The sequence below is a fragment of the Dermacentor andersoni genome, unplaced genomic scaffold (assembly GCF_023375885.2).
Source record: "Dermacentor andersoni unplaced genomic scaffold, qqDerAnde1_hic_scaffold ctg00000039.1, whole genome shotgun sequence".
NCBI lineage: Eukaryota > Metazoa > Arthropoda > Arachnida > Ixodida > Ixodidae > Dermacentor > Dermacentor andersoni.
In genome coordinates this window covers 21,621,912-21,694,000 of record NW_027314752.1, presented here as the reverse complement: position 1 = coordinate 21,694,000, position 72,089 = coordinate 21,621,912, and positions in this window count along the sequence as shown.

Sequence of the window (72,089 nt, the reverse complement as noted above, 5' to 3'; positions counted from 1 at the left end):
TTGCCTATATCATTGCGTCTTAAAGAGTATCAAGCGGATATTTGTTCCACAGAAGCTGTACCACACTTCGGACCCAATCAGACCACAATGTGTTTGTGTAAAAGACTTTACCATGCCACATCTAGCATTTGGACTTAAAGATATGCTGCGCCGATCTGAGCTGCACAGAATGTGCAGCTCACTTGTAAGCGAAGCAGTTATCAATGTGCGGTTGAAGAAGGCCTTTACCATGCTACCTATAGCATTGCGTCTCAAATATTTTCTGCAGTGATCTTTGCTGTACAAAATTTGATCCACGCATCTAAGCTAAACAGTGCTCAATATGCTTGTATAGAAGGCCTCTAGAATGTGACCCATAGGATTGCGTCTTAATATTATCAAGCCGATGTTAGTTTAACAAGAAAAAAACAAATCTGAACCATAAGCTCCACGGATGTCAGTTGCTCAGAATTTGAACAACACTTCTATGCTAAATAGTTGTCGACTTAGTAACAAAAAAGGCGTTTACCAGACTACGCATAGCTTTGTGTGCTAAGATTAAGCTGTGGCGATTTTGTTGCAGAGAAGTTGTACCGCAGTTTAGGCTAATGAGACCTCAATATGCAGGCGACGAAGACGTTTACCATGCTACTATAGCATTGCCTCTTATATGTAAATTGCGCCAATCATAGTTGCACAGAATTTATATCAGACTTCGAAGCTAAACAGCGATCAATGAGCTGGTGAAGAAGACCTTTACAAGGCTACCTTTAGTATTGCGCCTTAAAGTTAGGCATTACTGATGTTAGTAGCACAGACATTGCGCCACACTGCTAAGCTAAACAGTGGTTAATATGCTGGTGAATAAGGGCTTTACATTGCTACCTATATCGCTGCTCCGTAACGCTCATTGGCGGCATCCTCTTTTGCACAAAACTTGTGCGACACTTCTAAGCTGTATAAGCCTCAACTGCTGGCGAACAGGGCATTTACCGCGCTACCTATAGCATTGCGTCTTAAACAATAACTGCGCCTATGGTAATTGTACAGAATTTGTACCAGACTTCTGCGCTAAAGAGTCCTCAATGTGCTTCTGTAGAAAGCCTTTATCACGCTACCTCTAGCATTGCGTCTTAAAAATTATCAGTGCCGATCTTTATTCCGCAGAAGATGTGCCACGCTTCTGAAATACACCGACCTCAATGTGCTGATGAGAGGACATTTACCATGCTAACTATATCACTGTGTCTGAAAGATAAGCTACACCGGTGTTAGTTGCAGAGAATTTTAACCACCCTTCTAATCTAAACAGTAATCAATATAAAACACTTTTACCGAGATACGTATAGCATTGCGTCTTAAAAATAAGGTGTTCCGATTGTAGTTGCACAGAACTTTTACAACAATTCTAAGGTAAATAGTCAAGAATGTGCTTGTCTAGAAGATCGTTGCAGTCTTACCTACAGCACCCCGTCTTAAACAAAAGCTGAGCAAATCTTTGTTGCACAGAATGTGTACCACTTTTTATTTATTTATTTATTTGTACATACTGCAGCCCCTATATGGGGCTATGGCAGGAGTGGGTTAGACAAAAAAAAGTCATACAAAAACCAAGTAAACAATAACATTAAACATTCACAATAAATAAGGCAGATGACACAAATGAAACTCAAAATAGCAGCAACACTGAGAATCAGTACAAGAATGAGAATGAGTAAATACACTGTAACAACAAGAAAATACATAAAATCAGGTGTGGTTAACTTTTCACAGGAAATTGTTTAATGGCAGTGACCTAATTGTTCCGGGAATTAGGTTCCAGAATTCAATGGTACGTGGGAAAAAGCTGTATTTAAATTTATTAGATCGAGCAAAGTACGGCCTAATATTAAGGGTATGGTGACTCCTACTTGACCGAGGAATGTCTGAAGGAATATATATGGGATGTGAGACACGATAAGAAAAATTGACGATACCATGCAGAAACTTCAATGACTCAATGTGACGGCGTATGGCTAAAGGGGTTAGGTTCAAAGAAGATAAGGCACGAGAGGGTGAAAAATAGTGATCATAGCGACGATATATGAGCCTAATAGATTTTCGTTGTATGCTCTCAATGGAGTTAATGTCGCACTGCTTATGAGGGCTCCAGACAGGAGAACCAAAATCTACGATTGGGCGAATTAAAGGTTTATACATTAGTAACTTAGTTTCCTTTGGAGAATTGTTAAAATTGCGCCTCAAAAACCCGAGCTTCCGGAGTGCTTTAGTGCAAATGAAAGTAATGTGTTGTGACTAGGACATGTTAGTGGTAAATATAACGCCAAGATACTTGTATTCTGAGACCCTGTGCAAGGATAAGTCGTTGAAAGTGTAATTGGTCAATGAAGAAGAGGCACTATTTAAAAATGATATTATCACAGTTTTAGTAAAATATTTTCATTTGCCAAGTGTTGCACCAGGTACAGAAGCTGACAAATGAGGAATTTAGTTCAAGATGATCGTCTGGTGTGTTAATCACGCGATACAAAACACAGTCATCCGCATAAAGGCGTATGTGTGGAGTGACGTTGCGAGGTAAGTCATTAATGTATAGAAGAAATAGTAAAGGACAAAGAACCGACCCTTCGGGTACACCAGATGACATGTCAACAGAAGAAGAATTAGTTCAATTATAACATACGTATTGTGACCAATGAGAAAGGAAACTGGCAATCCAACTAGCCAAGTGAGAATTTTTCAAGATCATGTTAAGCTTTATTAAGAGATTAGAATGCAGCACAGTATCGAAAGCCTTGGAAAAATCTAGAAATATAGCATCGATCTGGGTGCCGATATCAAGGGCACAGAGGATGTCGTGTGAGAATTCTGCTAGTTGTGTTAAGGTGCTGAAACCTTTTCTAAAACCATGCTGAAAGTTAGAAAGTATGTTATTAGATTCCTGAAATTCCACTATATGTTTGTGAATAATGTGCTCCAGCATCTTACATGAATATGATGTTATGAAACAGGTCTATAATTAGATAAGAGCTGCTTATTACCAGATTTGAATAAAGGATGTACTTTGGCCAGCTTCCATGAGGATGGAACGATGCCGGTATTGAGGGACTTTTGAAAGATGATGGTTAGGTAGCGAGGAGACCACAATGAATAACGAACGAGAAAAGAATTGGGTATACCATCAGGACCGGTTGATTTTTTAGTGTCTAACTTTAGTATTAGGTTTAGTACACCATGCTCATACATCATGATATCAGTAATCGGAGTTGTCACTTTAGGAGGGTCAAAGGATGGAACTTCGTGGGTATGTGATGAAAAGACAGATTTAAAGTAGGGAATAAAAGCATCAGCTATTATTAACGGATAATTAGTTGTTTCATCATTGGCGATTATAGATGCCGATGCAGACTCTGTTGGCAAGGCAGAGCGCCAAAATTTGCGAGGAATAGTTTTTAGGACATTTCCTAACTGGACATTGAAGAAACTATCGTTTGCCGATTTCGTAAGCACTCGCAGTTCTTCCTTTGCCCTACAAAACCTGATGGCACTATCAGGGTCTGATAAACGCTTCACGCACCTGAGGCGTCCAACGAGGCGTGATACGTGAAGGATATCACGTGTCATCCAGGGTACTTTGAGGTTCTTTTTTTTCGCTTTTAGCGGAACGAAACCTTGCATGCAGTCATTGACAATACTTTCAAATTAGCTGACTAGTTCGTTGATGTCACACCATGTGACTAATCGTGTGAAATGCACTGAAAAAAGAAGCAAGAAAATCGGTGATAGCAACATCGTCAGCGCGAGCGAAATCAGGAAATGTAGTGAAAGTCGACAGCGGCGTGAAAACAGTACAGTTAATAGTAACTACCACAGCCTTGTGGTCCGAAATTCCATCAACAATATCACATTCAAAACCACACTGATAAAGAGTTGAACCGAGAAAGACCAAGTCAAGCAACAAGTCACCTCTTGTTGCTTCGTTAACAATTTGCTTTAGATCGAACAACAAGGAAATGTTGAGCAATTGTTGAAAGATGGATGTATCCCGGCCAGAAAACGTAAATGATGGCCAAGTGATACCTGGAGCGCTGAAATCGCCCATCAAAATAAGACTAGACAGTTTGAATGTTTGTACGTTCAAATAATCATTAAGGATGTGCAATACATCGACAGATGAACCTGGCGGTCGATAAAGAATGCCGATTACAATGGACTGTTCTTTAAGAAACATTTTGCACCAGGCAGATTCAATTTCTGCTGGCGCCTTCATAACGGAGAACTTAATGTCAGATTGAACGATAAAAGCTACCCCTCCGCCTTTGCTATCCTGTCGATCCGCTCGTATCGCCACGTAGCCTGGGGGAGTGAATTCAGAATCATGGATGCCATTGTGAAGCCACGTTTCCGTAATGCCCACAATATGTGGGGAATGCGAAGACACAAGAGACAGGAAGTCAGGAAATTTGTTTTTAATGCTTCTGGTGTTAATATTCATAATCGAGAGCTTTTCAAGCCTGGGCTTAGGACGTCAAACAGAAGGCGTAGTAGAATGTCGGGCTGTGCGTTTGAGGGACTGCCTGTGTTCTTTCTCAAGGGCATGCTTATCAGTGTTCCAGACGTACCGAGATTTATCAATGAGAATGTAAAAAAATCGAAGCTTCACCTCAGAGCCATTGTTGCGATATACCTGGGACGCTTCCCAAAGTTTTTTGCGGAGTGCACGTATTTTAAAGAAGTCTTCGGTTGCATGGTAGTCCGTGTTTTTAGATTTGTGTACGTTCTTTATTATGGTTATTTTCTCAGAGTAGTCCAAAATTGTCAGAATAACAGGACGTGGACGGTCCTCGCGTACCCTACCAAGCCTATGACAACGTTCGATTCTTGGACATTGGATCGACATTTTCTCTGAGATGACGTTTGACACCTTGTTTAATAAGTCGTCCCCATCTTCATTTGGGTCGTCTGGGATGCCATACAAGATTAAGTTATTGCGACGAGATCTATTTTCGACGTCATCATTTTGCTTACTCAGCTGTGCCTCAGCAACAGTCAAGGAATCAAGCTGAGCACGTAAGACGTCGTACTTTTCCGGTGGTGAAGACTCAAGCGCAGTCACACGAGAATCGAGACATTCAAAACGTTCGTTGACGCTTCTGAGGTAAATATGCTTCTGAGGTAAACAATCCTCATTATGCTTGTGCAGAAGATGCTTACTATATCACCTATTGCTTTGCGTCTTGAAGGCAAACTGAGCAATTTTAGTCGCATGGAATTCGTACCAGATTTCTAAGCTAAACAGTCCTCAATGTGCTGCTGAAGAAGACCTTACAAAGACTACCTAGATGATCGCGTCCTAAAGAAAGACTGTGGCGATGTTATATGCAAAGAATTGATGCGACACTTTTAAGATAAGCAGTCCTCAATCTATTTGTGACGAAGACTTTTACCATGCTACCTATAGCATTTCATATTAAGCATAGGCAGCGGTGAGCTTTGTTGCAGAGAATTTGTATGAAACTACTGCACTAAATATTCATCTGTTCGGTGATGAGGAAGCCCTTTACGACACTGCCTTTATCATTGCGTTTTAAAGATAAGCTGCGCCAAGCATAGTTGCACATAATTTGTACCATTTGCATCGAATTTGCACTGTCGTCAATATGCTCGCGAAGAACGCCTTTCCAATGCTACCTATGGCATTGCGTCGTGAAGATTATCTGCAACGTTCATTTTTCTACAAGAGTTGTGCGACACTTCTAAGCTGAATAGACCTCAGTGTGCTGGCGAAGAGCGCATTTACTGCGCTACCTATAGCATTGGGCCTTAAATGTAGGCTCTGCTGATGTTAATTGCACATAATTTGTAGCACACATTTGCGCTAAACAGTCCTAAATGCGCTTGTGTAGAAGACCTTTACCATGCTATCTCTATCTTTGTTCCTTAAATATAGTCTGTGCCGATCTCAGCCTGCATTGAATTTGTGTCACAATTCCAAGCTAAAAAGTGATCAATTCGCTGGCGAAGAAGACCTTTACCAGGCTAACTTTACCATTGCGTCTTAAAGATATGCTGCGGCGATCTCACTTGCATAGAATTAATACAACACTACTAACCTAAACCTTTACCATGCTACCGCTAGCTTTGCATCTTAAGGAAAAGCTGCGCCGATCAGAATTGCACCGAAGTTGTGCTACACTTGTGAGCTACACAGACCTCAATGCGCTGGAGAAGAGGTACTTTACCATCCGACCTATAACACTGCATGTGAAATATAAGCTGCGCCCACCTTAGTTCAAAAACTTTCTAAGCTAAACAGTGATCAATGTGTTGGTGAAGAAGACCTTTACCATTCTATGTTTGCCATTGCGTCTTCGAGTCAAGTTACATCGATCATATTAGCGCAGGTTTGTACCACACTTCTGAACAGTAGTCAATGTGCCGGCGAAGAGGACCTTTACAATGCTGCCTGTTGCATTGCGTCGTAAAGACTATCTGCGACGTTCTTTTTTGCATAAACGTTGTGCGACACTGTAAGCTTAAGAGACCATAATGTGCTGGTGAAGAGGACATTTACCGTGCTACCTATAACTAGTCATCTAAAAATAATCTGCGCCTATACTACTTGCAATGAATTTGTACCACACTATTACACTAAATAGTCCTCAATGTGCTTGTGTACATGACATGTGCCATGCTACCCCTAGCATTGCGCCTTGAAGATAAGTTGCGCCGATTTTCTGTGCACAGTATTTGCGCCACACTTAAAAGATAAACAGTCCACGATGTTGTGGCGAAGACAACATTTACCACCCTACGTATAGCATTGCCTCACAAAGTTAAGCTGCATCGATCTTTCTCGCAAAGAACTTCTACCACAGTTAGAAGCTAAAAATTCCTCAATGTTCTGGTGAAGAAGACAATTACCAGGCTACCTATACCATTGCATCCAAAGGATAATTGCGCCAGCCTTTGTTGCACAGAATTTGTAGCACTCTTCTAAGCTAAACAGACCTCAATGTGCTGGTGCAGAAGAAGTCAACCATGACACATATATCATTGCGTCATAAAGCTAAGATTTGCCGATCTTAGTTGCACAGACTTTGTGCCATACTTCTAGGCTAAACAGCCCTCATTCTGCTGGTAAGGAAGACGTTTGCCGTGCTATATATAGCATCGCGCCTTAAAAAGAAGCAGCGCCGATCTTAGTTGCACAGAATGTTCGTCACAATTCTAAGGTGAACAGCCATGAATGTGCTGGAGAAAATTCCCTTTACCATGATACCCATAACATTCCATCTTAAAGTCAAGCTGCCGGATTCTATTTGCTGATAACTTGTGCCGCACTTCTTAATGAAATAGTTCTCATTGCGCTGGTAAAAAAGACCATTGTCATGATACCTATAGCATAATGTCATAAATAAAGTTGGAGCGATAGAAGTTGCGCAGAGTTTGTAGCACAGTTCTAAGCTAAACAGTCCTCAACATGATGGTGAAAGTGACCATTACCATGCTACCTATACTATCGCGTCTTAAGGATAATCTGCACGATGATACTTGCGGAGAATTCGTACTATTTTTCTACATTAAACAGTCCCCAATGTGCAATTAAAGAAGTCCTTTACATTGCTCCTAATCGGATTGCGCCTTAAAAATAACCTGCCCCTGCCTTAGTTGCACAGAATTTGTGCCACACTTCCATGCGCTGATGGAGAAGACCTTTACCACGCTACCTATATCTCCGCATCTATGATGATAAGCTGCGCCGATTAAGTTGCACAGAAGTTGTACCACACTTCTGAGCTAAACAGTCCTCAATATGCTAGTGAATAAGACGTTTATCATGGTACCTATAGCATTTCGTCTTAAATATAGGCTTCATAGATTTAGTTCCACAGAAAATGCGGCGCACCTTGAGCTAAACAGTCCTCAATGTGCTTCCGAAGTATACATTGAACATGCTGCCAATAGCATTGCCTATTAAAAAGAAGCTGCACCGATGTTAGTCACACAGAATTTAACCACACTTTTCAGCTAAACAGTCATGAATCTGTCCGTTCAGAATATGTTTACCCTACTAAACATATCATTACATTTTACAGCTAAGCTACGCCAATATTAGTTGCGCAGAATTTCTACGACACCCTTAAGCAAAACAGGCCTCAGTGTGCTTATGAAAACTTTGACAATGCTGCCTATAGCATCGCGTCTCAGACACTATCAGCGTCGATCATAGTTGTACAGAATTTATACCACACTTCTAAGCTACAAAGTCCTCATTGTGCTCGTGAAGAAGACGTTGACCGTGCTACCTATAACATTGCGTCGTAAGGATAAGTTGGGCTAAACTTAGCTGCACAAAATTTGAATCACGCTTACCAGCTAAACAGCCCTCGATGTGCTGGTGAAACCTCTATCACGCTACCTATAGCACGGCGTCTTAAGGATAAGCTGCGCCAATCTTAGTTGTGAAGAATTTGCGCCACACTTCTAAGCTAAAGAGACCTCCATGTGCTGTAGAAGAAGACCTTTACCATGCTGCCTAAAGTATTGCCTCATAAAGATTAGCTGCGGCGATCTCTCTTGCACAGAACTTATACCACACTTCTAAACTAAACAGTCCTGAATGCGCTGGTGAAGAAGACGATTACAATGCTACCCATAGCTTTGCATCTAAAAGAGTAGCTGCGCCGATCTTTGTTGCACTGTATTTGTACCGCTATTCTGGGCTAAACAGTCCTCAATGGGCTGGTGAAAAAGACATCTACCATGCTACATAGAGCATTGCGTCTTAAAGCTAAGATGTGCCGATCTTAGTGCACAGAATTTGTACGACACTTCTAAGCTGAACAGTCCGCACTGTGCTGGTGAAGACCTTTACCATGCTACCTACAGCCATCTTGTGTGATCAACGTAGAATAGAAATTATTCGCACTTCTTGGTTGAGCAGCCCTAAAAGTGCTGGTGAAGAAGTCCTATAACGTGGCATCTATATTATTGCCAATGACATATATACTGAGGCGTTCTTCGATAAAAGAATGTTTGAACTATTTCTGAGCTGAACAGCCAAAGAAGCCCCCGGGAAGTAAATCTGTGAGAAGTAACCAATGGTGTTGTCTCTGGGATGCATGATGCGACGACCACCGTTGAATCCAATTTATGGAATACTTCAAATCCATAGAACCCTCAGCGTTCTGGTCAAAAAGTATTTAATATAGAAACCACATTATTGTTATTATTTAGGGAAAATAATGTATCCACCCGTTCGTAGCAATGCTACAAAGGAAACACATACGACTTTCTAGAAAGAAAAGCCTGCAAGTTGAAGAAAAACACGTCCTGGTCCGGGACTCGAACCCGGGACCACCGCCTTTCAGGGACACGCGCCCTAAATATTGTTACTAATATAATATCAGTGGTGATCTAACTTGAATAGAAAGAATGCAGGATATCTAAGCTAAGCAACCATGAAAATACTGATGAAGAACACCTGTGTATAAGACATAACCTATTAGAACGCCTGTAACATATCTGCTCTGGCGATCTAAGTTGAACACAATTCATACAACAATTGTGCGCTAACCAGCCATCGAATTGTTGATGAAGTAGACTTATAATACGCAAGATATACAATTTGTTTTTTGGGGGGCGCATATTTCTTAGTTCGGTTTAGCAAAACAACTATTCAAGTGTAGCTGTATGCGTCCGCTAATCGTAGAACCATTCCCTCACGATATGTGAAACAGATTGCCTGTCTCAAACATACTTTGTGCACCTTACTTGAGCAGAATTAAAGGAACATTCTCTCTTAATAGCCAACAAAGTTTCGTGGAGAAAGACGTAGAACACGCAGTCTATCTACACCACTGCCTATTAGAGATATTGTTGCGTTAGAGATATGTTGCGTTGCATATTAGAGATAAGTTGCAGCTTCGCCTTTCGAAATACATCAAGTATAGTTGTGAGACGTTCAAGGTGAGTGTCGAACGTTGGCGAGAAGACGATGACGTCGTCGAGGTAGCAGAGGCATGGGCACCACTTGAAACCTTGGAGCAAGGAGTCCATCATACGCTCGAAGGTGGCAGGGGCGTTGCATAATCCAAACGGCATTACTTTAAATTGGTATAGGCTGCCAGGTGTGATGAACGCGGTTTTTTCTCGGTCCATATCGTCAACACCAATCTTCCAGTATCCCAAACGAAGATCAATAGACGAAAAATAGCTGGAACCGTGCAGGCAGTCAAGGGCGTCGTCTATACGTGGGAGCGGGTAGACATCCTTCTTAGTAATGTTGTTCAGATGACGGCAGTCTACAGAGAAGCGCCACGTGCCGTCCTTCGTCTTAACCAACACCAAAGGTGACGCCCAGGGACTCGATGAAGGCTCAATGATGTTTTTATCGAGCATTTTGTTGACTTCGTTTTGAATTACTCGGCGTTCTGACGCTGAAACTCGATACGGTCGTCGGTAAATAGGCGTAGCATCACCAACAAAATACGATGCTTGACCGCGAGCGTCTGGCCTAAAGGGTGATCGTCGATGTCGAAAATATCTCGGTAGGACGATAATACTTGGCAAAGGTCTTCAGCCTGCGCCGAGGACAGGTCCGTCACAACCATTTTCTTTATATTGGGATCGGCACCCGAGGCTCACGCGAGGGGCCTGCTAAGCTCGCGAGAATCGTCGGTCGATAACGCTGCCACGTATTGGTCGCCAAGACAATCAACGTTGGCAAGGCAAATACCTTGCGGTACAATTTGCTTTGCCAATCCAAAGTTACAGACAGGCATACGAGTGCGGTTCCCAGTAATATTAAGTATACTGTGAGGCACTGTAACGTCATACCTTATTGGAATGTCGGGCAGAGGAGTGACGAGGTACTCGCCATCAGGAACTGGTGGGGAAGACAACAGTTCAATGTAGGCTATTGACTTTGGCTGCAGGCGAAGAAAACCGGTGGGACGTAATCGGCAGTGGGGTGCGTCAGAAAGTTCTACGAGCATCGGCAACTCAAGGCGAAGGGCACCGGAAGAGCAGTCAATAAGAGCAGAATGTGCGGAGAGAAAATTGAGGCCAAGACTGAGGTCGTGGGGGGAATGAGCAATGACGGTGAAGAGGACAGAAGTGTGGCGGCCGGCGATGCTGACGCGTGCCGTACACATGCCGATGATAGGCACAGTACCACCATCCACAACGCGTACAACGCGGGCCTACGCTGGGGTGAGGAGCTTTTGAGTCGTCGTTGGAAGGCAGCACTGATAATTGAAAAGTGTGCTCCTGTATTGATGAGTGCCGTGACAGGATAGCCGTCAACGTCAACGTCAAGAAGGTTCCGGTTCGTGACTAACGTGAGCAGAGGATTTGAGGGCAGGGTCGATAATGCAGCTTCACCTCCAGAAGCTGCAGTGCCTAGTTTTCTGGCTGGATTCGGGAGGCGATAGGCGACGGAGAGTAGCGACGGGGTTTGGGCGAACGAGACTGATGGCAGCGAGGTGAGGGCGAGCGGCTGTACTGAAGGTTCGGAGCAGGAGCATCAGTGGCAGTGGATTCATGGCGGCTGGTATAGGGAACGGAAGGTCCAAAGGTGCGGGAATAAGCGGCGGTGTATGTCCGAGGAGTTGGTCGCCATCAGTTGCGGCAGTGAAGAGCGACGTGGCCGAGGCGACAGCAGTGGAAGCAGATCGGCCGGTCATCAGGGGTACGCCAATCGGACGGGTTGCGGCGAGATTTGGCGGAAAAGGACTGCCGAGGACGAGGAGGGCCGCTAGAGAACTGGGAAACGCTGGGTTGAGACGTGGAACACACAGAGTTCAGACCCATGTTCTGAAATTCCTGTTGGACGACGGCCTGGATCATCGCAATGGTGGTTGCTGGCGGATGGGATGGCGTCGTGGAGAAAACTGGCGCACAGGTGGCCTCGAGTTTGCGGCGAACAATACTGGTGACGTCGTCACAGGTGGTGGTCTGACGCGGTCGACCTTCACATGACGACGTAGCAGCAGTGTTAGGTAGCCGTGTGATGTGGTGTGTAATACGGCGGCTCTTAGTTTGCTCAAGGCGACGGCATTCTTTGATGATGGCGTCGATAGTCGAGAAGTTGCCGAAAGCAAGCAAATTGAAAGCGTCGTCGGCGATGCCTTTTAGAATATGTGACACTTTATTGGCTTCGGACATACCATCGTCAGCTTTCCGGCATAGAGCTAAGACGTCGAGGATGTAGGAAACGTACGGCTCCATAGATGACTGTACACGAGACGCAAGAGCCTTTCTCGCGGCAGCCTTGCGCCCAATGGGGTCGCCGAACAGTTCCCGAAGCTTCACTTTGAAATTGTCCCAACTGGTTATCTCGTCGTCATGCGTTTAGTGCCACACGCGTGGGGTGCCACCGAGATAAAAGATGACATTGTCGAGCATTATCGTTGGGTCCTACCTGTTATTAGCACTGGCGTGTTCATAGAGTTTGATCCAGTTGTCAACATCCTCGCCCTCCAGGCCACAGAAAACGCCTGGGTCGCGATTTGGGGTGACCGTGACGATTGTAGCAGTGGCACATGCCGAAGCCGTTGCAGAGGTGGGCGTGTCACCGGGAGGCGTGGTGACAAGCTCGGTGTGCCGACCACTTCTGAGTTCCGTGGTGAGGACGGGGATCGCTGACCTCCACCAGAATGTTGCGTGTGGGAAGACACAAACAGAACAGGCAATTTACAGGCTATTTACACTTTAGCCAGGCAGCCAGGCTGACACTCGCTCGCGCCAAGCGCACCGACCAACTTCGTCGTCGTTCACTCGGTGGCTCGTTTTTTGAGCATCGCTTGAGCATATCGTAATAATATGATGCGGTAATCCTAGTTCTATATGTCAAAAAAAGTATTTGAGAAAAAAAATAATACCTCAAAGCTATTGTGTTGCATCAAAGAGACATGCGGTGGTAGCCTAAATTGAACAGAATTGATGCGACACTTTTAGGATAAACAGCCTTCAGAAAGATGGTGAAGAAGACATTTAACAAGCAACCTAGTGTATTTCTTCTGACATATAAGACGTGGCGAATTTAATTGCACAGAATTGTTGCAACCCTTCTGCGCCTTAGATCAGTGAATACATTTATGAAGAACACTTTTGGAAAAGGTGAAGAAAACTCACACCTCGACAGCTATTGTATTGCATCTTAGAGTTGGGCTGCGACTGCTTAAATTGAACAGAATTGATGCGACACTTTTGCGATACAAAGACAGCAGAAAGATGTTCAAGAAGCCATGTCAAAGGCAACCTAGTCTATTCCTTCTCTCATGTATTCCGTGGCGAATTTAGTTGAACAGAATTTTGCCAAAACCTCTGGGATTAGGATCAATGAATATATTTGCGAAAAAAACCCATACCTCGCATGCTGTTATATTGCATTTTAGAGACATGTTTCGGCGGCCTATATTTAAAAGAATTGATGCGACATTTTCATGATAAAGAGCCACCAGAAACATGTTGCACAAAGCATATCACACAAACCTATTCTATTTCTTCTTACATGTATCCTGTGGCGAATTTAGTCGAACAGAATTCTCCCAAACACTTCTGCAATCAAGATCAATGAATGTATTGGTTAGGAACACTTATACCTCGCAAGCAATTGTACTGCATCTTAGAGATATGCCTCGGCGGCTTAAAGTGAACAGAACTAATGCGACACTTTTACAATATAGAGCCGTCATACAGATTGTGAAGAAGACATGTCACACGCAACCTAGTTTATATCCTTCTACATGTGTGCTGGTGCGAATTTATTTGAGCAGAATTTACGCAAAACTTCTGCGATTAGAGTCAATGAATATATCGTTGAAGAAAATTTCTATCTCGCAAGCTATTGTATTGCATCTTAGATATGTGTGCGGCGAATTAAATTGAACAGAATTAATGCGACATTTTTGCCATAAACAGCGATCTTAAAGGTGGCGAAGACATGTAACACGCAACTTAGTCTATTTCTTCAGATATGTATGGCGTGGCAAATTTATTTGAACAGAATTTTCGCAATACTTCTGCGATTAAAGTCAATAAATATATTCTTGAAGAAAACTTATATCTCGAAACTATTGAACTGCACCATAGATATTTGCTGCGGCGGTTTATATTGAATAAATTGATACATTTTTACGATGAACAGCCTTCAGAAAGATGCTGAACACTCAACTTAGTCTATTTTTATGGCATCTATGCCGTGGCGAATTTAGTTGAACAGAATTTTTCAACACTTCTGCGCTTAAGAATACTGATCGCATTGGCAAAGAACACTTATACTTCGCAAGCTATTGTATCGCATCTTAGGGATACGCTTCGGTGGCTTAAATTGAATAGAATTGATGCGATACTTTTAGGATAAACAGCCATCAGAAAGATGGTGAAGAAGAGATGTAACACGCAAACTAGTCTATCTCTTCTGGCATGTACGCCATGGCGAATTTTGTTGAACGTAACTTTTGCAACACTTCAGCAATTAGGATCAATGAATATATTGAAGAAAACTTATACCTCGCAAGCTATGGTATTGCATATAAGAGATAGGCGGTGACGGCCTAAATTGAAGAGACTTGATGCGATAGTTTTACAATAAACAGCCATAAGAAAGATGGTGAAGGCATGTAGCACGCAACCTAGTCTATTTCTTCTAACATGTATGCCATAGGAAGGTTATATTATTACGATATGATCGAGCAACGCTCACGGGACGAGCCGCCGCGAGAACGACGATTAAGTGAGTCTGTGCCCTTGGCGCGAGCGTGTGTCGGCCTGGCGGTCTGATTCCAGTGTATATAGCCTGTATATAGCCTCTTTCATCTGAGTCTTTCCACACGTAACATTCTGGTGGAGGTCAGCGATCCCCATCCTCAGCACTGAACTCCGGAGTGGTCAGTACATCGAGCATGTTACCATGCTTTCCGGTGGCTAGACCGCCTCTGCAACGGCTTCGGCTTGACTGACTGCTCCAATCATCACGGTTGCCCAACATTGCGACCCTGGTGTGTTCTCTGCCCTGATGGGAGAGGACGTTGACGAATACATCAAGCTCTATGAACAAGCCAGTGCTAATAACAATTGGGATCCAACGATCATGCTTGCCAAAACCCGCCGTGGTTGCTCAGTGGCTGTGGTGTTGGGGTGCTGAGCACGAGGTCGCGGGATCGAATCCCGACCACGGCTGCCGCATTTCGAAGGGGGCGAAATGCGAAAACACCCGTGTGCTTAGATTTAGGTGCACGTTAAAGAACCCCAGGTGGTCAAAATTTCCGGAGTCCTCCACTACGGCGTGCCTCATAATCAGAAAGTGGTTTTGGCACGTAAAACCCCAAATATTAATTAATTATGCTTGCCAAAGTCATCTTTTATCTCAGCGGCACTCCACGCATGTGGCACCAAACGCACGACGACGAGATAAACAGTTGTGAAAGTTTTAAAGAAAAGCACAGGGAACTATTCGGTGACCCCATTGGGCGCATGGCTGCCGCCTGAAAGACATCTACAGAGCCATACGTTTCATACATCCTCGACGTCTTGGCTCTCTGCCGCAAAGCTGACGATACTATATCTGAAGCAGATAAAGTGTCGCATGTGTTAAAGGCATCGCCGACGATGCTTTCAGTTTGCTTGTTTTCGGCCACGTCTCGACTATCGACGCCATCATCAAAGCATGCCGTCACCTTGAACAAGCTAAGAGCAGCCGTATGACACATCACACCACGCGGCTACCCAACACGGCTGCTACGTCGACATGTTACGGTCGACGGCGTCAGACCACCACCTGCGACGACGTAACCGGTATTGTTCGCCGCGAGGTCGAGGCCTCCTGTTTGCCAGCTTTCGCCACGACACCTCCCGTTCCACCAGGAACCACAATTGCGATGATTCAGACCATCGTAAGACGGGAATTTGAAAATATGGGTCTCAACTCCATGTGTTCATCGTCTCCACCCACGGTTCCCCAGTTCTCTCGCAGCCCTCCTCGTCCCCGGCAGACTTTTTCTGCCAGATCTCACCGCAACCCGTCCCAATGGCGTACCCCTGATGATAGGCCGATCTGCTTCCACAGCTGTCGCATCGGCCACGTCCCTCGTCACTGTCGCAACCGATGGCCACCACCTCCTCGGACATACACCACCGCTCATTCCGACCCATTAGGACCTTATGGTCCGTACACCAACCGCCATGAACCCATTGTCGCTGATGCTCCTGCCCCGAACCTTCGCTACAGCCCCTCGCCCTCACCTGGCCGCCATCAGTCTCGTTCGTCCAAACCCCGTCGCTACTCCGTCACATATCGCCTCCCGAATCCAGCCGGAAAACCAGGCACTGTATCTTCTGGTGGTGATGCTGCGTTGTCCACCCTGCCCTCAAATCCTCTGCTCACGGTACACACGAACCAAAACCTTCTTGACACTGACGTTTATGGCTATCCTGTCACGTCAATCATCGATACAGGTGCGCATCTTTCTGTCATGAGTGCTGGCTTCCGCAACGATTGAACGAGCTCCTCACCCGAGCGTCGGCACGCGTCGTCCGCGTTGCGGGTGGCAGTACTGTGCCTATCATCGGCATGTGTACGACACGCGTTAGCATCACCGGCAGCCACACACCTGTCCTCTTCACCGTGATTGCTCATTCCCCCATGGCCTCATTCTCGGCCTCGATTTTCTCTCCGCGCATTCTGCTGTTATTGACTGCTCTGCCCTTCGCCTTGAGTTGCCGATTCTCGCAAAACCTTCGGACGCCCCCGCCCCCTTTCCGCCTATGCCCCAGCGGCTTTATTCGCCTGCCGCCAGAATCAATAGCCTATATTGAACTCTCGTCTTCCCCACCAGTCACTTATGGCGAGTACCTAGTCACTCCTCTGCCCAACATTCCACTGCATTATGACGTTACCGTGCCTCACAGTATACTTACTATTACTGCGAACCGCACTTTCATGCATATAAGAAAGACCTTTGGATTGGCAAAGCAAATTCTACCGCAAGGTATTTGCCTTGCCAACGTTGATTGTCTCGGCGACCATCACGTGTCAACTTTATCAACCGATGCTTCTTTCGAGCTTAGCAGGCCCGTCATGCCAGCCTCGGCTACCGATCCCAAGATACTGAAAACGGTTGCGACGGAGCTGTCTTCAGCGCAGGCTGAAGACCTTTACCAAGTATTATGGTCCTACAGAGATATTTTCGACTTCGACGATCGCCATTTAGGCCAGACGCTCGCGGTCAAGCATCGGGTTCTTACTGGCGATGATACTCCTATTCACCGACGCCCTTATCGAGTTTCTGCTTCGGAACGCCGAGTAATTCAAAGTGAAGTGAACATAATGCTAGACAAAAACATGATTGAGCCTTCATCGAGTCCCTGGGCGTCACCTTTGGTGTTGGTTAAGAAGAAAGATGGCACGTGGCGCTTCTGTGTAGCCTACCGTCATCTGAATAACATTACTAAGAGGGACGTCTACCTGCTCCCACGTATAGACGACGGCCTCGACTGCCTAAATTGTTCCAGCTATTTCTCTTCTATTGATATTCGTTCTCGATAGTGGCAGATTGCTTTTGACGATATGGACAGAGAAAAAAACAGCGTTCATCATACCTGGTGGCCTATGCGAATGAAAAGTAATGCCGCTTGGATTATGCAACGCCCCTGTCACCTTTGAGCATAAGGTGGACTCCTTGCTCCGAGGTTTCAAATGGTCCACATGTATCTGCTACCTCGACGACGTCATCATCTTCTCGCCCACGTTCGACACTCAGCTTGAGCATCCAACAGCTATACTTGATGTATTTGAAGCTGCAACTTAACTCGTCCAAATGTCGTTTTAGTACCGCCAAATTACTGTTCTAAGCCACCTCGTAGACGCTTCCGGAGTACAGCTTGATCCCGACAAAACTCTTGCTGTCCAAGACTTTCCGGTTCCGAAGACAGCCGCAGACGTTCGAAGTTTGCAGGGCTGTGCTCGTATTTTCATCGTTTTGTTCAAGATTTTGCGACAATTGCTACACCCCTCACTAATCTTTTGAAGAAAAGCCTACAATTATCGTGGGGTACTGCAGAAGCCGCCGCCTTCTCTCGTCTCGTCAATCTTTTCTCCTCACCACCCACTCTCGCCCACTTTGACCCTGATGCCCCTGCAGAATCGCGTACAGAGGCCAGCGGTCATGGCGTAGGTGCCATCTTAGCCCAGCGTCAGCGTGGCCAGGATCGAGTTGCTGCTTATGGGAGCCGCCTCCTCACACAATCAGAGCGCAACTATTCCATTTCCGGAACGAGAATGCCTTGCTGTAGTCTGGGCGGTTGCGAAGTTCCGTCCTTACCTTTACGGTCGCCTTTATTCCGTAGTCACTGACTATCATGCTCTCTGCTGGCTCTCATCGCTAAAGGATCCTACAGGTCGGCTTGGTCGATGGGCTTTGAGGCTACAAGAATTTTTATATTCCGTGGTCTACAAGTCTGAGCGCCTGCACCAAGACGCTGACAGCTTGTCGCGTTACCCTGTTGACGACCCTGACTCCTCCAATATTACCAGTGCTGCTTGTGTATTCGCTGTGTCGCAGCTGCTTCATTTCGCCGACGAGCAACGTCGTGACGCCTACATCAGAGCACTCATCGACCGTTTTGAACACTCTCCGGTCGACACCACTCTACGCCTCTTCGTCCTCCGCAATGGCAACGGTACTATGTACCATCGTATCCTTCATGCGGACAGCTCTGAGTTTCTACTTCTCATACCTAAACACCTCCGCTCAACCGTTCTAGAAGAGCTTCACAACGCACCAACGACAGGACACTTCGGCGTATCCCAAACCTATGACCGGGTACGTCGCCGTTTTTTCTGGCCGGCCTTTGCCCGTACCGTACAACGTTACGTCGCCGCTTGTGAACTTTGCCAGCCAACGACGCAAGAAACCTTCCCAGCTCCCCGCTGGTTACCTGCAGGCGCTCGACATTCCTGCCGAGCCCTTCCAACGTGTGGCTTAGACCTTCTCGGCCCATTTCCGGAATCTACATAAGGAAAGAAGTGGGTTGCGATCGCGGCGCAGTACGCGATTCGCTACGCCGTAACGCGCGCTCTTCCGACCAGTGGCGCAACTGACGTTGCGGACTTCTACCTGCATGATATCATTTTGATTCATGGTGCTCCGCCTCAATTGCTAACAGACCATGGCCGTACATTCTTAGCCAAAGTCAATGACGACATCATGCGTGCCTGCTCAATACAGAATAAATTTACCAAATCCTACCACCCTCAAACGAACGGCCTCACTGAGCGTTTGAACCGCACCCTTACATGCATGCTATCCAAATACGTTTCAGACGACCACCATGACTGGGACCAGGCTGTACCTTACATTACCTTTGCGTAGAACTCTCCCCGTCTCGAAACTGCTGGCTTTTCGCCTTTTTACCTCATGGATGACCACGAACTGACGCTACCACTGGACACTTTGCTTCCGTCTAGCACTGCTTCGACTAGCGCTTATGCCTGTCACTTATGCCTGACTATCACCCATGTTGACATCCTCGCCAACTTGCACGCGCTCGTCTACAAGTCTCTCAAGGCAAACGAAAGCAACGCAATCACCTCCGTCACCGTGATGTCCATTTTGTGCCCGGCACCCTCGTGTTGCTTTGCTCACCATCACGTAAACTTGGCCTTTGTGAAAAACTGCTTTCCTGCTACACAGGCTCATATCGCATGCTTTGGCAAGTGACCGATGTCACCTACGAAATCGTTCTAGCCACGCCCACTACGCCCTCCCCTGTGGCAAGCAGTGACATAGTCCACGTCGCCCGACTCAAACCCTACAACTCTCCACGCGCCTTGGATATTTAACAGCACAGTGAAGGCGCTTTTGCCGCCAGGGGATAGTATTACGATATCATAGAGCGATGCTCAAGGGACGAGCCGCCGCGAGACGACGACGAAGTGGGCGTAAGCGAGTGTCGGCCTGGTGGTCTGGCTCCAGTGTTACTAGCCTGTATATAGCCTCTTTCATCTGTGTCTTCCCACACGTATGAATATGTACAGACTTTTTGCAACATTTCTGCTACTAGGATCAATGAATGTATTGGTGAGGAAAACTCATACCTCGCAAGCTATTGTATTCCTTCTTAGGGATATTATTCACCGGCTTAAATTGAACACAGTTGGTGCGAAACATTTACGATAAACAGCCAACTGAAAGATGGCGAAGACAGGCAACACGCAACCTAGTCTATTTCTTTTGACAAGTTTGGCGTGGTGGATTTATTGAACAGAATGTTTGCAACACTTCTGCGCTTAAGATCAAATAATGTAGCAGTGAAGGACATTTGTACTTCGCAAGCGATTGTATTCCATCTTTGAGATATGCCTCAGCGGCTTTATGTGAACTAAATTGATGCGACACTTATTACAACACACAGGAATCCGACAGATGGTGAAGAAGACATGCCAGGCTATATCATGACAGGCCAGACTATATCCTTTGACATGTATGCTAGTGATAATTTAGTTCACCAGAATTTACGCAACACTTCTGTGACTACTGTCAATGAATATGTTCTTGAAGAAAACTTATATCTCGCAAGTTATTGTATTGCATCTTAGATATTAGCTGCGGCGGTTTAAATTGAACTGAATTGTGCAAAGTTCTTTACGATAGACAGCCATCATAAAGATGGTGAAGACGACATTAAACACGGAACCTAGGCTGTTTCTTCTTACTTGTATGCCGTGGCGAATTTAGTTGAACAGAATTTTTCGAACACTTCTGCGATTAGGATCAATGAAACTATTGAAGAAAACCCATACCTCGCAATCTATTGTATTGCATATTAGACATAGGCTGCGACGCCCTAAATTTAATAGAATTGATGTGACATTTTTGCGATAAACGGCCATCAGAAAGACGCTGAAAACATGTAACACGCAACCCAGTATATTTCTTGTGACATTTATGGCGTTTCGAATTTAGTTGAACAGAATTTTCTCAACACTTCTGCGCTTAAAATCAATGAATGTAGTGGTGAAGAAACACTTATACTTCGCAAGTGATTGCATTGCACCTTAGAGATACGCTTCGGCGACCTAAATTTATCAGAATTGATGCGACATTTTTACGATAAACAACTGTGAGAAAGATGCTGAAGACATATAACACGCAACCTAGACTATCTTTTCTTACATGTATGGCGTGGAGAATTTAGCTGAACAGAATTTTTACATTTCTGCGAATAGGATCAATGAATGTATTGGCAGAGAACACTTATACTTCGGAAGCTATTCTATCACATCTGAGAGATAAGCTTCGGCAGTTTTATTGAACAGAATAGACGCGAAACTTTTACGATAAGCAGCAATCAGATAGACGGTGTATACATGTAACACGAAACCTAGTCTATTTCTTCTGACATGTATGGCGCGGCGAATAGTGCTGAACAGAATTTTCGCAACGCTTTTGCGCTTAAGAATAATGAATGTAGTGGTGAAGAACACTTATACTTCGCAAGCGATTGTATTGCATCTTAGTCATATGCCTCGACGGCCTATAATAAACAAAATTAATGCGACATTTTTGCGATATACAGCCATCAAACAGATGTTGAAGAAGATATGTCACACGCCACCTAGTCTACATTCTCTGACATGTATGCTGGGGCGAACATATTTGAACAGAATTTACGCAATGCTTCTGCGATTAGGGTGAATGAATATATCGCTGAAGGTAACATCTCTCGCAAGCTATTCTATAGGATCTTATATATGTGCTGCGGTGGCGTAAATTGAACAGGATTTATACGACATTTTTACGATGAACAGCTATCAAAAAGATGGTGAAGACAAGAGCATGCAACCTAGTTTATTTCTTCTGACATATATGCCATGGCCAATTTTTTAGAACAGTATTTTTTGAAGCACTCCAACGATTAGGATCAATGAATGTATTGTAGAATACTTATACCTGGCATGCCATAGTATTGCATCTTAGAGATAGGCTGCGGCAGCGTAAGTTGAACAGAATTTGTGCCACATTTTTAATAAAAACATCCACCAGAAAGATGGAGAAGAAATGTGACATGCAACCTAGTTTATTTCTTCTGACATGTATGCCGTGGTGAACGTATGTGAACAGAATGTTCCCGACACTTCTGCCCTCTAGACCAATGAATGTATAGGTTATGAACACCTATACCTCCCAACCTATTGCATTGTACCTTAAAGATACTCTTTGGCGGCTTAAACTGTACAGAATTGATGGGAACCTTTTACGATAAACAGCCATCCGAAAGGTGGTAAAGAAATGGAACATGCAACTTAGTCTATTTATTCTGACATGTATGCCGTAGTGAATTTAGTTGAGCAGAATATTCCCGTTCATTTAGCCCCTACGATCACTGAATGTATTCGTTATGAACACTTGTACCTCGCAAGCGATTGTATTGCATGTTAGAGATATGCCTCGATGGCTTAAAGTGAAGAGAATGAATGCGACACTTTTACGATGTACAGCCATAAGACAGACGTGAAGGCGTCTAACACGCAACCTAGTCTTTATCCTGTGAGAAGTTTGCTGGGGTGAATTTAGTTGAACAATATTTACGCGACACTTCCGTGACTAGGATCAACGAATGTATTGTGAAGAAAACATATACCCCTCATACTATTGTATTGCTTCTTAGGTATGACCTTCGGCAGCTTTAATCGAACCGAATTGATGCGAAACTTTTGCTATAAACAGCCATCAGAAAGGTGGTGAATACGTGCAAGAGGCAACCAAGTTTATTTCATCTGAAAATAATGCCATAGCGCATATAGTTGAACAGGATTTTTGCAACACTTCTGCCGTTAGGATCAGTGAATGGATTGGTGAAGAATACTGATACTTCGCAAATCTATTGTATTGCATGTTAGACATGTCCTGCGATATCTTAAATCGAACAGAATTGATGCGACATCTTTACAATAAACATCCATCGGAAGGATGGTGAAGACCTGTAACGCGATATCTAATGTATTCGTTCTGAGATGTAAGCCATGGCGAATTTAGTTGAACAGAATTTTCGCAATGCTTCTGCGATTAAGTCAATGAATATATATTTGAAGGAAACATCTCTCGCAAGCTATTCTATTGCATCCTAGATATATGCTGCAGGTGGCGTAAATTGAACAGAACTGATACTACATTTTAACGATAAACAGCCATCAAAAAGATGGTGAAGACAAGTAACACGCAACCTAGTCTGTTTCTTCTTACATGTATGCCATGGCGCATTTTCTAGGACAGAATGTTCGCAACACTTCTGCGCTCAATATCAGTGAATGTACTTATTTAGGAAAACTTATACATCGCAAGCTATTGTATTGCATTTTAAAGATATGCCTGGGTGGCCTAAATTGAACAGAATTGATGCGACATTTTTACGATAAACAGCCTTCAGAAAGATCGTGAAGACAAGGAACACGCAACTTAGTCTATTTCTTCTGACATGTATGCCATGGCGAATTTAGTTAACAGAATTTACCCAATGTTTCTGCGAGCAGTTTCAAGAATATATAGTTGAAGGAAACTTAACTTTCGCAAGCTATTGTATTGTATCTTAGACACGGGCTGCGGTGGCTTAAATTGAAAAGATATGATGCGACAGTTCATCGATAAACAGCCTTGAAAAAGATGGTGAAGACATGTCACATGCAACCTAGTCTATTTCTTCTGACAGGTATGGCTAGGTCAATTTAGTTGAACTGAGTTTTATAAACTATACTACGCTTAAGATCAATGTGTAGTGGTGAAGAACACTAATACCTCGCAAGCGACTGTACTGCTTCTTAGGGATAAGCTTCGGCGGCATATATTGAACAGAGTTGATGGGATACTTTTACGATAGACAGCCATTAGAAAGATGCTGAAGACATGTAACAGGCAACATAGTCTATTTCTTCCGACAGGCATGGCTTGGCTAATTTTGTTGAACATTATTTTTGCAACACATCTGCGCTTAAGGTCAATGAACGTAGTGGTGAAGAAAACTTATACTTCGCAAGCGATTGCATTGCATCTTAGACATACGCTTCGGCGGCCTATGTTTAACAGAATTGATGCGACATATTTACGATAAACAGCCATGAGAAAGATGCTGAAGGCATATAACGTGCAATCTAGTCTATTTCTTCTGGCACTAAAGGCATGGCGAATATAGTTGAACAGAATTTTCGGAACACTTCTGTGCTTAAGATCAATGAACGTAGTGGTGAAGAACACTTACACCATGCAAGCGATTTTATTGCATCTTATAGATAAGCCTCGATGGCACAAAGTGAGCAGAATTCATGCGAGTGTTTTACGATATACAGCCATCAGACAGATGACGACGAAGACGTCAAACACAGAACCTAGTATATATCCTCTGACATGTGTGCTGGGACAAATTTAGCTGCACCAAATTTACGCAACACTTCTGCGAATAGGATCAATTAATATAACGGCGAAGAAAACTTTTACCCCACAAGCTATTGTATTGCATTTTAAGTATGTCCTGCGGTGGCTTAGATTGAACAGAATTGATGCGACATTTTTTTGATAACCAGCCATCTAAAGGATGGTGAAGGCATGCAATACGCAAAGTGTTGGATTTCTTCTGACATATGTGCTGCGGCCAATTTGTTGGAACAGAATTTTCGTAACACATCTGCGATTCGGATCAATGAATGAATTGGTGCAGAAAACACATACTTCGCCAGCAATTGTGTTGCACCTTAAATATAGGCGGCGGCGTTCTAAATTGAACAAAATGAATGCGACATCTTTAGGATAAACAACCATCAAAAAATGCAGAACACATGTAACAGCAATCTAGCCTATTCTTTCTGACATGTATGCAGTGGCGAATTTAGTTGAACCTAGTTTTTCAACACTTCTGCACTTAAGATCGATGAACGATTAGCGAAGAACATTTATACTTCGCAAGCGACTGTATTCCATCTTAGAGATACGCTTCGGCGGCATACGTTGAAGAGAATTGATGCGACACTTTTACGATAAACTGCCATGAGAAAGACGCTGAAGACATGTAATACGCAACCTAGTCTATTTTTTCTGACATGTATGCCGTGGCGAATTTTGTTTAACTGTATTTTTGGAACACTTATGCGATTAGGATCAATAATCGTATTGAAGGAAACTCATACCTCCCGAGGTATTGTTTTGGATATTAGAGGTAGGCTTCGACGGCCCAAATTGAACTGAATTGATGCAACATATTTGCGATAAACAGCGCGACAGAAAGATGCTGAACACATGTAACAGGCAACCTAGTCTACTCTTCTAACAGGTATGGCGTGGCGAATTGAGTTGAACAGAATTTTCGCAACACTTCTGCACTTAAGATCAATGAATGTATTGGCGAAGAACACTTATACTTCCCAAGTGATTGCACTGCATCTTTGAGATACGCTATGGGGGCTTAAATTTAACAGAATTATTGCGACACTTTTGCAAAAAACTGCCATGATAAAGATGCTGAAGACATGTAACAGGCTACCGAGTCTATTTCTTCTGACAGGTATGGCGTGGAGAATTCAGTTTCACTGAATTTTTCAACACTTCTGCCCTTAAGATCGGTACATGTATTGGCAAAGAACAATTATACTTCGCAAGCGGCTGTATTGCATCTTAGAGATACGCTTCGGCGGCCTGAATTCATGCCACACTTTTGCAATAAACAGCCATCAGAAAGATGCGGAAGGCATGTAACGCGCAACCTAGTCTATTTTTCGAGACATGTAGGCCGTGACAAATTTTGTTGAACTGAATTTTTGTAACATTTCTGTGATTAGGATCAATAATTGTATTGAAGAAAACTCATACCTCGCAATCTATTGTATTGCATATTAGAGGTAGGCTGCGACGGCCTAAATTGAACAGAATTGATGCAACATTTTTGCCGTAAACAGCCCTCAGAAAGATGCTGAAAACATGTAAGGCACCACCTAGTCTTTTTCTTCTGACAGGTATGGCTTGGTTAATTTAGTTGAACAGAATTTTGGAAACTCTTCTGCGCTTAAGATCAATGTGTATTGGTGAAGAACACTTATACCTCGCAAGTCACTGTACTGCTTCTTAGAGATATGCTTCGCCGGCATGAATTGAACAGAATTGATGCGACACTTTTACGATAAACAGTCATGAGAAAGATGCTGAAGACATGTCACACGCAACCTAGTCTTTTTCTTCTGACATGTATGCCATGGCGAACTTAGTTGACCAGAATTTACGCAATGTTTCTGCAATTAGGGTCATGAATATATAGTTGAAGGAAACTCATCTCTCGCAAGCTATTGTATTGCATCTTAGACATGGGCTGCGGCGGCATAAATTGAACAGATTTGATGCGAAGCTTTTACGATAAACCGCCTTCAAAAAGATGGTGACAACATATCACACGCAACCTAGTCTTTTTCTTCGGACATGTATCCCATGGCGAATTTAGTTGAACAGAATTTACGCAATGTTTCTGCAATTAGGGTCATGAATATATAGTTGAAGGAAACTCATCTCTCGCAAGCTATTGTATTTCATCTTAGACATGGGCTGCGGTGGCCTAAATTGAACAGATTTGATGCAAAATTTTTACGATAGACAGCCATGAGAAAGATGCTGAAGACATGTAGCCCGCAACCTAGTCTTTTTCTCTTGACATGTCTGCCATGGCGAATTTAGTTGAACAGAATTTACGCAATGTTTCTGCAATTAGGGTCATGAATATATAGTTGAAGGAAACTCATCTCTCGCAAGCTATTGTATTGCATCTTAGACATGGCCTGCGGCGGATTACATTGAACAGAATCGATACGAAATTTTTACAATAAACAGCCTTCAAAAAGATGGTGAAGGCATATCACACGCAACCTAGTCTATATTCTCTGACATGTGCGCTGGGGGAATTTAGTTGAACATAATTTACGCAATGCTTCTCCGAATAAGTCAAGGAATTTGTAGTTGAAGGAAACATCTCTCGCAAGCTATTCAATTGCATACTAGATATACGCTGCAGGCGGCCTAAATTGAACAGAACTGATATGACATTTTAACGATAAACAGCCATCAAAAGATGGTGAAGATAAGGAACACGCAACCTAGTCTATTTCTTCTGACATGTATGCCATGGCGAATTTTGAGAGAGAGATATGCTTCGGCGGTATAAATTAAACAGAATCGATGCGACACTTTTACGATAAACAGCCATCGATGGTGAAGAATTCATGTAACATGCAAACTAGTATATTTATTTTGATATGTAGGCCATGGTGAATCTGGTTCAGCATATTTTTCCAACACTTCTGTGAATAAGATCAATGATTTTATTGCTGTAGAAAACCTATACCTTGCAAGCTATTTTAATACATATTAGAGATATGCAGCTGCTTCTTAAATTACACAGAATTGATGCTAGAATTTTATGTTAAACAGCCATCAGAAAGATGGTAGAGACATGTAATACGAAACGTCGTGTATTTTTTATTATAAGTATGCCGTGGCGAATTTAGTTCAACAGCCTTTTTGCAACACTTCTGCGCTTAAGATCAAGCATTTTATTTTTGAGGAACACTAATAATTCGCACGCTATTGTTTTTCATCTTAGATATTTGCTGCGGCGGCTTAAATTTAACAGAATCGATGTCACAATTTCAAGTTAAAGAGCCATCAGCAACTTGCACATGATGGCGTGTCACACGCTACCTAGTCAATTTCTTCTGACATGTATGCCGTGGTGAATTTACTTCAACAGAATTTTCGCAACACAACGATGATTCCATTAGTGAAGAAAACCTATACTGTGCAAGCTATTGTATTACATCTTAGAGATATGCTGCGGCGGCCTAAATTGAAACAAAAGTGTATGTGACATTTTTACGCGTAACAGCCATCTGAAAGATGGGGAAGATATACAACACACAATTTAGTCTATTTTTTCTGACATATATGGCATAGCATTTTTGTTGAACAGAGCTTTTGCAACACTTCTGCGATTAGCATCAATGATTCTATTGGTGAAGGAAACCTATACATCACAAGCTATTCTACTTCATCTTAGAGAAAGGCGGCGGTGGCCTAAATTGGACAGAATTGGTGCGACATTTTTACGAGAAACAGCCATCGGAAAAATGGTGAAGAACACTTGTAACACGCAAACTAGTATGATTCTTCTGGCATGAATGTCATAACGAATTTATATGAAGAGGGTTTTTGCAACACTTCTGCGATTACGATGAATGAATATATTGCTGAAGGAAACCTATACTTCATAAGCTATTCTAATGCACCTTAGAGGCATGTTGCAGCGGCTTAAATTAAACAGAGTTGACGTGACACTTTTCCGACGAATAGCCATCATAAAGATGGTGATGAAGACACCGAACACGCAAACTAGTATATGTCTTCTGAGATGTATGCCACGGCGAATTTAGGTGAACAGAATTTACGGAACATTTCTTCGATTAGGATCAATGAATGTATTGACTAAGACTATCTATATCTCGCAAGCTTTTGTAAAGCATCATAGAGATATGCAGAAGCAGCCTGCATTGAACAGAATTGATGCGACATTTTTAGGATAAACAGCCATCAGAAAGATGGTGAAGAAGACATGCAACACGCAATCTAGTATATGTCTTCTGGGATGTATTGCATGGCGAATTTAGTTGAACAGAGCTTTTGCAACATTTCTGCGATTAGGATCTATGATTCTATTGAAGGAAACCTATACCTCAGAGGCCATCGTATTGCATCCTAGAGAGATGTTGCGGCTGCTCAATCGAACAGAACTGATGCGACACTATTCCGGTAAACAGCCATCAGAATGATGTTGAAGAATGAAGGTCACGCGCAACCTCGTGTTTTTTCTTCTCACCTTTATGCCGCAGCAAATTTAGTTGAACAGAATTTACGCGCGAGTTTTACGATTAGGATGAATGAATGTATTGGTGAAGAAAACATATACCTCGAAAGCTATTGTATTGCATCTTAGATATGTGTTGCGGCGGCTCAAATTGAAAGTAATTGATGGTACATTTTTACGATAAACTCCATTAGAAAGATGGCGATGAAGACACGTAACATGCAAACTAGTATATGTCTCCTGACATGTATGCCGTGGCGAATTTAGTTGAACAGAACTTACGGAACACTTCGATTAGCATCAATGAATGTATTGCTGAAGGAAACCTATATCTCAGAAGCTATTGTATTTCATCTGACATATGTTAAGCCGGCTTATATTGAACATAATTGACGCAACACCCTTATGATAAACAGCCATCAGAAAAATGTTGAAGAACGCATGTCACACGCTACCTAGTCTATTTCTTCTGACTTGTAGGCCGTGGCGAATTTCGTTGAGCAGAATTTTTGCGACGCTTCAGCGCTTAGGATCAATGAGTGTATGAAAGAAAACTTATACCTCGCAAGCTATTGTATTGCATGTTAGAGACATTATACCTTGCTGGTGAAGCAGCGCACTGACACGGACACAGTGAAGACAAACAGGAAACGACGACACTCGCTGCAGCGAGTGTCGTCGTTTCCTGTTTGTCTTCACTGTGTCCGTGTCAGTGCGCTGCTTCACCAGCAAGGTATAATGATCACTCACCAACTAGCCCAACTTTCCACTTTACTAAATGTTAGAGACATGTTGCTGCGGCTTAACGGCTTAAATTGAAGAGAATCGATGCTACACTTTTCCGATAAACAGCCATAAGAAAGATGGTGAAGAAGACATGTAACATGCAACCTAGTATATATCTCCTGGCTTGTATGGCGTAGCGAATTTAGTTGAACAGAATTTTCGCAGTACTTCTTTGCATAACATCAATGAGTATATTGGTGAAGAACACTTATGCTTCAGAAGCGATTGTATTGCATCATGGAGATACGCTTTGGCAGCTTCAATTTAACAGAAATGATGCGACACTTTTGCGATAAACATGACATGACAAGAACTTTATTTGAGTCCTGAGGGACTGAGACCACTGGGAGCCAAAACCAAAGCCAGTGGCTCCCAGAGGTCTCAGCAAGTCGGAGCAAGTCGGTGGCTCCGCCCAGGATAGAACCGGGCCATCAAGTCCAGTGGCAATGTCGTGGGCCCTCTGGACAGCCTGGAGTTGAATGTGGAGATTGCTGCTCTTGAGAGATTCCTACCATTGTTCTTTCGTGATGGGTGGAGAGGCGTTAAGGGCTGGGCACAGCCAGAGCATGTGGTCAAAGGAGCATGAGTCATGACCACATTTGGGGCACGACTGTGAGTGTTCAGGATCTATCCAGTTAAGAGACAGAGGAGTGGGATATGAACGGGTTTGCAGGAGTCTTATTGTGGTAGCCTGAGGTTTGATCAATTTGGGGTGAGGGGGTGGAAATATCCTCACCTGCCTAGTTTGGTTTCCCGGGTCAAGGCAACTTTGGTGGCCGGTTCATGTCTGGGTTAGATTCCTGCTTCTTATAAAATCTTAATCCCTGGCTTAGTGGATGAAAGTCTCATTATCTGAGCCGCTGTGTGAGCTTCAATTAGCGCATCGATGGTGTTGTGGTGACCTAGCTCCAGCAACTTCTCAGTGCTTGTGGACAGCGGAAGGCCGAGCACGCGCTTGAGGCCGGTTCTGATTAGGAAGTCGAGCTTGGCCTTTTCTGCTTTACCCCAATTAAGGTACAGCGCCACATAGATGACATGACTCAGGAAGAATGCCTGATAAGCTCTGAGCAAATTATCCTCTTTAAGACCGCCTCTTCAATTTGAGACGCGGGCTACAAGTCTTAGGACATTACTAGCCTATCCAGTGAACCTGTTGAGGGCCGTCGAGTTACAGCCATTGGCATCAATGAGGATACCTAGTATCTTGACCGAGTCCTTCCTCGGTATGGGATGCCCATTTTTAGCTCGCATTCCTATCGGCAGAGTTTCCAGAGGCGCAAGATTTCTGACCACCTGTCTTGACTGGCGGTATAACAGTAGCTCTGATATAGCGGGGAGAGTTCAAGGCCCGTGTTTGAAAGAAAATCTTCGGTAGCCTCCAACGCGCTTTGTAACGAGTGTTCGAGCATGGCTAGCAATCCGCGCGGCGCCCAGATCGTAATATCGTCCGCATAAATGGCGTGACCCGCGTTCGGGATTGCAGCGAGGTGAGTGGAGAATTTGTGCATGGCTATAATAAATAAGAGTGGGGAGAGGACTCAGCCCTGCGGTGTGCCGCAGGTGCCTAGTTCGTAGAGTCCTCCCATGACCATGCCTTGCCTTGCCTTGCGATCCGCGTGGAAAGATCTGGTGTAATCACGAAACCGCTGGCCCAGGTTGAGAGACGAAATCTCTGCCAGGATGTGTTTTGCGCGACCCTGTCGAAGGACTTTTGGAGAGGTCCAGTGCGAGGATCCCTCTCACGTCGCGAGTAGGGTTATCAAAGATTGCTTTCTTAAGCAAAAGCATAGCGTCCTGTGTGGACAACGCCTGTCTAAAGCCGAATAGCTTGTGTCTAAAAGGCTCCTTGTTTTCAGTATGTTCAGTGATCCTGTTATGTATCGCGTGCTCCGCAACCTTGGCGATGCATGATGTAAGGGAAATATGCCGCAGATTATTGGTATGCAGAGGTTTTCATGGTTTGGACATGAGTACCACTTTTGCTGTACGCCAGTCTATCGGGACCTGTCCCCTTTTCACTACCTCATTTATTTTGGCCGTGACTATCTCGACTGCCCTATCGTCTAGGTTCCTGATGAGTTTGTTTGTGACTCCATCAGGTCCCGGGGCTGATCTGCCATTTAGATTGAAGCGAACGTGTCTGATCTCTGACACGGTGAAAGGTTCGTCTATATCAGGTGCCGAGTATCCCATGTAGTTCACCCGCTCTACCGGGCGATCCGCGTCCTCGGCGAAGGGGGAGATAAGTACGTGCTAAGTTGTTGGCTAATTCCCTGTCGGTGAGACCGATTGTGGTTTGCTTCTTAATAAGCCTATCCGTTGCAAGGCTAAGGGTGTCCTTAGACTGTTTATCGTTGAGGAGACGTTTCAGTAAGCTTCATTTGCTACCTCTTCGCATACGCCTGTCCGTTTCGGTACACATCTCATCCCATTGCTGCCGGGCGAGCTGGGCCGAATAGGTTCCAATATCCTTGTTAAGAAGCACGATTTTCGATCTGAGTCTACGATCAAGCTTTTGGGCCTTCCACCTGGCTGAGAGAGCGTGTTTAACCTCCAGAAGGTGAGCAAGTCTCGAGTCCATTTTAGGAACTTCAACATCCGTAATGATTTCTTTGGTTGCTTCTTTAACCGCCATGTTCAGAATATCTAGCAGATCTCCATACGTTTCGTCTGGCGGGATTGTTACATTTCTGATTTTTCGAAAAAAGGTCCCAGTCCACATACTCATATCTCGCGGGGGGTATGGGTTTGACACGCAACAGAATTTCACGTATGTAATGGTCACTGCCTAGCCCCTCCTGAAGGTTGTCTCATGTGCCCTCGATACCTCGGAGGAAGGTGAGATCGGGAGTCGTATGTCGATTGATTGAATTACCGGATCTGGTGAAGAGCATTTCCATCATGCGATCTAGGGTCTTTTCTATGGCAGCTAGCTTGCCTCTGCTGTTTATTTTGGCAGGAGGTTCGGCGGCGGTAGCTATGGCTTCGCTCGGCTCAGCCATCTCATCCCCTTCTTCTGTCTCGCTCACCGGTTCCGAGTTGGCAGCTTTACGCTTGGATTTGCCAGCAAGTGGGCCTAGATCTTTATTTTATCCTAATCGCGGTTCGAGATTTGCCCTCTAATGCTATTTAAGGCTTCTTTAAGCTCTGCAAGTTCGCGCCTGAGCTGTTGATTGTCCGCCTAGAGTGATTGGATTCGGAGATCATTCACTAGCTCTGACTGTGCCTCACCAGTTGCTCTTTTGGCCGCCGTAGTCATCTTTCCCATCGATGGTGCTGTGCCGGAGCCCTTGACTTTGTTGGCCCACGTGGCCCGTTTCGCGGGCTGGGAGTGAGACCAGCACCGGGATCTCGATCCGGATGCGCTGGATTTCCCGCCTTTCCCTGAGCCGGTTCGCCTCCTGGAGCGAGAGCGCCCCCTCGATTGTGAGCGGGATTGCAGGGTGGAGCCACCATATGCTGCCGCAGGTGTCACCGAGCTCTGTGCGTAGGAAATACTGATGTCACCACCGCTGGCCATTTGTGCTTTTCGAAACATTTCTCGTTGCCTTCGACGCCGACGCCTAACGTTATATGGGATCTGGTAGCGTTGTTTGCATGCCCTATCCCCGGTGATATGGGGGCCGCTGCATGCGTGGGTGTGCATTGGTGTTCCTCCTCTTGTGACTCTGACGACTTTATTTTCCCACAGCCGTGGCACGTCTTCTTTTTCTCTTGGCTACTGGGGCACACGTCGGCTCGGTGGCCCGCATGGCCACACGCGTAGCATACATCCATCTGCCGTTTGTATAGAAAGCATGGAATGATGGCGGCTCCACGCATGACCGTGTTGGGCACTCGCATGTCGTCGAACAGTATAACTACTTGTGTGTTCTAAATTCTTCTGACTTCCAATGCCGTAGGGTTTCTTGGGTTCAGAATCATCCTCCTAAGGGCTCCTTCGTCAAATGAAGGGTCGAAGTTCCTCATTACACCTTTGCACGTGTCATCAGGGGCAGAAATGTAAACTGACACCTCAAAGGCGCCGAGCTTAGCATGCATCTTGCTGATTCTAGCATACGCCCTCGAGTATTGATCGTGAGGGGTAGAGGTAACCAAAATGTTCTGCATCTTGTTTGGGCACACGGTGTCCTCGGCAGTCTGCTGTTCCGTCAAGGCCGCCGCCATGGCCAGGGCTTCGGCGAGGAGTATGATATCGGATTTGGAAACGTCGAGGCCTCCTTTGGGCGCACGATGATCTTGATTCCAGGCTGCCGTTACCTGCGTCATGAACCTTTTGGCTGGCGAGTTGGCCGTGCGGTTGCCAGCCGGGATATTCTTGGTGACACGTTGCCCACCATATGACGGCGTACTCGTTGATTGTTTTTGTTTGCTGCCGAGGGCGGTCATCCATTCCGCTTCACTTCATCGAGCTCCTCCGGGGCGATTTCCATTCCTTTCGACGACTATTGACCCGGGCATGGTTTCTGTCGGTGAGTAGTTCGCTTGGAATGCCGGTCGTCCGCGCCGGTGGGGGAGTTAGGCCTACGCCTTCTCGCGCTGGCGCGCCTAAGTAGGCGTAGCCCGTTAGGCTTGGCGCTCTCGCGGCGTGGTCAGAGATTCAAGGTGTAACAAAATGGTGAAAAGACTACCCACCGATAAGAGTCCACTATCTGCGCAATCCTCGGAACTTGCCGCTTCATAAAAGGTATAGTTTCCGTGGGTCGGCTTCGCAGAACAGCCGAAGACCTTGGAAAATGGGAGCCGATGTGGGCATGTCCGCACTACTCTGCACCATCAGAAAGATGGTGAAGAAGACTTGTAGGACGCAAACTACTATTTTTTTCTGACATGCATGCCATGGAGAATTTATTGAACAGAATGTTACCAGCCCTTCTGTACCCAAGATCAATGAATGTATTAGTTAAGAATACTTACACCTCGCAAGCTATTGTATTACACCTTAGAGGCATGCCTTTGTGGCTTAAAGTGAACAGAACTGATGCGACAATTTACGATATACAGCCATCAGACAGATGGTGAAGAAGACTTGGAACATGCAACATGGTGTATATCCTCTGACAAGTATGCTATTGCGAATTTAGTTTAACAGAATTTACGCAACATTTTTGCGATTAGCATGAATGGATGTATTGCTGAAGAAATCCTTAATCTCGCAAGCTATTCCATTGTATCTTTGATATATGTTGCGCCGGCTTAAGTTGAACGTAATTGACGCGGCACTTTTATGATAAACTGCCTTCAGAAAGATGTTGAAGAAGGCCTGTCGCACGCAACCTAGTCTATTTCTTGTAACATGTATGCAGTGGCAAACTTAGCTTATTAGAAGTCTTGCACTACATCTGCGCTAAAGATCAATGAATGTATTGGTGAAGAAAACTTATATTTCGCAAGCTTTTGTATTGAATCTTAGAGATAGGCTGCGGCGGCTTAAATTGAACAGAATCGATGCGACATTTTTACTATAAACAACGATCAGAAAGATGGTGAAGACAAGCAACACACAACCTAGTCTGTTTTTCTGACATGTATGCCATGGTGCATTTAGTTGAACAGAGCTTTTGCAACACTTCTGCGATTAGTATCAGAGATTCTACTGGTGAAGGGAACACATACCACACAACCTACTGTAATAGATATTATAGATAAGCTGTGGCGGCTTAAATTGAACAGTATTGATGCGATACTTTTGCAATAAACAGTCATCAGAAAGATGTTGAAGAAGGCATGTAATACGCCACCTAATCTATTTACACTGACATGAATGCCGTGGCTAATTTAGTTGAGATTTTTCGCAACACTTCTGCGCTTAAGATCAATGAATATATTGCTGAAGAAAGCCTATACCTCACAAGCTTTTGCATTGCATCTTAGAGGCGTGTTGCGGCGGCTTAAATTGAACAGAATTGACGCGACATTTTCCGATAAATAGCCATTTTAAAGATGCCGAGGAAAACACGTAACAGGCGAACTAATTTGTTTCTTCCGACATACATGCCATGGCGAACATAGTTGAACAGCATTTACAGAATACTTCTTCGATTAGGATCAATGATTCTATTGCTGAAGGAAACTTCTACCCTACGAGCTCTGTATTGCATCTTAGAGATATGCTGGGGCAGCTTAAATTGAACAGTACTGATGCTATACTTTTGCATTAAACAGGCATCAGAAAGATCATGAAGAAGACATGCGACACGCCACCTAGTCTATTTCTTCAGACATGAATGCCGTGGTGAATTTAGTTGAGAATTTTTGCAACACGTCTGCGCTTAAGATCAATGAATGCATTGGTGACGAACACTTATACTTCGCAAGCTATTGTACTGCATCTATGAGAGAGGCTGCGGCGGCTGAGTTTGAACAGAATTGATGTGACATTTTTACGATAAACAGCCATCAGAAAGATGGTGAGCAACACATGTAACACGCAAAGTAGTGTATATCTTCTGGCATGTGTGTCATGGCGAATTTATATGAACATATCTTGTGCAATACTTTTGCGCTTACGGTGAATAAAATAATTGCTTAAGAAAACCTATACGTCACAAGTTATTTCATTGCATCTAAGAAGCATGTTGCGTGGCTGAAATTGATTAGAATTGATGCGACACTTTTCCGATAAACAGCCATCATAAAGATGGTGAAGAGGACATGTAACAAGCAAACTAGTATGTCTTGAAGAAGGCATGTGACACGCCACCTAGTCTATTTCTTCAGACATGAATGCCGTGGCGATTTTAGTTGAGAATCTTTGCAACACTTCCGCGATTAGGATCAATGACTGTATTGGTAAAAAAATCTTGTACTTCGCAAGCTTTTATATTGCAACTTAGAGATAGGCTGCGGTGGTCTTAAGTGAGCAGAATTGAGGCGACATTTTTACGATAAACAATCACCAAAAAGATGGTAATGAAGACACATAAAACGCAAACAATTTTATTTCTACTGACATGTATGCCATGACGAATTTAGTTGAACAGCATTTACGGAAAACTGCTTTGATTAGGATCAGCCAATATATACCTTACAAGCTATTGTAATGTACATTAGAGGCATGCACCTTGACGCAAGACAATTGATGCGACATTTTTCCGATGAATAGTCTTCAGAAAGATGGTGAGGAGGACACCGAACACGAAAACTAGTATATGTCTTCTGACATGTATGCCATGGCAAATTTAGTTGAATGGTATTTACGGAACACTTCTTCGATAAGGATCAATGAATGTATTGGTCAAGAACATCTATATCTCGCAAGATTTTGTATTGCATCAAAGAGATGTGCTACAGCAGACCAAACTGAAAAGAATTAGAGGCGACATTTTTACGATAAACAGCCATCTGAAAGAGGGTGAAGACATGTAATACGCAACCTAGTGTATTTTTTCTGACAAGTATGCCATGGCGAATTAGGTTAAACAGAGATGTTGCAACACTTTTTCAATTAGGACCAATGATTTCATGGTTCAAGGAAGCCTATGCCTCGTGAGTTATTGTACTATATCCTAGAGACATGCTGCGGCAACTTAAACTGAACAGTGTTGATGCGACGCTTTTTTGGTAAACAATCGTCACAAAGGTGTTGAGGAAGGCATGTCACACGCCACCTTAGCCTATTTCTTCTGGTACTTAGGACGTAGTGAAGTTAGGTAAAGAGAATTTTCGCAACACTTCTGCGATTCGGATCAATGAGTGTATTGGTGAAGAAAAATTCCTCGCAAGCTATTGTATTGCATTTTACATATGTGTCGCGGTGGCTTAAAGTGAAAGTAATTGATGGTACATTTTTTTGATAAACTCCATCAGAAAGATGGCGATGAAGGCACGTAACGCGCTAACTAGTATATGTCTTCCGACATGTGTGCCATAGCGAATTTAGTTGAACAGAATTAACGGAACAATTCCATTAGGATGAATGAATGTATTAGCGAAGAACACCTATATCTCGCAAGCTTTTATTTTGCATCATAGAGAGGCGCTGCAGCGGTGTAAATTCAAAATATTTGATGCGACATTTTACGATAAACAGCCATCTGAAAGACGGTGAAGACGTGCAACACACAACCTAGTTTTCTTTTACATGTATGCCATGGCGAATTTTGTTGAACAGATCTTTTGCAACACTTCTGCGATTAAGATCAATATTTATATTGGCGAAGGAAACCTTTAACTCACAATCCATTCTACTGCATCATAGAGATTTGCGGCGGTGGCTTAAATTGAACAGTATTGATGCTGTACTTTTGCTAAACATTCATCAGATAGGTGTTGAAGAAAGCATGCCACACGCCACCTAGTCTATCTCTACTTCATGCCGCGACAAATTGAGTTGAACAGAATTTTTACAACCCTTCTGCGATTAAGATCAATGGATGTATGGAAGAAAACTCCCTCGCAAGCTATTGTATTGCATCTTAGAGACATGTTGCGGTGGCTTAAATGGATCAGCATTGATGCGACCCTTCTCCGAAAAACAGTCATCAGAAAGCTGATGAAGAAGACAAGTAACACTCAAACTGGTATATGTTTTCTGACATGTATACCATGAGGAATTTAGTTGAAGATAATTTTTCCAAGAGTTCTGCGCTTAAGATCAATAAATGTATTGGTTCAGAATACTTATACCTCGCAAGTTATTGTATTGCACCTTAGAGGCATGTTGTGGTGGCGTAAATTGAACAGAATTAATGCGATACATTTAAGATAAACAGCCATCACGAAGATGTTGAAGAAGGCATGTCCCACGTAACCTAGTCTATTTCTTGTTACATATATGCCACAGTAAATTGATTTGAACAGAATTTTTGCAATATTTGTGCGCCTAAGATCAATGAGTGCATTGGTGAAAAATACTTATACTTCACAAGCTATTCTATGGCATCTTAGAGACATGTTTCACCCGCCGCGGTTGCTCAGTGGCTATGGTGTTAGGCTGCTGAGCACGAGGTCGCGGGATCGAATACCGGCCACGGCGGCCGCATTTCGGTGGGGGCGAAATGCGAAAACACCCGTGTACTTAGATTTAGGTACACGTTAAAGAACCCCAGGTGGTCGAAATTTCCGGAGTCCCCCACTACGGCGTGCCTCATAATCAGAAAGTGGTTTTGGCACGTAAAACCCAATAATTTTTTTAGAGACATGTTTCGCTGGCCTAAATTGAACAGAATTGATGCGACGCTTTTCCAATAAACAGCCATCAGAAGGATGGTGAAGAAGACATGCAACACGCAAACTAGTATATCTTTTGTGACATGTCCCGTACAAAAATGACTGTTGATTAACCATTGCTATATTGTTGGGGAATTCTTGAAACAACGGACTTCAACAAATTTTCAAGAGTAATTGAGTTCACTCAACCCTTGCACAACAACATACGGTTGAGTGTTCTCAATAAACAATTTATTGGGTAATTTGTGTTGATTTTTCTAGTTGTTTTCTGTTGTGTAGCAGTTGAGTCCAGTATACAATAATTAGGACTCGCATATGAAGACATTCCAAACATTTATTGCGATGCGTTCCAACCTCATTCCTGTCACTTTGGGGCAGGAAGCTTCTTCTTTCGCCGTGCTTTCATTAAAAAAAAATAATGTGTGACCAATGGGGCGGAATCGCAGGTCGGCTGTCGAGCCCGGTACTCTAACCAATAGGCCACGAGCGCGCGCATACTCCTCTCATTCGAAGGTCAGTAAGCTATGAAATGCTTGGCGTGTGCGCCGCGTGCCAATTCCTGGTGCTGTCGCTACAGCTGGCGCTTTGAAGCGCCTATCTCCGGGACCACCCCACTTTCGTAGCCATTATCGCTACGTAAAAACTGCAACGTTAGACTGAATTCATGACCGCCGAAGTTCATACCGATTTATTTCTTCGCCGCAGTACAAATTTCATCGTCGTTTTAACATAGACTAGATGACATAACCATTGGTACGATCCGAAATGAGCACATTTCGGGGAACAGAAGAATGCGAAATTCACTTGCAAACACGGCGACTACGCGCATGTGGAGTTCCCCAAAAGTAGACACGGTGGCAGCGCGGCCGGTGATAAGACAGGTGCCGATAGGCGACGACGCTACCTTCGAGCATCGGACGCGCTGTGTAAACCGTATGATGCAAGCGCACACACGCTACAAACATACACGGGTGAGGTCTTCGAATTTCCTACGACGTACCCTCTGTCCGCAAAGCAAATATAGTTCTTTTATTCAATGTGCGTGGTACTACAGATCAAAGAACGAACGCGCTTTGGGATCGCAGCGCGCAGACGCTATAACCATTGACTTCAAAGAGCTTCAGATTCAGCAATGGCCGCAACAGTATCACAGCTAATCGCTGTATTTGCGGCTGCTCCTGTCTCTCGCCTTGCAAGAAGCACACGATTTATTTGAAGCTCGCCGAACTGTCGTCGTTTCTTCTCCCTAGCCTGCAGGTCTCGTTGTTCAGTTAAGAACACCAAAGGGTAATGAAAGAAATACAGGTAACGGACTCTTATCATACCTTACTTGTCACCTCGTCATCTGCAAAGGCATTACAAACTATTTTACAAGCCTTATTTTTGTAAAAATAGCAAAACTAGTAATAATCTTTATTTCTAGGTGGCGCGACAAACGTCAAGGTAGCGTTCAGGTGTGTATGTGTGCGCGCAACCGAGCTTCGTTTTGCGCACACTTTTGCAACAGTACACATGGTTACTGCTAGTTTCTTAGTCGCATTTTTGGTAGTAGTACTTATTGTTTACGCTACAAATGAGGTTGTTCTTAAAAATTTATAAAGGTTAGTTGATGAAAAATTATTGCTAGTTAATTGGCGGTTTTTAAGTGCCGTTATGTTCTGTTTGAAAGGTTTATTTAACTGAATACGATAGTGAAGCTGTGAACGGCTTTCGCACTCAGTTATCCGGTTGCAGTTGTGCGGTGGTGCACGCCTCGTGCTTCTTGATGAAAGTATTTTTTTTCTTTTCGGGCATCATGACGCACATTTTAGTGAAATGCTTTAACGACGTTAAGTGGGACGTCTATCCGTTGAAGTGGTTGGCTCACCCAGCTACTAGTCTTCAACTGATGTGCGAGCCTGGTTGTTTTGATGAGTTGCGCGCAGAGGTCATGATGCCTGTTGGAGAGAAGGCACCCCGAAACAGACGCAGCCGCACTTCTGAAGATAGGTAAGTAATCTCGTTTTCTTGGGCACGTAGCCTCTTTTTCTATTTTGACATTAACGATCGTGAGATGTTAAGCACACCGTTCAATTTCTTCTAGCAAACCGCATGCCCCGGAGCAAATGCGCGCGATATTAACTCTCGCTGCCGCCGTCGCTTCGTTTGATGCAATGATAGGCGAAGAGGCAGCGGCGCCCCATGTGCGTGAAATTGCATTCCTTCATTTATTCCTGTCTAATAACGTTTCCTTCATTTGTATGAGAGAACACAATTGGAACATAAGGATCGGCTTCTCTACGCAGTGACAATTTTGTACAGTGGCCACGCCATCTTTCATGGGGGCTCACAGGGGCCGTCTAAGCGCTTGTTATCGCGTTCCGATACGTGAGTTGCGCGCTGCCTTTCAAGGTATTTAGGCAGGCACTACCAGCTTACGAGAACCGCGGCAAATAATTGTGCAGCAGGTGTGCAGCTGTACTGCGCTTGTACCACACTCGTACCGGAAGGCAGTGTTGCACTTCACGCTTACACATTTCGTAACTATGGCGGCCGCCGTGGAAATTCGGAGTTCGAGGTCGTGGATACGATCCCTGCAGCGGCCGCATTCCAAAGGAGCGGAATGCAAAAACGCTCGTACATTCTGCATTGTATGCACGTAAAAATTTCCAGGAAGTCAAAATTCATACCGAGTCCCCAACTACGACGTGCATTATAGTCAGATCGTTCGTTTGGCACGTGGAACATCAGAATAATATATTTTTTTCGTAGTGGCTCATCGTATACCATACTGTTAGTGTGATCACCTTTTGTGCCGTAGTCGTTAAGGGCGCCTCGATTTAGGTTGCGCCTAATGATGCGGTGCACCGTAACATAAATTCCGCCTCTTTGGGATTAGCGGAGAACGGCCAACCAATTAGTCACAGCTTCCGCGCGGTGACTGTACATGGATACACAACTCAAATGAACAGAGGTGTGGTGACGACATCGGCAAAAAACACAGCCGCCGACAGGCTCACCTTATCGCCTATCACCGCCAAAACTACCGCAGTAAGCATCTTTATCTAGCGCGGCGGGTTGCCGTTGAAGGCGTACTGTACAATTTTAATAGGCGATAATCGAAACATGCCACCGTTCTCTGCTGCCTCTTTGAGTTGGACCGATCCGAATGTGCATTGCTTCCAGAAGCAAAAGGAGCGTCAATCGGCGCGTTGTCGCCTCGAGCTGAGCGTCGCACTCGAATACCGTTTGCGCGGTGAAGAATGACGCGTGCATGAAGCTAGCTCACTGCGCGGACGCTACCGCACAAAACGCGCAAGGGGGTGTACGCGACGTTCTGCACACAAAACGCGCGGGATGATCGAAGCCACGCCGGAGCGGCTAGCTCTAAAGAAGCGGTACATGTTCTCACTCGTACAGGCACGCTCACGCTCGCATCGCTTTCGGCGTATCTTTAGGTCATTCCTTCTGCTGGACTTCTACCCAAAGATTTCATATCTGCTGGGTATCGGCTATGCACTGTCGCGTGGTCTTTGGTTCTGCGAGAGAGCCGGGAATATTTTTCGCCGCTGTGAAACATCGCTGTGCGTGCTTTAGTTAACATTTACCGTAGCAACCCAATTCTTCCTTTCCTCGACGGCACTCCTACAGAGTCGCAAATTTTTACTTGCCAGTATAGTGTGTACTTCTATTTCGTGCGTAGTTATGTGCATTGTGTGGCAGATTCTTAATCCGCGTAATCTGATTTTCTGTCCACATTCCCTTCTCACACGTCACGCATGCAGCAAATTCCCAGGTGCTAAAGTGTTCTACGCCAAAAGCACGTTGGCGTCGTGCAAGAGACACCCGTTGATATGTGGCTGATTCAATAGCAAGCTGTCATCTCTGTTGTTCTAATCGCGGTGAAAGACGTGTGATAAAGCTTGTATATATTTACGTGAAGTCATTTGTTTCAAATCTGTTATTTTGCTTTCTCACAGTCAGCTGTAGCTCTTCCTGTGATGTGTTATTGTACGAAACATTTTAATCTAACATATTCAGATGTATTTTGTGTATTCACACGCAAGCAGCTTCAAGTGTTCATGTGTTCAAAGTTGGTTGTTACAAGGGTGTGCTGAAGGGGGTAAGCCCTGCCTTTCGAGTCGCTGTGCCTTCTAGTCATAAACTTAAGTCGAAAGTGAAGACGACAATGATCGTTTTGACTGAATTCATATGTACAGGTTTTTTCAGATGTATTTACACTGCTAGAGGTCTGTAGGTACTAGCCTATGCCTCCAGGTTCGATGTAGTGGTGCCTTATTTACTGTAATAATGTTTCACGTGCACGCATCTTTAGTGTAAATAAAGGTACTTCAAGTTGATCAGTCTTTCCGATTTAGTTTGTGTTTGGGAAAGTTATGAGCAGGCACCGGGGCATGCAAGTGTGAACGGCAAAGCAATTTCAATATATGAATAAAAATCCACTAGCCCAACGAAACGTCATTCATATTTCAATGGCGACTTCTGAAATCTCAATGCCATCTCAACTGTGCCACAATGTGCATTTCAATGCTGTGGCAATAATAATTCGACAGGTCACCAGAACTATCACAACGTCAGTTCAACGGAGAATCAATTGTAACTCAACATCCATTCAACAAAACAAACACAACGGGCCGTCTACGCACAATGGACTTTCAATGGTAACTTAACAATTATTCAACATTGAGGTAACCAATGGTGTTTCAAATAAATTTCAGTGGCCAATATTCAAGAGTCCTCAACACTCAACCCAACCATTCTCCAACAAAGTCTCAATAATTCCTCAATGAAAAACTCAACATTGACCGACGAGAGTTCAATACCTTCTCAATAATTTTTGTACGGGGTATGCCATGGAGAATTTAGTTGAATAGAATGTTGCCAACACTTCTCCGCTTAAGATCAATGAATGTAGTGGTGAAGGATACTTATTCCTTGCAAGCTATTGTATTGCACCTTAGAGACATGCCTCGGTGGCTTAAAGTGAACAGAAATGATACGAAAAGTTTACGATATACAGCCATCAGACAGATGGTGAATAAGACCTGGAACATGCAACCTAGTGTATATCCTCTGAAAGGTATGCTGGGGCGAATTTAGTTGAACAGAAGTTACGCAACACTTCAGCGCTTAGGATCAATGAATATATGAATAAAACTTATAACTTGCAAGCTATTGTATAGCATCTTAGAGACATGTTGCGGCGGCTTAAATTGAACAGAATCAATGCGACACTTTTCCGATAAACAGCCTTCAGAAAGATGGTGAAGACATGTAACACGCAACCTAGTGTATATCTTCTGGCATGTATGCCGTGGCGAATTTATATGAAGACAGTTTTCGCAACACTTCTGCGATTACGGTAAATGAATATATTGCTGAAGAAAACCTATAGCTCACAAGCTGTTGTGATGCATCTTAGGGGCATGTTGCGGCGGCTGAAATTAGACAGAATTGAAGCGACACTTTTGCGGCAAACAGTGATCAGAAAGATGTCGAAGAATGCATACCCCACGCAGCATAGTCTATTTCTTTTTACATGTATGCCGCGGTGAATTTAGTTGAACAAAATTTTTGCAGTACTTCTGTGCATAAGATCAATGAGTATATTGGTGAAGAACACTTATGCTTTACAAGCCATTGCATTGCATCATGGAGATATGCGTTGGCAGCATACATTTAACAGAATTGATGCGACACTTTTACGATAAACAGCCATCAGAAAGATGGGGAAGAAGACATGAAACACGCAACCTAGTCTATTTCTTCTAACATGTATGCAGTGGTAAATTTAGTAAACTAAAATTTTCGTAACACTTCTGCGATTAAGATGAATGAATGTGTTGAAGAAAACTTATACCTTGGAAGCTATTGTATTGCATCTTAGGGACATGTTGCGGCGGCTTAAATTGAACAGAATTGATGCAACACTTTTCCGATAAACAGCCATCAGAAAGATGGTGAAGACATGAAACACGCAAACTAGTATATTTTTTCTGACATGTATGGCATGGCGAATTTAGTTGGACAGAATGTTTCCAGCCCTTCTGTGCTTAAGATCAATGTATGTATTGGTTAAGAATACACACAGCTCGCCAGCTATTGTATTGCATCATAGAGATACGCTTCGGCAGTTTACATTTAACAGAATTGATGCGACACATTTACGATTAACTGCTACCGGAAAGATGGTGAAGAAGACATGAAACACGCAACCTAGTCAATTTCTTCTGACATGTACGTCGTGGCAAATTTAGTTGAACAGGATTTACGCAACACTTTTGCGGTTAGGATCAATTATTGTATTGCTGAAGAGAACCTCAATCTCGCAAGATATTTCATCGCATCTTAGGTAGACGTTGCGGCTGCCTAAATTGAACGTAATTGATGCCCATTTTTACGATACGCAGCCATGAGAAAGATGGTGATGAAGACACGTAACGCGCAACCTAAATTGTTTCTTCTAACAAGTAGACCGTGGCGAATTTAATTGAACAGAATTTACGGAACACTTCTTCAATTAGGATCAATGAATGTATTGGTGAAGAACACCTGTGTCTCGGATGCTCTTGAATTGCATATTAGAGATATGCTGCAGTGTCCTAAATTGAATATATGTCATGTGACATTTTTACGATAAACAGCCATCTGAAAGATGCTGAAGACACGTAACACGCAACCTAGTCTATTTTGCTGGCGCCTATGCCATGGCGAATTTAGCTGAACAGAATTTTCGCACTACTTCTGCAATTAGGATCAATGAATGTATTCGTGAAGATTACTTATACATCGCAAGCATTACTATAACACAATTTATGCGACATTTTTACGATAAACAGCCATCAGAAAGATGGCGAAGAAGACATATAACACGCAAACTTGTATATTTTTCTGACATGTATGCCGTTTCGAATTATTATGAACAGAATTTTCGCTACGCTTCTGCGATTACGGTCAATGAATGTATTGGTGAAGAAAACTTATACCTCAGAACCTATTGTATTGCATCTTGGAGGCATGTTCCGGCGTCTTAAATAGAACAGAACCCTTGGGCCACTTTTACGATAAGCAGCCATAAGAAAGATGTTGAAGAATGCATGTCACATGTAACCTAGTTTTTTTTTTCTTCTGACGTGTATTCCACGGCAAACTTAGTTTCACAGAATTTAACCAATATTTTTTCGGTTACGATAAATTAATGTATTTGTAAAGAAATCCTATATCTCGCAAGCTAATGTATTGCATCTTATATATGTGTTGCGCCCGCTTAAATTGAACGTAACTGATGCGAAATTTTTACGATAATCAGCCATCAGAAAGATGGTGATGAAGACACTTAACACGCAAAACTAATTGATTTCTTCGGATATATATGCCATGGCGAATTTACTTGAACAGAATTTACGGAACACTTCTTCGATAAGATCATTGAATGTATTTGTGAAGAACACCCATATCTCGCAAGCATTTGCAGTGCTTTTTAGAGATATGCTGCAGCGTCCTAAATTGAAAAGAATTCATGCGACATTTCTACGATTTACAGCCATCTGAAAGATAGTCAAGACATGTAACACGCAACGTGTTCTATTTTTTCTGACATGTGCGCCATGAAGAATTTAGTTGAACAGAGTTTTTGCAACACTTCTGTGATTAGGACAATGATTCTGAGTAAAGGGAATCTATACCTCGCAAGCTATTGTATTACATATTAGAGATATGCTGTGGCAGCTTAAGCTGGACAGTATTGATGTGACACTTTTGCAATAAACAATCCTCAGAAAGATGTTGACGGAGGCATGTCACACGCCACCTAGTCTATTTCTTTAGGCATTCATGACGTGGTGAATTTAGCTAAACATAATTTTCGCAACACTTCTGCGATTAGAATCAATGAGTGTATTGGTGAAGAACACCTTTATCTCGCAAGCTTTTTTGTTGCATTTTATAGATATGGTGCAGTGGCGTAAATTGAAAAGAGTTGATGCGACATTTTTGCGATGAACAGCCATCTGAAAGATGGTCAAGACATGTAACATGGAACCTAGTCTATTTTTTCTGACATATATACTGTGGCAAGTTTAGTTGAACAAAATGTTTTCAACACTTCTGCGATTAGGAACAATGATTCGATTGGTGAAGTAAACCTATACCTCGCAAGCTATTGTATTAAATATTAGAGATATGTTGCGGCAAATTAAACTGAACAGAAATGATGCGGCACTTTTACGATACACAGCCATCAGAAAGATGTTGAGGAATGCATGTTACACGCCACGTAGTTGAACAGAATTTACGCAGCACTTCGTCGATAAGATCAATGAATGTATTGGTGAAGAAAACCTATATCGTGCAAGCTTTTGTTTTGCATCTTAGAGATAAGCTGCAGCGGCCTAAATTGAAAAGAATTGATGTGACATTTTTACGATAAACAGCCATCTAAAAGATGCTGAAGACACATAACACGCAACCTAGTCTATTTTTTTCAGACCTGTATGCAATGGCGAATTTAGTTGAACAGAGTGTTCGCAACACTTCTGCGATTAGAATCAATGATTCTATTGGTGAAGGAAACCTATACCTCGCAAGCTAATGTATTACAACTTGGAGATATGGTGCGGCGGCTTAAATTGAACCGTATTGATGCGACACTTTTGCGATAAACAGTCACAATAAAGATGTTTTACAAGACATGTCACACGCCACGTAGTTTATTTGTTCTGACATTTACGCCGTGGCAAATTTAGCTGAACGGAATTTTCACAACACTTCTGCGATTAAGATCAATGAATGTATTGAAGAAAACTTATACCTAGCAAGCTATTCTGTTGCATCTTAGAGATACGCTTCGGCAGCCTATATTTAACAGAATTTAAGCGACACCTTTACGATAAACAGCCATCAGGAAGATGCTGAAGACATGAAACACGCAACCTGGTCTATTTCTTCTGACGTGTATGTGGCGGCAGATTTATTTGAACATAATTTTTACAGCACCTTTGCGATTATGATCAATCAATGTATGAAAAAAACTAATACGTTGCAAGCTATTGTACTGCATCTCAGAGATAGGCTGCGGCGGCTTAAATTGAACAGTATTGATGCGACATTTTTGCGATAAACAGCCATCAGAAAGAAGGTGAAGAAGACATGTAACACGCAAACCAGTATAGTGACACAGAGATGTGGGGGTCCCGCACCACAGGAGGATGCGTGCCAAGGTCGGCGCCATGAAAGACGATGTACGCTGCACGTTCTTCTTCTGGCCCGGCAATAAAGAGAAGCGTCTATTTTGTAACACTCCGTCTCCAATCTACGTTACATTTTTCTGGTGGAGGTGCGGGGTACATGCTATCACTCCCAGATCGAACACCGTCTACAAGCCCAGTACGAAGTCCCATCGAGCTGTCTTCTCTTCAAGTACGGACAAGCCGTCGACTTCAAAGACTGCCACCTGAGCACGATCCTCTACCCATTCAAGTCAGAACAGGGATTACATCCGTTTCCTCTTCTTCCTCAACCGCGCGACCAAGGTCCTCCTCAACCAACTGCGAATTCCCACGTCCTTCCATGGTGACACCTTCGAGGATGTAGAGGACTGGCTCGATCACTATGAGCGTGTCGCAGAATACAACGACTGGACTCCAGAGTGCAAGCTGCGCAACGCCTACTTTGCCATCAAGGACTATGCACGGACATGGTTTGAGAACCATGAGGCGGCCCTATTTACATGGGATGAATTCACACGGCAGGTAATCGGCAGATACGCCAGCGTCGTTCGCAAGGAGCGAGCTGAATCTGCGATTCAGGTGAGAGTACAGAGGCCCAACGAAAGCGTCGAAATGTTTTTCGTAGATATGTGCCTAGTTTTCCGACGCACGGATCTGTCTATGCCGGAAGAAAAGAAGTTCAGGAACTCGATGCGCGGTGTCAAGCAAGAGTTATTCGGTGGCCTAATACGAATGCACCAAATACCGTTGCATAGTTTCTCACGGAAGCCATATCAATGAAAAATGCACTGCAGCAGTTAACATGGCAGTACAACCGCGACGCGTCAACCCTATCGCGTGACCCTCTCGCTATGCCCTTGGACAATATCGACGCCTTGCGGGAGCTCATTAGGCTTGGTGTTCGTGAAGAGCTCCGAAAGCTTTAGGTGGCACCAGCCACCTGCATTCCACTCGCTCTGGCTGAGGTCGTCCGAGAGGAAATGAGGCAGGCAGTCCAAGTCGCAGAGCAAAGCGAGACACTCCAGCACATGGTACAGCAGGCACAACCTCGCAACTCGTATGCGGAGGCAGTGAGAAGTTCGTTGTCCCCGATTTTTCGCTATGTGAGCGACGGCCTGGACTTTCATGGTATGCGCACCGCTGAACAAGCAACTGGCGACTTCAAGCCTTGCCGCACTCCATTCATGGCGGAAACACGACCACCCCGCAACAGTAACGTATGGCAGACCGCAGACCGGAGGCCATGTGTTGTTATTGCGGTGAAGCCGATCACCTCTACAAGGCGTGTCCTTACCGCCGAGCTGGGCTCCGCGGATTTTCACTGAATGCTCCGTGCCCGCGCAATTGTGAACGCCCCCTGGACATTGAAGCATACCTCGCAGACGCCAGGACCTCGTTTGCCCCACGATTCTGTGAACCCCGGTCGTCGTCACCCGCCCGAAACAGGTCTTCCAGCCCCCTCTTTATGCCGAGAGCAACGAGGCGTCGCTCACCCAGCCCTGCCTCCCGGTTAAACTAAGTCCAGCGACCTGCGAAAGTGAGCTCGCTGACGTTGCGAACGCTGAAGATCCTCCATTACGATTACCTCGATATGATGTAATTAGGACGCAGAGAAAGCAGTGTAGTTCCGTGTCACTATACTGCGACGTACCAGTTACCATAGATGACCACGAAGTCACTGCGTTAATCGACATGGGTATGGACACGTCCGTTATGAGCCAGAATATCGCCCGTAGACTGAACAAAGTTTCGACGCAATGGACCGGAACTCAGATTCGTACTGCAGGAAGGCATTTCATAGCTCCAATGGGTCGGTGCACGGCGCAAGCCAGCATTGGGGGCTTCACGTACATGGGCGACTTCGTCATTCTTCCTGAATGTTCAAAGGACCTTATACTCGGCATGGATTTCCTTCAGGCGAACGGTGCCATCATCGACCTGCAAGAGTCTGGAGTCAGCTTCGCTACTACGCTACCCATAGCGAACCGCAATGACAACGACCGCGACATCGCGCTTCGCGTAGCTCACGATCACGTCACGTTATCACCAAAGAGCAGCGTGCTTACTCTTGTCCGATGCGACATAGAGGATGACGCCGAAGGAATTGCTGAGGCGAACATGGCCCTGCTTCTTGAGCCCCACATTTGTGTAGCCAGAGGGCTTCTTCAGATGCGAAACATAGGTTCAGTCGTTTTCCTAAGAAACTTTAGCAATGAATATCGGCATGGACCGCGAGGAACGACAGTCGCATTCTTTCGCGAAATCACTAATGTTACTGACATTGCCTCACTGAAAGCCGCATCGTCTCGGAAATCTGGGTTACCCAGCCTAAAGGAACGGATTCACGTTAATGCCGCTCTGCCAGACAACCACAAAGATTGTCTACTAAGTCTCGTGAATGAATTGGCGGACTGTTTTTCAAAGTAATACAAAGTGCGGAGCACGTCCATTACAAAGCACCACATCTTGCGGACGAGTTCGCACGTCCTGTTCGTCAGGGTTCTTACAGAGTGCCTCCAGTGGAATGGGAAGCGATCAAGCATCAGGTGAAAGAGATCCTCCAAGACGACGTGATCCAGCCTTCCACTAGCCTGTGGGCCTCCCCTGTTGAGTTAGTCAGAATGAAAAACAACACACTGCGCTTCTTTGTAGATTACAGAAAGTTGAACCATGTCACCAAGCGCAATGTTTATCCATTGCCACACATCGACGACGCACTGGACCGTCTACAACACCCCAAGTTTTTTTCTTCGTTGGATCCTAAATCGGGGTATTGGCAAATCGAAGTTGATGATCAGGATCGTGAAAAAACAGCGTTTGTGAGACCTGACAGGCTTTATGAGTTCAAAGTTCTCCCCTTCGGTCTCTGTTCTGCACCTGCCATCTTTCAGCGGATAATGGATATCATGCTTGTTGAAGTCAAATGGCAAACCTGCCTCGTATTCTTGGTCGACGTCGTCGGGTTCTCGAGCACGTTTGACGAACATCTCGCACGACTCGAGAGTGGCCTCGCTGCGATTCATACTGCTGGCCTCTCCAACAAGCCTGAAAAATGCTACTTCGGGATCCAAGAGCTCAAATTTCTTGGCCATGTGCGTGGTCCTCAAGGCGTCTGACCAGACCCCCAGAAGTTAGCTTCCGTCGGCGATTTTTCACCACCCACAGACAAGAAGGCTGTCCAATGCTTCCTTGGTTTGTGCGCATAGTATAGTTGCTGGGTCGATGGATGCTCGCGAATTGCTGAGCCTCTGACACGGCTTACATGCGACGATGTGCCTTTCCTTTGGGTGGACGAGCAGCAGCAGTCATGCAATACATTACGCAAGCGTATGCAAGAGGCCCCAATACTTGCTCATTTCGACGAAGACGCTGACACTGAAATTCATGCTGACACCAGCAATTCTGGTTTCAGCGCAGTTCTTGTGTAGTGGCAAGCTGGTGCGAATCGCACCATATCTTATGCAAGTCGCCGTCTCACCAAGGCCAACAAAAACTACTGAACCACTGAAAAAGAATGCTTAGCGGTTGTGTGGGCAATTAGTAAATTCCGACCGTACTTGTACGGTAGACCCTTTAAGGCAGTCAGTGACAAACCACGCGCTGTATTGGCTTGCCAACCTGAAGGATCCTTGAGGCAGACTAGCACGTTGGAGCCTGCGCCTACAAGAGTACGACATTACAGTTGTGTACCGATCCGGAAGGAAGCACAGTGACGCTTACTCTTTGTCACACGCACTACTCCCTACGACGTCATCGGACCCTGACCATGACTTGTCATTTGTCGGCGTTATCGACGCCATAAAAATGGCTGAGCACCAGTGCGCTGACCCTGAGCTGCTGCCGCGGATCAAGCACTTTAAAAGAGTTGAAGTTGTTTTATCCCGCTCGCTCCTCCGCGGCTTATCATCGTAATACTTCCACAACAACGTCATTTACAGGAAAAACTTCGGAAGCGGTCCCAATACGTACCTCCTTGTCGTGCCGTCGGCACTGCGCCAAGATATTTTGCAAGCCTACCATGATGAGCCATGCGCGGGACACCTGGAATTCGCTAAGACATTAGCAATGATACGACAGAAGTATTACTAGCCCCGGCTTTATTCTTCTGTACAACGGTACGTGAAGACCTGCCACGATTGCCAGCGCCGTCAGAAACAACCAGTCCAACCGGCCAGGTTTCTCCATCCTGTAGACCCTCCTCAAGCACCGTGCCAACAAATAGGAATGAATCTACTTGGGCCATTCCCACTGACTTATTAGCGTACCAGATGGACAGTCGTCACTACCGACTATTTAACCCGATATGCCGAAAGCGAAGCTATCCCTCAAGCAAACTCGTATGAACTGGCCTGGTTCTTTGTATGCCGAATCGTCCTACGACATGGTGCACCGTCTGTTGTCATCAGCGACCACGGTACAGCATTCACAGCGGTACTTATGCAGCACGTTCTCCAGCTGACGCATAGCTCTCACCGCAAGAGCACAGCGTATCACGCTCAAATCAATGGATTAACGGAACGTCTGAACAGAACGCTGGCTGATATGCTCTCCATGTATGTCGACGTAGAGCACAAGACGTGGGAATAGATTTTAGCCTATGTGACTTTCGCGTGTAACACTGCTGTACAGGAGACTACACAGTTTACGCCGTTTGAACTCGTATACGGGCGCCACGACACGTCAACACCTGACGCCATGCTACCTCTGGCTGAAAATAGCCCGACCAGCTAACATACGGAAGAGGTTGTACAAAGAGCCGAAGAAGCATGCCAGCTTGCTCGGCATCATATCCCGAACCAACAACATACTGACACCCTTCGATACAACCAGGGTCGACAAAACGTCCATTACAATACCGGCACCTGCGTGTGGCTCTGGACGTCCGTCCTTCGCCGCGGACTCTCGAAAAATTTGATTCGCTGGTATTTTTGTCCCTACGATGTTACACGCTGCCTCAGTGACGCGACCTGCAAAGTCGTCCACAGCAGTTCTGACCCCGTTTCACTCCGTCGTCGTCCTCGCGCTGACGTTGTTCATCTAGTGCGCATTAAACCATACAATGTGCGTACTTGAACCCCGGGATGCACCTGAGGAGCTCCACTTCTTATGTCACTGAAATAACGTTGTGACGCGACGGGAGACGGTCACTTTTTGCATGGGGGCACTTGACACAAAGACGTGGGGCTCCCGCACCGCAGGACGGGGTGCGCAAAGGTCGGTGCCATGAAAGACGATGAAGTGCGTAAGCTACATGCACTTCTTCTGGCCTGTAATTAAAGAGAAACGTCTTTTTTGTAACACTTTGTGTCCAATCTACGTTACAATATTTCTGGCATGTATGCCGTGGCGAATATAGTTGAACAGAATTTACGCAACATTTGTTTGATTAGGATCAATGAATGTATTGGCAAAGAAAACCTATATCTCGCAAGCTATTGTATTGCATCTGAGAGATATGCTCCGGCGGCCTAAATTCAACAGACTTGATGCGACATTTTTAGGATAAACAGCCATGTGAAAGATGGTGAAGACATGTAACCACCAACCTGGTCCATTTCTTCTGGCATCTATGCCGTGGCGAATTTAGTTGAACAGAATATTCCCAACACTTCCGCGCTTAAAATCAATTAATGTAGTGGTGGAGAAGACTTATACTTCGCAAGTGATTGTATTGCATCTTAGCGGCATGTAGCAGCGGCCTAAACTGAACAGAATTGATGTGACACATTTAAGATAAATAGCCATCAGAAAGATAGTGAAGAATGCATGTCACACGCAACATAGTCTTTTTCTTCTGACATGTATGACGGCGTGAATTTATATTAAACAGAATTTTCGCAACACTTGTGCGATTAGGATCAATGTATGTATTTGGGAAGAAAACATATAGGTCGCAAGCTATTGTACTCCTTCTTAGATATAAGCTGTGGCGGCCTAAATTGAACAGAATTGATGCGAAATTTTTACAATAAACAGCCATCAGAAAGAACATGAAGTCATGTAACACGCAAACTAATATATACCTTCTGGCATGTATGCCGCAGCGGATTTATATGAACAGTGTTTTCTCAACACTTCTGCGCTTACGGTGAATGAATATATTGTTACGTCGAATGAAGTCGACGGAACTGAGGCCAGTAGGGCGTTGTTCAGCGGGATCCAGAAGAGGCAGGTCGAGGCGGAGTGTACTGGTGGAGCAATCGATGGGAGCAGAATGTGCGGAGAGGAAGTCTAAGCCGAGGATGATGTCGTGGGGACAGTGAGCGATGACCGGGATTAGCACGATTGTTGAGCAATCGGCTAAAGAGACGCGGGCGGTACACATACCAATTACGGGGGCTGTTCCGCCATCGGCGACACGAACAACAGGCGTCGTGGTGGGCGTGATAATTTTCTTGAGCCTGTTACGAAGGTCAGCGCTCATTACGGACAAATGCGCCCCAGTGTCTATGAGTGCAGACACAGAAACACCGTCGACTTGCACGTCACGAAGGTTCAGATGAGTGGGCAACGTCAGTAGAGGATTTGGCTTCGTAGGGAGCAATGCAGCGTCACCTCGAGGCACTGCATCATCTAGTTTTCCGGCTGGGAGCGACGTCCGAAGGGAGTCGGCGAATAGGAGCGACGGGGCTGGGGAGAGCGAGATTGTCGTCGTTGGTGCGAAGGCGAACGAGAATAGGAGCGGTTCGGTGCAGGCGAATCAGCGGCGGCGTTATCGGAGTGTGCGGCATAGGGACGAGAAGGGCCACATTGGGGGCGAAAGTAGGCAGTATAAGTAAGCTGGGTCGGGGAACTCCAGCGACCGCGACAGTGCCAAAAAATGTGCCCGATTCGATGGCAGTGGAAACAAATGGGCTTGTCGTCAGCAGTGCGCCATTAAGATGGGTTGCGGGAACGTGGTGGGTAAGGAGATGTGGGACGGGGCGGAATCGAAGAAGCCGGGCGGGTATCAGGACGATGGGCCGAGCAGATGGTGCGGAGACCCTTGTTTTCGAACTCTTGGCGGACAAAGTCCTGGATCAGTGAGACCGTGACTGCAGGTGTGTTGGTGGGACGGGAATCGAAGGCAGCCGGATAGGCGGCCTCGATCTCACGCCAGACAATCCTGGTAACATCGGCAGTGTTGTTGGGACGAGGAGTGTCGGCACAGGAAGATGTCGCTGGGGTGTTGGGCAGACGGGCAAAATGCTGGTCAATACGTCAGCTTTTAGCGAGTTCCAGGCGGCGGCACTCTTTTATAACAGCATCCACCGTCGCTACGTTGTTGCAAACGAGCAAGTTGAAGGCGTCATCGGCAACGCCTTTGAGCATGTGGGCAACCTTGTCGGACTCAGTATGTGGGTGTCAACTTTGCGGCACAGAGCCATGACGTCCTGAATGTGCGTGACATAGGGCTCTGTTGAAGTCTGCACACGGCCGGAAAGCACCTTCTGCGCGGCAAGTTGGTGACCGTAGGGGTTGCCGAACAAGTCACGAAGCTGTGCCTTAAGTGAATCCTAACTGGTGAGCTCATCTTCGTGCGTGCGATACAAACTCTAGGTGTGCCACCGAGGTAAAAGACTACGTTGGCGAGCATAATAGTAGGGTCCGGCCGGTAATTGTGGCTAACGTGTTCATACAGGCTGATCCATTCATCGACTTCTTCCCCATCTTTGCCCTAGAATACGCCAGGATCACGGGGAGCGAGGAGAGTGATGTAGGTCGTCGTAGTGGCAGCTGGTGTCGGAGCCGGCGGAGTCGGGTTGCGGTCGCCGGGAGCCATGAAGGAAGGTTCGACGTGCCGTCCACTGCGAAGCTCCGTGACGAGGTACAGGGAACGTCCACCTCCACCAGATATGTTACGCAGGAAGACGCAGACGAAAAGCTATGTACAAGTATATGTACAAGAAAATACGGTGAGCTTGGCCAAGAGGCAACAGCCCGCGTTAGCTTCTAATCGTCGTCGTCGTCTTCTTAGTGCTCGGCTCTTCGTCATTGGAAATACTATCGCGTAGCAATATTGCTGAAGAAGACCTACACCTCGCAAGCTATTGTATTGCATATTAGAAACATGTTGTGGCTGCTTAAATTGAACAGAAATGATGCGACAGTTTTCCAATACACAGCCATCAGAAAGATGTTGAAGAAGACATGTAACACGCAAACAAGTGTATTTTTTTCTGACATGTATGCCGTGGCGAATTTATATGAACAGAATTTTGCAACACTACTGCAATTAGGATTATTGAATGTATTGGTGAAGAAAGTTTATACCTCACAAGCTATTGTATTGTACCTTAGAGGCATGTTGCGGCGGCTTAAATTCAACGGAAATGATGCGACAGTTTTACGATAAACACCCATTAGAAAGATGCTGAAGAATGCATGTCACACGCAACCTAGTTTTTTTTTTCTCACATTCATGCCGAGGCAAATTTAGTTGAAAAGTATTTACACAACACTTCTTCGATTGAGATGAGCGAATGTATTGGTGAAGAACACTTACACTTCGCAAGCAATTGTATTGCATCATAGAGATACGCTTCGGCAGCTTAAACTTAACAGCACTGATGCGACACTTTTGCGATAAACAGCCATCAGAAAGATGGTGCAGAAGACATGAAACACGCAAAGTGGAATTTTTATTCGGATTGATATACCGTGGCGAATTTAGTTGAACAGTATTTGGGCAACGCTGCTTCGATTAGGATCAATGAATGTATTGGCGAAGAAAACCTATATCTCGGAAGCTATTGTATTGCGTGTATGATATATGTTGCGGTGGCTTAAATTGAACACAATTGATGCCTCACTTTTACGATAAACAGCCATCAGAAATATGTTGAAGAAGGCATGTCACGGGCAACTTAGTCTATCTTTCCGGACATGTATTTTGTGTTGAATTTAGCTAAACAGAATTATTGCAACACTTCTGCGATTAGGATCAATAAATTTACTGGTGAAGAAAACCTATACCTCGCATATTATTGTATAACATGTAGCGGTGGCTTGAATTCAACAGAATTGATGCGACACTTTTACAATAAACAGCCGTCGGAAAGATGTTGACGAAGGCATGTCACACGCAACATAGTCTATTTCTACTGACATGCATGCTGTGGCAAATTTAGTTGAACATAATTCTTGCAACACTTCTGCCATTAGGTGCAATGGATGTATTCATGAAGAAACCTATTCCTAGCATGCTTTTGTATTGCATCTTAGAGATATGCTGTGGCGGCGGAAATTGAACCAAAATGGTGCGACACTTTTACTACAAACAGCCATCAGAACAATGTTGATGACATGTGACACGCAACCTAGTCTATTTCCTCTGACATGTGTGCTGTGGCGAATTTAATTGGATCTAATTTTTGCAATACTGCTGCACTTAGGATCAATAAATGTATTGGCGAAGGAAACCTATACTTCGTAACCTATTGTATTGCATCTTAGGTATATGCTTCAGCGGCTTAAATTGAACAGAATTGATGCGAGACTTTTACCTTAAAGACACATCAGAAACACGAATAAGAAGAGATGTAGTACGCAACGTAGTCTATTTCTTCTGAAATGTATGAAGTAGCGAATTTCGCTGAATAGAATTTTTGCAACACTACTGCGCTTAAGTTCAAATAATGTACTGGGGAAAGACACCAAAGACTCGCAATGCGTTGTGGTTGCTTCTTTGATATGTGCAGTGGCCGTTTAAACTGTACAGAATTTATGCGACACTTCTACGATAAACAGCCTTCCGAGTTAGGGTGAAGACGGGTATAACTCCATCTAGTCTATGTCCACTAACATGTATGTCGTGGCGAATTTATTTGAACAGAATTTTCGCAACAGATCTGCAGTAAAGATCAATGAAACTAGTAGTGAAAAACACCTATGACTTGCAATCTTTGTGTTAACTCGTAGAGATATGCTGCTGCGCTTTAAACTGTCCTGAATTGATGCGACACTTGTACGATAAACAGCCATCAGAGTGATGACGAAGAAGGCATGTAACACGCAACCTAGTTGATTTGTTCTGACATGTATGCTGTGGCGAATTTAGTCGAACTCAACTTGTGTAACACTTGCGCACTTAAGTTGTATAAATGTACTGGAAAATCACGCCAATAACTCGCAAGCAATTGTATTGCATCTTAGAGACACGTGGTGGCGGCCTAAATTGAACGGAAGTGATACGATACCTTTAAGATAAACAGCCATCAGAGCAATGGTGAAGTAGACATGTAACACCCACCTACTCTATTTCCTCTGACATCTGACATATACGCCCTGTAGAATTTAGTTGAGCAGAATTTATGCGACTATTCCGCGCTTAAGATCAATGAATGTGCTGGTAATGAATACCTATAACATGCTCGCCATTGCATTGGGTCTGCAAGATATGCTCCGGCGATCTAATTTTACCTAAATTACTCAAACATTTCTAGGCTGAACAGCTCTGACAGATCTAGTGAACGAGGCCTGTAACCCACAACCTGTAGTACTTTCTCTAACAGACAGGCTGCAGCGATCTTTCTTCAACAGAATTGATGGAACACTTCTGCGATAAATAGCAATAAGTTTGCTAGTGAAACACACTTATATTACGCAAACTACGGTATAGCCGCTGATACATATGCGTCGGCGATCTTGATTAAAGAATGTTTATATATTCATTCTATGTAACTATCAATTTTTTTTATTTGAAGGCATACACCGAATCAGCAATAGTCATGCCTTCATTAGGGACATTTGACATACATGCTCCACTGATTTCAGTTAAACTAATTGTCTAGAACACTTTTACGCTATGCAGCCACCAATATACTTATTTATGAAGGTCTATAACGCAAATTTATACATGTGCGTGTTCATACAAATATGTGGTAGTGATTTTAGTTGAAACGACCTATTTTTTTTTTCTTATTTTTAAATAACGTGCTTATGGTAGAGTCAATAATAACGATGACGACCATGAAAAAGTAATGGTATTCATACCTGCCGATTTACGGCAATTATCTACGTATTATCTGCGTGAAGCTCTACACGCACCAGTACACATTCCATATGCCACAACATACACATGTTCCTTATTCGTATACCCATGTTCCCATACGTATATTCATTTTTATACCTGTGTTCTCTTTCCCCAATCTATGCCACACAGACAGTTCCCTATGTATTCCCGCAATCTCTTTTTTTTCTCTTTCTGTTGCCCTTACAATTTCACCTTTCGGCACGTGCTTGCAGTTTGATTCATGCTCGTTTGTGTATGTAAATAGGTGACCACTGTATAACGTTCTCCACTGCTAACAATGCACTCGTGCTGTTGTCTCCAAGTCGTTTTTAGTTACGCCAAGCTCACAATACACTGATAGCAAATGCCAACCAACTAGCCCAAATAACTATTTGGCGCTTCATTTCGTGATAAATCTCGGGTAATATACTTCACCGGTGTTGATGGTTGTTCCAGAGGGGTCGAAGTCTGGAAAAAAAAGTAAAATGAATAACTTTGGTTAATAATGTTTCGTAATGACAAGCAACATAAACCGAAAAAGAAGGAAAACAGATATACAAAACATTGAAATGGTAGTAGAAGATTTTTTTTCAATGAAAAGGCTCGGCTGAACGTATCTCATGATGGCCATCAACTGTGCTAAGTTCACTGCTGAATTAATATAGCGATAGCACGTATCGCCACCGTCTAAACTTGTTATGTATCAGGGCTGTCCTGCAGCGGGTTGGCTATTTCGTGCTCCCTATGAACACCGGCCGCTGTCCATCGCCGCCCCCGCGAAGCCTGCGCTTGGCAACCAAAATGCTTGGCGTGGCTATGTGTGCGAATGCTGAGAAATTCGTCGAACACGCTCAGCCACTTAGTTGGCTAGAACCGTAACATGCAGTGTCTGCGAACGCTGAGAACAATTTCATCCTTTGGTGCATGCTCAGAGGTGCATACAACGTGGACGAAGCGTTGGCGCAAAAGATTTTCATTGAAAAGGTGCGGACATCCAGTGCATTTCTGGCGCTGCCTAATACTTCGTCGATAACCTGTCCTTGAGAAACTTGTGACCCGGATTAAATTTCCCCTAGAATCAGTGTAATTAAAGTATCTTTTTTTATCAATGTAGACGTGGCGCAATCCAAGGGGCACGTGGCCAGAAACAAAGTTGGCTTCCAATAGATTCGTTGAAGAGTAGCCCAGACATATTGGCCCGTACCCAGTGACCTATGTTCATTGAAGACCACCACAGAGCGAGCGGAAATTGCCCAGTGCTTCAAGTCTTCGTTGAAGACTCTCCTCCAACAATGGTACCTGCTTAGTCGCGGTTCTCGTGTTATCTATGTCGGCGTAATTGCCTTTCATTGAACAGCGGCACCTATATTCACATTTCCGAGACTCAGCGGTTTACGTTGGTCTGATGCATGGACTCTGATCCTGCTACGCCAGTATAGCACTCGCATGACCTACCCAATGACCACGAAATACTCCCTCACACAGGCACGCGAGAAATGGCTTTGGATAAAATTATACGTAGAGACATACAAATATGAATGTATAGATACAAACATAGATAGATTGCTCAAAGGGATTGCGTGAATACCTTAAGAACGCGAACACCTTCAAATGGTTGAACTGCAATAGGGATGCAGACGCACTAAGGGGCCATTTAACGTAGATATATTTCAATCTGTTTTTATTCCAATCTACTGACGGTGAATTCGCGTACCCGGCAACGAAAGCAAAGGGCGGTGACACGCAGCATTCTCTGAACAGCCCAATCAATCACTCCCCGTTTTTAGGAAGCTAGGTTTGCTTGCTTTCAAAACAAACAATTGCCTACATTCAGTGGTTTTCTCGTGTAATTAGCTTACAAGTGGTGAAGTGGAGGGTGTTTCGATGGGGCCAAGCCCCTGGAGTGAAAATACATAGCCTTTTGACGAGGATGGTGCATACTTCTGTAATCAGCCCGCTTCCCCTTAATTAACTTGTGGTGTCTGGTCCAAAATCGTGGCGGCGTGAAACGGAAGTTTAAGAATCCCGCTAAAATGACTCCTCAGCAAACAGGGGTTGGCAAGCTCATGTTGTATACAGGCGGAAAGTGCTCGATAACCCTGTATTGGCACAAAAAAAAATTTATTTTACATTAATAAATTGATAATTTCCGGTAAGTACAAATAGCCAATGCTTGAGTGATTGGCGGGAACTCATCTTCCATTCTTTTCGGAGCGGGCCAGCTTCCCACTATTCTGAAAAAAAAATTGTTTTGCTCGGCATAATCATAAATCTTTAACGCATGCACGTAATTTTGACGTGGTGAGTTCTTGTGGTTCTGTGAGTTGGATAACAACCAAGTGAAGTGGGCGCAGACCGAGAACTTTTTACCAATAGCAGGCGGCTAATGACGCAAAGGCGCCGAATCAGCAATATTCACTTTTCAGTTTTTTGGCCTATTCACGCACAATCAGTGCGCACAGGCCATATCAGATGGGGAGATATCATGGTTTTGTAACGTCATGTGACAAAAAGGGAAAATTTGGGTGTCCGAAATTTGTTTTTTACCAATGATGGAGCGCTGCAGGCAGAATTGTAATAGAAAAGTTTGGTATATTTTTACGGTATGGCACCAAAGGTTCGTGAAACATATAGGCGCAGCCCTGCTGTGTATCTACGGTACAAAGACGATGTAATTTTAGGCACAAGTGACATATATAGGGCCAATACAATGCTTACAGGTCATAATACTTGATACAGCTAGTGGAAGGCCGATGGTGCAATATGGTAATCATTCTTTGAATTGTGTAAATCAGAAGAGTGCTTATTTCTTGTGGCGTGAATTGTCATTCATGTTACTCACATAGCCGCTTCACGGCATTTCTGAATGCCGCGTGTCCAGTGCATGGTGACAACGCAACGAACCTTCAAATATCTGCCACAAAAAGCGCACTTACAAGCGTTATTACACCAATTGACAACTGAATTTACTTTGATTTCATGCAACAATTACAGGGTATTGTATTTCTTTACACCAGACCGCTCGCACTCTGTCAGCACATTCAGCGTCCAACAATGCTTGCCGCAATTTTTCGAGACAGTCTAAAGTAACCTGATATGGAAACGTTTTATAGTCCTACAGACCATTACGTATTATGGTTACTCGAATATTCACCTCCGTCAAACAAGATGCAGTTGATTCTTTAGAAAAATTTATGAACATTTACCCGGAGAGCAGCCATTAGGGTAATGAGGCAAAAACGATTATTCGATTTTTCATGATCTTTAAAGAAGTTTGACATTCTGTTCTTTCTGAAATAGAATTTGTCAAACATTTGTTCTCGCCATAGTTACCATGTCGTAAAAGTAGATAGCATTCTATATCATATCTGAAATATTGTTTCACCTAGGTATGGCACCGTGTTCTCTGCTGAATAATAGTAACTAAATGTATCTACTAAAAACAACGAACAACACTAGAATTATAAATGATTTTACTAGAATAAGAAGCTAAGTTAGAAGAATTGAAGCCAGCACGCCAAGTGGACAAATTATATGCAAATATATTTATAATCGTATTTCTACCATAAAAATATGTGGCAGAAACCTCACAATGACTGTTGCCATTAAAGGAAGTAGCGTTCAAGGAATGTAGCGGCCTTCTGTTTTGTTGAAGTATCAATTATGTAACTCCACGGAGATCATTCTAAGACATTCGTTGCTTCCGCTGCAAGAGAGCTTGTGCATCTTGTTACTAGGATTTTGCTGAGTGGTGATGTAGAGATGAATACAGGGCCTCCTAGAAGGAACCATCAAACCAACACAGAGCTAAATTCGCTCTAGCAGATCAGAATATATTCTCTTGGACCTTCTCCTATAACAACGTCCGGAAATAGGGGGATCACTGTGGTGACGGAAAACTTTACCTGCTTTGCTTAAATGAATGCACTGCCGAAAGGTAGTGCAGACAAAGCAACCAAGTTCTTCGTCGGGAACATGTTGCTGCGACATTATGTTCCTGAAGTTCGCGTCACCGACAGAGCAACCACCTTTAAGCAAAGCTCACTCAAACCATTCTGCAATCCAGGCAGACAAGCTACAGGAGGACAACTGCTTACCATCCGCAGACGAATGGTCTTACAGAGCATCTGAAGACCCTCGTCGACCAGTTAGCAATGTACGTTGAGGCCGAGCTCAAGACACTGGATGCTGTCCTTCAGTAGGTTGTACCCTCGACATGCAACGCAGGTCACGTCTTTCAACCTGTTTTACAGAAGGAATCGGATAACGATGCTCGACAAGATGCTGTCGTACGTTACCGTAAAAGAAAATCTAGCTGCCCACGCCAACCTGTAGCGGGCTGTAGAATCCCGAGAGTGCACCCGCTTCCGCATCAACAAGCACTAGAGGACCGACAGAAGGCACTACAATCTTCGACGACGCTACGTGGAATACCAGCCTAACGACCGCGTTTCGGTTGGGATGCCAATATTCCAACGAGGACTTAGTACGAAATATTTGAGGTGCTATTTCGGGCCCTACAAATTATCCCACGCATCGGCGCACTGGACTATGAGGCCGTGCCAGACGGCATGTCGCAGTCACAGCGGGGTCCTTGACGGCCTGAAATAAATCTTGTTGGGCGTGTCAAGCCGTTCTAGCACTGCTAACAAACTTTAGGACTTTGTTTCATAGTTATTTCTTTCTTCTTTAAGTGTCCTTTTGTGTTTCGTTCTCGTGTTGTGTTTGTAGGGTCGGGACGGTGCTTTCGGGAGGAGTGAATTTACACGCAACATCTTTGTATTTCTTCCAGCACCGTTCTTTTCCTCCAAAAAAACGGTAAAGGTTATCATTCGGCACAGGAAGCTCCTGCATGTAATAAATGTTCTTGGAATGCTATCGATGGTTCTATTCATTGAATGTTCTCACCAAGGCTTTTGTATTATGACTGTATTCGCGACGCGAATCATGTAGTCTTTTCCGGAAACCACGTGATCCTCAGGGATTATACTCATACCTTCGATGATTTATGTATGTATGTACGCGATGCCCTTCACCCGCAGATCAGATTATCGACGATAGCCGAGTTTTTTCGCCGCTATCGTATTGCTCATATGCAATTTATCATGGTCGTCACAAGTTCGCAACAAAAAAGTGTTAAATTTTTAACTCTCAGTTTTGACCATGCATCGTTCTTCATTGCCACAAGTGGCAATATGACGCTTCACTTCTTTTGACGAAAATGTATGAAAATCCTTTACGAATTTTTCAAACATCTCTCTGAAAAAGAGAATGCTCGCTGTTTGCACACGGAAATTGACGAAGCACATCACCATTCAACCGTTATGAATGTGTAGGAGATCAAGAGAGCTTATGTGCTACTTCTCGTATTTGGTCATACCATATTTGGCATATAAATTTTTTGAAGAGAAATTATTCAACTCTAATATAAGAACTACTACAATTTTTTCAAGCATAGTTACTGATAAGTGCGTCATCTTCTAAGAGAAATATGGCGCCAGCCTTCTTCTTGTATATTTGGCTCAAGCACGTCAACCGCCGCCATCTATTAAGGTATAAGACATAAATATGTACAGCGTGATAGTTCAAGCATCGCCTCCAATAAATATGGCAGCGGAATCAATGCCTCGAGGACATCTGCGGTAAACAGTTTGCGAGAGACGGACTTTACTATGCGATATATCCAAAATCTTAACTACGAAAAGTATGCTGCTACCCTTATCAACCTAATTTATGAAACACTTCAACGGAGAAAAACTGACTCAATAGGGGAATAGTGAAAATAGTGTTTAGGAAGCACTGCAACGATAAACAGCTGTCAGTGTGAACGATATAAAATTAAATTAGGTCATACTTCACCATGTGCTGACCGATACGGAATCGCACTGCTTCCTTAAAAGGAACATGTTCGAATCTCGCTATATACAATAGTGATCGAAGATTTGGAGGGGAAATGCAATATGGTATATTTCAAACACGCGCTCCAAAATTAAGGCACTCAGCTTTTCCTGAATGAGAAATTATGAAGGACTTCTACGGGGAGCCCCCTACAGGTATAGGTAACTATAATAAAGGTAATGTGATACTTGATATATGGCCTTTCGCACTCTGATACAACCTTTCTTGAAGCACATTTATCAAGTACTTCTAGAGTGAAGTGCTGTCATAATATGAGATATAAATGAGATGTGTATGTAAAACGTGCAATGGAGGGGGGCTTCCTCCGACGGATACAGCACTACACTCTTTGTTTAAAATAAAATTTTAAAACCGTTATCAAGCTATCAACGAGTCAAATGTAAAACATTATGCTTCAGAAATCGCCAGAGACAGGCATGTCATAGCTTTTTATTCGAAAAGTGTTTTCGACCATTTCACGACGGACGGATAAAACAGTATAATTCCGTTTCGCTTGTTATGTAAGACGAGACATAAAAAGCTTCTATGGTGGACATATGCGTTGGTACCAGTGATAAAAATCATTGTTATTATCACTTTTGTCTGACCTCCTGTTAGAAATTCCTTAAGAAGGGACGGAAAAACACTTCCACTGTGAATGGCTTTAAGGTGTTTAAGTCTTTATTATGTGATATTTCAAACGTCACCGTTGATGCCTAAAATATTACCTCTGACAGATAAGGCGAAACAATGTTTGTTGAATATAGTAATAAAACAATTTTGCAATGAACATCTAGTACGGTTCAGATGCAAGAAATGATTTTATTTGACAACTGAAATTTCCGTTCCCACAAGTGTAGCAATGTGATCTCTCATGAGAATTCGAAAAATAATTCATTAGAGAACATCATTCAAGGTGTGAGTGACGAAGACATATTTAGGGTCAACAGCGAAATGGAAATGATTTTAATTAGACTATGCTTTAGCATATGCCTTCGAAGTGAATGACGTTGCGTTCTTTGTTCAAGAGAATTTTTGAAAAAGGACTTCATGACGAAATTGCTAGTACCATGCAAGAGACAAAATACATTATGACGTGAATCAAACATTGTGCACCTGGGATCATTCCCGAAGATAATTTATTAAAAAATGTTTAATATGATCGTCTCAAAGTGTTCAAGAAGAAAAGGTTATGTCGAACTTGAAATTTCGCCTTTAAAATACATCGCGCGGCACGCTCCCCAACGAGCGATGTCCATCATTAGACAAATCAAGCGCTAGGGGAACAAACACACAATGTGAATGACCAAATATTGCGCTTCGGCTGTTGACGCATACGTGTTCCTTGAACGCAATTATTTAATCACGTCTGCTAATATGGTCTGCTTCATTAGGATTTTGATCTGTAGGTGCTCTTCCCAAAACATTTGGCAGGTGTTACACTCATGTAACTCAAGAAGGCCAAATACTGCTGTACATCTAGCAAAATACAATTGCGGTTAGATTTCTTTGCAAGATATATTGGTAATGCGTCATGTTTTACAATTGTGGGTATGTTTCTCGCAAGCCATAGTGAGCTGCAATAGGAAATGCATCTGAGGCACTAAGCCGACCTCGTGGAAGCCACATACGAACATTTAACGTAGCACCTAAAGTACAGCATGCTTGTGCACGCACTGGGCCACACCTTTAGCCAGCTACTTCGGTGCGACGTGACTTAGAAATCACACACGCACTAGGCACGCCTTTCTTATGCCAGTACCGTGGAGTAGGCCTGGCTCGAGTTCAATCTCCACCCAATTTTCTTTTCCAAGCCACTAATTTACTTTGTGTACAGGAAGCTCACTGAGAACTGTAACGTCACCTCGAGCATTTTTTGATGTGGCAGCCATTTTTGGTCACGGCACTATTTAGCCAAGTCGAACCGGCAACATAGACACATCATCCCTAAAAGCACCACTAAGCGTTCGCAGTGCACGTCATAATATAGCGCAGCATTAAAAATACATTTCTCCTGCTTAGATATTTATAACCATCTGCACATCAACAGAGTTTAGGCTTACTGTGGCTCATAAAGCCACTCTTGTGTACAAAAAGATCAGTAATATTATGGTTCTTTAGCGCGAGGAGGCCACTTCTTGACTGCCATTATGTCTCCTGCAAGGCCGTGCCCAGCTAGTTTTAATACTTTCGTTTATTTCACAAAAATTAAAACAACGAATGCATGAAAAGCCAGCGCTGAACCACACTCGCAACATATCAAGTTAGCCTTGAGATACTGTAAAAAAAATAAATTTATTTTCTTAGCAGATTACCTTTCCCAAACGTTCGAACAATAGGCTCTTTATATCTGCGCTCAACACCTGTGTATCTACACTTGCTCTAACATATGAGAAGCAAGTTTCTCACTATTGCCGTCTTGCCTGAAATGGATGTTAGTAAGGTTAATAATTGGGCTGGTAGATTTTGCATCATGAAGTGACTGTAGTACGAACTAAGACAAACACACAAGGGAAGCGACAAACAGGGACAAGCGATTGTGCCTATGTGTTTATCCCTCTGTGCGTATGTCATAGTTCGCGCTACTATAAGCGCATGATGAAATGACGCGTTTGACGAAAGCTGATCTGGTCTGGAAGGACCAAGGTAAAGAAAAGCGCACAACATATAGGAACAGACATTCTTAACGAAAACCTGCGAGATGTTCCGGTTCCTGCAACACCATTTTAAGGCCCCAGTTCGAAGTAATTTTTGAAACTTAGTAGCATGCTCAAAAGTGCACATATATTACCTTGCTGTTCATAAATAGTTAACTACATCAGTTGCGTTAACACCCTATTTTTCATTTATCAGTGCGCCCTTCATAAACGTGAATATTTTACCACTTCTGATGTCAGCATGTATGCAACGATGAGGAACATCTCGGCGACGAGGCACATGGAAATCCGCGCTGTCATGTTCTGTAAGTTGTTGTGGTGATGAGAATGAGCCGTCAACATTGATCGCTTCAATTACGATCAGTCCTTTAACTAATGGATTTACCAACGAACTATCATTCGGAAGGAGGGATGCACCCTCTTATACAAAAGCTTAGCTAAATATCGTTTTTTCATGCAAAGAATAGGTAACTAAAGTCTAGTGTGCCTGAGCGTGACCTATCAAAAGAGTCTTGTATAGAAAGTGGGCTTTTTAGGGCATGGTTGAATACATAAAAAAACTTTACCGAGGCTCTAAAGAGGAAAATAGTTGCATTTTGCAATAGCTTGTTCACACTCTGCCATATGGTGTCGAACTTTCATAGTTTTAAAACAATGAGTGAGAATAATTGCCATATGTATTGGAGAGCACGATGTTAATGTGGAGCTGACTTTACAACCTTTTGTGACTAAGAATTATTACAATGTAGCGGCTATAGTCTTTCCAGCTATGATTCTATGGTAAAAAAAGAAAAAAAAAGCATAGGGTAAAAAGAAACCTGCGAACATTCGTAGTGGCGTTTCTACTCTTTCAATTTTACTCCACGCAACCACCCTAGAGCCTTGGCACCAGCAGGCTTTTTCTGCCTTGCGACATCACGGTACTGAACACAGGGGAATTGGAACCACACATGTGTTTGCCGTATCTGTGCGCAATGAGATCCTGGGGGTTGAGCCAACGTCGGGTGTTTGCACTATTAAGGCCCCTTGGAGAAAGCTCCACAACTCTTTGTCTTCTGCTTCACAAGGCGCCTCACCCCCAGACTGACCTACACTGGGGAATTCCGCAGTCATGTTTTACTTTTTCCAGCACTGACCTCTTTCTTTCTCCGCCATTTTTTACCTTCACTGCCTTCTTTGAGAGCCTTCTCATCTCCGAATTTTCAGGCAAAAAGGTTAATCATGTTTATCATCACCACAGTTCGTTATGCATGTTTGGTTATAGCACTGATGTTGAGCTTGCACAGAGAACAGTGCTGATGAGTCCCCTTGTTGGGTTCAAGGGTGGGTAGTTTACTTCTGTCTTGAAAACAGGGATTGAACTGTGAAAACATACATGCTTCAACTTCCAGTCCCCTCTCTGAAATGGATGTGCAATGAAGCACGTTTCGTTCTGAACAAAATTTATTTCCCAGCGTTTCACTTGGTACACAGTGGGAAATCTGAAAAATTTCTTCCAATGATATCGCCATTTTTTCTTTTATGAAAATGTTTTAAGGAAGTGATTGGACTAAGCTATAAAGCGCACATGACAGCTAGTAGCGACTTTTTACTTGGAGTATGCGATATGGTTCAGAACGGCTATGCTTTAAAAAGACTGTGGCTTTTCAAAACAGTTTATTTACCATTACTTCTGATCGAACAATAAACTCAGTCCATGGCATGATGCCAGAACAATATGTGCCAGAACTCTGGGAAAAATAGCTCCTCGTGAGGTAGAAGGAACACAATGTCATCGAAGTAGGGAGGATTAAGATTGGACAAGACGAAAAGGAGACACCAACGAAATCATACAATTGATAGAAACTACCTACTTTTATTTATTGAGATATTCTACATGAAGGTACAGTTGAAGCCATTTGGGGCAAATACTCATTGTTGCTTTAGATGCCGAAGATTCCGTCAATACTGCATTTTGTACAGAGATCGTTTCTCATGCACTAAATGCTGTTTTATGTATAATGTAGCAGAGAATTGTGTCATTGATTGCCCTTGCATCATCTAAGATAGTGGCCGGTTAACGTGTTTTAAATCATGCCCAGCCTGCAAACACAAAAACTCATGACATTGAAAGCCATGCAGAACATCTCGTACAATAAAGCGGGCAAACTGTTCTCCATTGTTGATAACGACGCGAATGATGAAGCGGCTCATGGACGGGGCTGCCCCACATCGGGCTAAGCCATCTGCCCGACCCACACTCAGTGTAAAATCGGCTGTGTGACCTGCTCCCAGGAAAGTAGTACGTACAAATTCTACGCCCAGCCTGCAACAAAGCTTGGCAACTGCAGACCTTCGTGTCAAGAGGCCTCTCGTAACCAGGCGACGCTTGAAATACGAAGAGCCAGCCTTAAAGAGCCAGAATTCAGCACCCTTCCGAAGGCAATGAAAATAGCACTGGTAGCTTTGTTGCTGAAGGAGCAGCGCGATATCCTCATTCCCAGCTAAAGTATAAAAAACTAGAAACATAAGGGGAAGAGAAACGAATCGCAGAGCACGAATATGTTAATTTTTTTCTGACATACAGAAGTACATGTCTGTTATAATAACCAAGGCAACGCAAATAATGCCTAGGAACGTAAAGGGACTCAGTCGTAAGTTCGACGAGATAACTAAAATTATTTCAAAATTTCAGCCAAAGGTGCTTTGTGCGCAGGAGACACATCGTAATTCGAAACATTGAAATTTCCTGACGCTAATACGTGACTTCCTGGAAATTATATTGCAATTGTTTTAGATAGAATTTCTTACGCTTCTTTTTGGCGGTTCACTAGTTTCTGTGGTCGATACGTGAATGTATAGGGAACAGTTTATTAAAAAAAAGCATAGAGTCCGTGGGAAGAAATTCTATTTTTGATGCAGGGAAACACGCCAAGAAAGAAAACCTAATTCAGAAGAGCTCATTTGTATTGCGTATCATTTTTCTCCCAACCACGAAGCAAAAGCTATAACTACGTGATCGTAATAACCACATCAACGACGCACGACATGACTATCTTTTTATTTAGGACTGAACGCAACTGAAAGAGTAGAAAGAATTTCTTAAGCTTATTTGGCGGTTCTCTTGCTTTCTGTGGTCGATACGAGAAAGCACGGAAAAGAGTTTATTGAAAAAAGAGCGTAGTGTTCGCAAGACGAAGTCCTCTTTTTTTGTTGCAAGGAAACGCAACAAAATAAAAGACTATCTTTTTTATTGAGGACTGAATGCAACTACAAGAGTAGGCAGAATTTTTTTATCTTATTTTTGGTGGTCCACTTGCTTTCTGTGGTGGACACGTGAAAGCACAGAGAAGAGTTCATTAGAACGAGCCTAGAGTCAGGGGGAAGAAATGCCTTTTTGTTCCTGGGAACGAAGCCCAGAAAAAAAAAAAAACATTTTCAGAAGACCTCATTTGTATGGTGTATCCTTTATCTCGAAACCATGCCGCAATATAAATAACAACGTAATCATAATATACGCGTCAAACACGCACGACAGAACCATCTTTTTATTTAGAACCGAATGCACTTACAACAGTAGGTAGGCTATAGGCTATATATAGGCTCATCTTTGGCGGTTACCTTGCTTTCGTTGATGGACACGTGAGAGCACAGGGATGAGTTTATAAAAAAAACAGAATTGAGTCTGTAGCAAGAAATTCCCTTTTTTGTTGCAGGAAAACAAGCGAAGAATAAAGACTATTTTCAGAAGTGCTTATTCTTGTGGCGTATCCTTTCTCCCCCATCCAAGTCGCAAAAGAGATGACAAAGTCATCATATTTAACTGCATCAAGGACGCACGAGAGAACTACATATTCATTTAGGGCTGAACGCAGCAACAAGAGTAGGTAGAATTTATTAAGCTCTTCTTTGTGGTTCACTTGATCTCTTCAGTGGACACGTGAAAGCACAGAGAAGAGTGCAATAAAAAAAGAGCGTAGAGTCCACGGAACGAAATTCTCTCTTTTTTGTAGCAGGAAAACACGCTAAGAGAAAAATACTTTCAAAAGATCGCATCTTTATTGCGTATCCTTTCTCTCAAATCGACGTCGCAAACCAGATAACGTAATCATAATAATCGCATCAAGGACGCACGACAGAAGCATGTTATTGTTTAAAACCGAACGCAAGAACAAGAGTAGGTAGGATTTATTGAGCTACTTTTTGGAGGTTCACTTTCCTCCTGTGGTTGACACGTAAAAGCAAAGAGAAGGGTGTATTGAAAAAAGAGCATAGATTCCACTGGACGAAATTCTGTTTTGTAGCAGGAAGCACGCCAAGTCAAAAAAAAATTATTTGCAGAAGGACTCATTTGTATTGTGTATCTTTTCTCTCAAATCCACGTAGCAAAACCGATAACGTAATCATAATAGGCGCATCAAGGACGCACGACCAATCTTTTTATTTAACACCGAACACCACTAGAAGAGTCCACAGAATTTCTTAAGCCTATTTTAGGCTATTCAC